Source organism: Rhinopithecus bieti, unplaced genomic scaffold (assembly GCF_001698545.2).
Source record: "Rhinopithecus bieti isolate Rb0 unplaced genomic scaffold, ASM169854v2 scaffold_20310, whole genome shotgun sequence".
Taxonomy (NCBI): Eukaryota; Metazoa; Chordata; class Mammalia; order Primates; family Cercopithecidae; genus Rhinopithecus; species Rhinopithecus bieti.
Window position 1 is genome coordinate 597,526 of NW_016810331.1, and position 70,691 is coordinate 668,216.

The 70,691-nt window shown below is 49.5% G+C and overlaps 1 protein-coding gene and 1 long non-coding RNA gene across 5 annotated transcripts; both read right to left on the minus strand.

The window, feature by feature from the left end:
• Positions 1 to 31,792: 31,792 nt before the first annotated feature.
• CXCL12 (C-X-C motif chemokine ligand 12) lies at positions 31,793 to 48,654 on the minus strand. 4 transcript variants are annotated; one of them, XM_017891728.1, is made up of 4 exons: positions 48,495 to 48,654; positions 44,306 to 44,423; positions 42,222 to 42,308; positions 31,793 to 31,811 (listed from the first exon to the last, which is right to left on the minus strand). In XM_017891728.1, the coding sequence occupies exons 1-4, from the start codon at positions 48,553 to 48,555 to the stop codon at positions 31,808 to 31,810; spliced, it is 270 nt and encodes an 89-aa protein (XP_017747217.1). In that variant the 5' UTR covers positions 48,556 to 48,654; the 3' UTR covers positions 31,793 to 31,807. The 4 variants fall into 4 exon arrangements, with proteins under 4 accessions (XP_017747217.1, XP_017747216.1, XP_017747215.1 ...); XM_017891727.1 differs by lacking the exon at positions 31,793 to 31,811 and adding an exon at positions 33,760 to 36,939; XM_017891726.1 differs by lacking the exon at positions 31,793 to 31,811 and adding an exon at positions 36,946 to 39,632.
• On the minus strand, positions 33,760 to 36,663 carry LOC108541958 (uncharacterized; the record flags this gene model as incomplete). Its single annotated transcript, XR_001889128.1, has 1 exon — positions 33,760 to 36,663. It is a non-coding gene; the product is annotated as an uncharacterized LOC108541958 (long non-coding RNA).
• Positions 48,655 to 70,691: the final 22,037 nt, after the last annotated feature.

Below are 70,691 nucleotides of genomic sequence, written 5' to 3' on the forward strand. Positions count from 1 at the left end.
CAAAGCAGAGCAATTAGTCCCCCTACCTTGGATTTCCTATTACAGACTGAGTTATGTCCCCTGAAAAGAATTCCTATGTTAAAGCCCTAACCCCCAATACCTCAGCATGGGACTGTGTTTGAAGACAGGGTCTTTAGAGAGGTAATTATGTTAAAATAAGATCATTAAGGTGAGCCCTAATTTAATATCACTGGTGTTCTTATAAGATTAGGACATAGGCATCCACAGAGGGAAGAAGACATGAAGACACAGGCAGAAGATGGCATCTGCTCAGGGGAAACCCTGCTGACACCCTGATCTTGGACCTCCAGCCTCCAGAACTATGAGAAAATAAATCCTGTGGTGTAAGCCCCCAGTCTGTGGTACTTAGCTATGGTAACCCCAGCAGACTAAAATGCGTGGTAAGAGCTACCCTTGCAACAAGAGGGCATGGGCAGACATTCACTCAGGGGGCCCAGCATGTGCAAAAGCACAGAGATAGGGTATGGCTTAGTGAAATACCAACATAGGCGGTTAGGCTGGAGACATACATAGGACCTTGATACTAAAGGCTGTATGTGACAGATTGGGGAGCTTGGAAATTGTCGTGGAGGATGAGGGGCTGCTGGAACGTTTGGTGAGGTGTGAGATATGACCAGGTTTGAATTTAGCCAGTGACTCTGCTGGGTGGATTGGGGGCCTGATGCACTCAGGACCCTGCCTTAGAGAGGACCAGCTGCACAGCGTGGCCCCTTTCACCTTTGTCCTTCCTGGAGTGTGTCTTAGGCAAGTTCCTCTGGCCTATGGCCCTTTTCCCCAGAGGCAAATCAAAACCCTAAGGTGTGACCTTCACTGTCCTCCCACCTGGGTAGGGGTTGTCCTCTCTCGGAGCTCATGGTGCAGGATGTGCTCACTGGACGCCAGCAGTCAACCTTTCTGTTAGATGTGCCTTTTTTCTGCTCCTCCTCATACAGGAGCAAGAGGGGAGGGTGTGACAGTTTCAGCCTCACCAAGGTGTGCCCACCTGGACCTCCCGGCTGCCTCCACTCTGGGAACCCCCATCTTACTCCTGGTGGAGAGAAGCTACAGTAGTGAGCACATGCGTGCTCAGTGGAACTGCAGCTGACACATCTCACAAGCACAGGTCCGGGACAACTAGCACAATCACAGATGCAAAGCAGAAAAGGAGAGGAGAATGAAGGTGCTCTGAGCCATGGTGCTTAGAGCCCAGCCTGGAAGCTGAGAAATGCAGAGGACATTTGTGAATGCAGAAAGTCCTCTGACCCTCAATCTTGGCTGAGAAAAGAAAAAATTGTTGAAACAGGTGGGGAAAGTGGTAGCTTTGGGGAAGGTTCAGACAGAGAAAATACAGTGAGATGTTACCTAAAACGTTCAGGGGCCAGACCCTTCCAGGTGGCCCCAAATCCCACATCTGGGATTCTAGAGAATCCCTCTCCCTTCACCTCTGTGGCCTCTGCTGGGACCTTGGTAAGTGCACTGAGGTATAGATTCAAGTTGAAGGGCAGGCAACCGTCAGAGACAATGCTGATCCCTGTGCTGTTAAGATCAGGGCTCAGCCATGTGTGCTCATAAATAGCTGAAAATCCACTTGGGAGGGCCTGTCTGGGCCTCAGCAAGTCCCTCAAGGCCAGCGGACTACACGCTGATCAATGAATAGATCTTTAAAAATGTATTTATTAAAGTCTCCAGTGATTTATATTGGATGAACTGGCAGAGCCTGAGAGGCCTATAGGAGTTGGGGGCTTGAGGTTCTGTGGCCTGCATGTCTTCCTGCTCCCTCTGGCCCTCCTGCTCTGAGTCAGCCTCCAGGCAGGCCTCTGTTGCTGACTTTTCCTCCATCAGAAAGTCCTCTATGCTCTGGTACCTCCATGATCCCCACAGCAGCACAAATGAAATACTCCTTGAATATCCATGACCATCATCACTTTCAGTAAGAACTGCCACATACTCTAGAGAGTCGAAAGAAGCAAGTTGTTGACAAATCTGTATATTCAGTGTGTTCACTGAATTAGTCATTCGGCAAATTGATTGTTTACTTAATTGGCTTTCACTGAATTGGAAGAGCATCTGGGAGCAGCCCAGAAGCAAAGACAGGGAAACGTGAAACACTACAGTGTGGAATTGGGCCTAGAGACCAGAGAGAGTGGGAAGCTCCGAGACTGAACGGGCCAAGGAGAGGACAGGGGACGGAGGGAGGGGAAGGGGAGAAGCAGGAATCCGGGCACTTCCTGAGGGTGCACAGCCTCTACCATCCTCCAAATGCCTCCTCATCTCTTTTCTCATTTCATCCTCACACAATCATGTGACACAAAACAAGTCTTTCAATCCCATTTGCAGGTAAATTAAGAGCCCTACAGATATAATTTTCTAAGATTATAAAGTTAATGCTTTATACAATTTAGAGCTCAAATCCAATTTATGAGGTTCTAAGACCCATGTTCTTGTCCATCTCATAGGTAAACTGGCAGTGAAGGAGAGAGAGACCCAGAGGAGTGGTCATGATAATTCACCACTATGTTCCCAGAGCATTGCACATAGCGGGTGCACAGCAAATATAACTTGGATGAATGAATGGGTAAGTAATAATGATAATGATAATGAGGATGATAATAAAAGTGGCTGCTAAGTATTCAGTGTGAAGAATTATCTCATTTAATTTTCAACCATATGTGGTAGATCATATTTTTAAACCCATTTTGCAAAGGTGGCTTACGAAAATCAGTAGTCCTTGAGTCTAGCCAAAAGGACTTGTAATGAAGCATGAAGGGCTGAAAGGAAATGCTTGACCAAGCAATGCTTTCCCGGAGGCAAAATGCAGAGACTTGCTTGATTGTGTAATAGGAAACTGAGCCTGGAACTCAACCCCTGTATCCTGAGTTTATACCCAGATTCCTGGGCCACGTGGTTCAAATATTTAGAGAAATTCTAAGTAGCTGGCTGTGCCTGTGAGCTCCACAGGGGACGCTGTGAGGAAAAACTTTCTCTCCTCACCATCGCCAAGTACCAAGGCTGCAGGGCCCCAGTGCTGGGCCCTTCCTGCCTGCGCTCCTCCTCTCTTCCTGTGCTAGTTCAGCCCTGCATTACCCTTCCTTGGCGACAAAGGTTTGCTCTCTTATTTCAGTCTGCCCAGCACACCCCAGCCAGGGTGATCTGCTGAAGAGCAACTCAGATTATTGCACTCTCTCGCTCAAAACTGCTGGGTCCCCACGTCCCCTGCCCCCATACCTAGGAGCAGAGGGTCTCAAACTCAAGGCTGTATCAGAATCCCCTAGAGCACTTGTTAAAGCATAAGTCGAGGGTGGGGCTAAGAATGTGCATTTCTTGCAAGTTCCCAGGTGATGCTACAGCTGCTGGTCCAGGGACCACACTTGGAGAAGCATAGCTTTAAATGAAAGCAAAAGGCCTCAACCTGGCATTTAAGCACTTTTATATCAGGTGCCAGTCCACATCTCCTTCATTTTCTTCTTCTGTGAATTACCATATGCATGCTGGTTTGTTATTAGGGCTACCAGGTATGTTCCTGCCTCCACATGTCCAGTGTCTCTACCTAAAAAACCTGCCTCCCGGCCCACCCCTGCCGAATGTTCCTGTCCCCCTCCAGCTTCTCTGCGCATCCATATCTTACCCACTCTGCCAAGTCCACCTGCCATGGGAAGCCTTTTCTGACTTCTCTTAGTGGTACAAGACCATTCCTTGCCTGCTCTTGGAATAATTTATTAGTTCTTTCTCATGCCTTTCAATCTCAAATTCTGTTCCTATGTATCTATGTAGTACGTGCCCTGCTAAAATATTGGCTTACAGAGACACAGAGTGGCATGGTAGTTGTATGCACAGGCTTCGGACCCTGGCTAAGCTGGTTTCACACCTCACTTCTGCTGCTTGCTGGCTGTGTGTGCCATCACGGTCAACTCAACCTCTCAGGTTTTGGTTTCCTCATCTGTATAGTGAGAGAAATTCATGCTGCCTGTGATGGTTTTAAGACACATCTGCAAATTCTTTGATACTCCTTTCCCCAAATGAGGGCTGGCTTTTGTGACTCACTGGTAACAAACGGAACGCCGTGGAAGTGACACTTTGTGGTTCTGAGGTGAGGTCATAAGAGGCCACACAGCTTCTGCTAGACCCTCTTGGGATGTTCTTGCTTGGAGCCGAGCAGCCACCTGGAGACTCCATGCAGGCTTTCCAGATGACAGCCCCAGCTGAGGTCCCAGCAGATGGCACATCCACAGTGAGTGCGCGAGCCTGGAGAGAACTCCTGCCCTCATTGCCCTCTGACCACAGCTGAGCAAAAGCCTGGCTGAGCCTACTCTACCCCAGGACCATGAGGGTGGATGATGAAATGACTGTTGGAGTGATTTGTTCTACAATAGATTCCTGAGACACTACTTTACATGCTTATTTCAAAGGTTAAATGAGACTATGAAAGAATTTATTGTACTACCTGGTGCACAGGGAGAAGAGGGAGGACCTTGTCGCCCATGTGTTCGGCCACCCAACAACCTAATCCACAAAATGTTAGGTTTTGCCTCTATGCCCTCTTCCAAGTTACCTACTGTGTCATCCAGATATTGAGATCCCATGGCCTGTGCCACAGGTTTCTCCCAAAGCTCAGCGACAGTAGTTCACCTTGATGACTTGGTCCTACAGAGACGTAGGTGCAAATGGGTTTCTTCTAAGAGGATACGTTCAGAGGCTGTGCAGTGGTGCTGGGGCTCTTAGCACAGGTGTGCTCTTCATCTCTGCTCTTCATCCAGATCCTAGGCAATTACTGGGAACCCTTGCCCTCTGTATGGTCCTGGCTGTCAAAGGGCCACTGCAGTTTCATGGTGTGGAGGCTACAAACTATGGTTCCACAGTCCTTGACATTCCTCCCCTGGAGAGTTAGGCTACCTCCCCTCGCCTCGAATCTGGGCTCCACCAACAGAGCCTGGGGAAGTGACCTAGACACTTCGGTCTTCATCTGCTCTAATAATCTCTCTTGAGACTCTCTCCTGGGCCCTTATCAATTACTGTTTCTTAAGCAGAACTAATAGAGGTTGTGTGTGGGTGTGTGTGTATGTGTGTACAGAGAGATCTACCTTAAGGAATACATTCCCACAATTGTGGATACCAGCAAGTCCAACATCTGCAAAGCAGGCTGTCAGGCTGCAGCTCTAGGAAACAGCTGGTGCTGTAACTTGAATCCAAACACAGTTAGGAGGCAGAATTCCCTCCTCCTCAGGGCACCTCAGTCTTTTTGCTATATGACCTTCAACTGATTGGGCAAGGCCCCCCAACATGATAAAACCTGATTGCTTTACTCCAAGTCTACTGATTTAAATGCTCATCTCATCTAAAAATGCCATCACAGTGACAGCTAGGCTGGTGTTTGACCAAGTATCTGCTATGGCCTACCCAAGATGACACACAAAATATTCCATCATAGGCCCACTCTTTTAGAATGTAGCCACCATGCTGTGAGCTACCTAACCAGGCAAAAAGGCAAGGAGGAGGAATTGTGGTCAGCGCTCCAACAGGATCCAGCCTCCCAGCCAGCAAGCCCAGGCATCAAGTAACAGCACCTGCAGAAGGCCCCACTCAGCCCCAGCCCTCGGCATCATGCCTGACCACTCAAGTCTTTCCAGCTGAGGCCTTAGAGACTGAGGAGGGGAGGCCACCCTGTTCTGTCCTGTTCAGACTCATGACCCACTGAATTCACAAGCACAATGTAATGGGGGCGGGTTTATGGCACTACATGTGGGGATGGTTTGATACACAGTAATACATAACCGAAATACTAAATCTTTAGCAGAAAAATTCTCATGTAGTCCTCAGATGTAGTCAAAAGAGGACTTTACAGGCATGGCTGAAAGCCACAGCTCCCCAAACAGTCCTCATTAAACCAAATTATATGATCTCTCGCTTCTTCCCATCTCATCTTTCTTTGTTTTTCTTTCCCAGAAATGAAGCCTTCTCTGAACCAGTCCCAAGAAGTCTCAACTTTAAAGCATTAACTCCCCAAATGAACTCGCTTTCATTTCATCTTCTCATATGTCATTGCATTCTCAACAACCCAGATCTATAGGATGGATCAGTCAAAGCTTACAAAGAAATCTAATTAGGTATGGAATATGAACTTTTTATTTGATAAATAACTTAGCTGGAGATACATTGAGAGTTACTCTATTAGAATAAAAGAAAGAAACGTCATAATTGCTGGGGTTCATGAATGATTCTCTCTGTCCATGGGGCTGTCTTGTGAATGTTATGGGTTAGCCCCAGGCTGTCCTGCAGCCAGCTGCCACGGAGGGCACTGACAACCACACACAAATAGTGAAGTTGCTTTGCAGGGAAACACATTTGTTGAGGAAGGAGAGGGAGAAACAGAGCTGTTTGTTTCCTACTCTGCACTGCTCAGACTGGTACAAAAGAGGAAGGCTCACTTTTGTTGAGGGGAGGGAGGATAGGGCAGGAAAACCTGGCTTTCTCGCCACGTCCTGAATGCAGAAGGACTCGTGGTTCACCTGCGTCCTTCTCTGGGAAAGAATGTTTGGGAAATGAGAATCCTGGCATATCTCTAACATGTAGAAACATCCATGGACTGAAAGGCAGGACACAGCAGGCAAAGGGGGGCGTGGTTTCCATATGGGGCATAAGCCAGTCTTGGTCCAGCTAAGAGAGGAAGGGATGATGGTCAGGTGGGTAAATGAAGGGGGATCCTGATTCCACCTCTCTCCTGGGGAGATCTCAGAGCCCTGTGTTCTCAATTCTATGAGAAAGCTGAAACATCTGAACAGCACAGAAGAAAGCCATGGCAATGGTGAAATTAAGACAGGTCTGAGGGGAATGAAGGGACAGAAAGCAGCGAGTCCGAGGCACGACCTGTCTGCTAGGTCTCTCATCTCCGGCCGATGCGGGGAAGAATCCTGACTGCTGAAAGGGCATTTGGGACGTTCCCCAACTTGAGCCTCTTTTTTTTTTTGAGACAGAGTCTTGCTCTGTTGCTCAGGCTGGAGTGCAGTGGCACAATCTTGGCTCACTGCAACCTCCGCCTCCCAGGTTCAGGCGATTATCCTGCCTCAGCCACCTGAGTAGCTGGAGGCTTTTGAGCACACAAAGCTGGGAGGAGATACTGGGTGACAGAACTAAGATCCAAAATTTACTTCACCAACCTAGAGAATTGGACAACATTTTAGAAAATGAAAATGAAAGTCCAAAGAGGAAATCTTTGGGCTTGAATGTGCCTCCCAAGTCCTACTGCAGAGAAAGACAGGTAAGCATTTGAAAGCCTTAGGCATCTCAGCAACTAGGTCACCAGGAAGTTTGCCTGAAAATCAGCTGCAGTTCTTCAAATGCGTGGGCAGTTTTCTCTACTACTCAGGGCATAAGCCCTTCCAACCCCTGGTTCCAAGGACTATGGCCTATGGGAGAGGGCAGACCCACAGGGCAGTTAAGTGCTCTTTCACTTCCTGGAGGGCAGGCAGGGCTGAGGAGGGCACCACGCACCTGTGGATCAGGATCTGGGAGCCACACAGACCGAGCTGCCCAAAAGAACCTACTCTTTTTTCCCAGTTACTAGCACAGCTTCCCAGCATAACTTTCCCTGCATTTAACTTGTTTACTTTCTTCCAGGGTAGGACTTGGAAGCATCAGGCTAGCACAGATTCCTCTGAATTTTCTGCACTTGTTAAGTTGCCCCTGGAAACTCTTTTGGGGAAGAATCCTGAGACTATTTTGGCTGGGAGAACAGAAAGAAGGGATTCTCAATGGTTAAAAAACAGACAAACAAACAAAGAAAACGCCACATACCCTGCACTTTTAAAAATTAATCAATGTGTTTTTACAGTCAGGTCCATAGCAAACACCTGCTCTGCCTTAAGGGTGTCTTTTTAACATAGGGTCACTCGGAACCTGGCAGAACACAGGCGTGGTTCAAATTTCAATAAACTGGGGAAAGAGAGAACTTGGGATTTCAGGGGCTTAAAAAGAAATAGAAGAAACTTGCCTGCAAACTGTTAATTTGTATACTGAATATTTATTTTAACTCATGATTATTTTAATGACCTGGAGTAATGAATTTAAAGTTTTAAAACACCAAATTGCTCGGCTGGGAAGAGGGTTACTGTGTGTCATGAAAGAGTGATCCATTATTTCTGCCCTGGGGTTCTCATGAAGAGGTTTGGACATGCTGACCTCCTTGGTCACAGGCTGGAGAGATGGAGATCTCCTTCCTGGAGATGTGGAGGCAGATGGCCTCTCTTTACGGAAGATTCATGTGGGCTGTGAGGAAGAACTTCCTTTCTGGTCACTCATCGAATGCTGCTGAGAATGCAGAGGCGGCTGGGCGGCTCCCTGCAAGTGAAGGCATGAGAGAGGCCATTTCTCCCTGCTCCAGAGCCTGGGAGAGGCGATGGTGCCACCAGGACACACCTCAGGAGGCCACAGTCAGCACAGGAGCGCTACTACAGGGCCCACGGTAAGGTTACGCAGATGTATTTTCACAAGGAGGTTCCAGGTATTTCGGGACCTTAGCCCTCCACAAGAGGTGGGAGTTGAACATGTGGAGAAATGACTGTCTAAGCAAGGGGAGGAGCAAAGCCAGCATGAGGGAAGAGTCCCAAGTTGCCAAGTCGGACGCTAAGGGAGAAACACCTGGAAAGGGGCTGGGAAGAGACAGAAAGTTCCGGAATGTCAGATTGAAGGACCTATTATTATTTCTTTGTACACTTTGGGGAGCAATTACAAATGTTTGAATGAGAAGCTCTTATTTTTTTACAACATGGTTGTCGGGTGCAGCCACAGGAGGAGACACAGGAGAGGCTTGGGAAGAGTCCGTTATACTCACAGGTCCTAGAGCTAGGAGGGTGCTGTGCTGGGCCATGTGGGAAGGACAGCAGGGCAGTCAGGAGCAGAAGGCAGGGCCAGGGGAAGGCTGGGCGAAGACCTTTACTGGGGTTTCTGTGGGAAAGGCAAGGCAAGGCAGGGCGAGGAGCTTTGGAGTCACTGTGGTGGGTTTTGGACATAGATGGTGCCTAGTTGTCTGGTGCCTGGCTGTCTCAGTTCGTGCAGACTACTGTAACAAATACCACGGGCTAGAGGGCTGATAAATAACAGTCACTTATTTCTCACAGTTCTAGAGGTTGGGAAGTCCAAGATCAATGTGCTGGCAGATGTGGTGTCTGGTGAGGGGCCTCTTCCTGGGTCACAGAGGGTGCCTTCTTGCTGTGTCCTCACATGGTGTGAGGGCCGAATGAGCTCCCTCAGACTTCTTTTATAAGGGCACTAATCCCAGAACCCCCATGATCTGATCACCTTCCAGAGGCCCCACCTCCTAATACCATCACCTTGGGGGGTTAGGGTTTTGACCCTACATTTTGGGGGGATAGGAACATCCAGACCACAGAACTGTCCCTGGGATGGTTAGGGCAGCCGGTATTGCCTCCTGCAGTGCAAGGCCCAGGTAAAAGAGGGAGAGCTCTGATGGGTCAGTTTGCACCTCAAAGGCATGCTCACCACTGGGCCCTTTCCTCTTTCTAAGAACTGGCCCAGGAGCTGCAGTCTCTCCTCAGATAGAAAGGCTTTTTAGATGTCAAAACAAGGCATTTTTTTTAGATGTCAAAACATGGCAATATGCAGAAAATTAAAAATATATACAATGTACAGCCCAACAGAACAGTGCGGTTATCAGGCACCCAGGTGTGGGGCCAGTGTATGCTCCGCCTGCATGGCTGGAGAGCTGTGCTGCCTCTCCACTTGGCTTTCAACCCTGTAGCGAGGGGACAATGAGTCCTGACCTCACACGGCAACTTTGAAGAGCAGGCACGCTGCTGTGTGTGAGGCCCTCAGCCCAGGGCCAGGCACACAGTCGGTCACGTGTGTACATGACAAATACTATGACACCTTGGCTTGAGAAAGATTTAATCATCAAAGTGGATTGGAGTGCGGAAGCTGAAGAGGGGAGACCACTTAAGATCCTGTAGCTCAGAGACAAGGCAGTGAGGGCCTGAGCTAGGGCGGCCTGCGTGGAGTAGGAAGGAAGGCGTGGTGGGGCACCCCAGGTTTCACTGCTGAGGGGATGCTGGAGCCCTTCATGAAGGCATTCACCCAGGGAGCAGCTATAAGGTGCCCACTGCATGCCCAGTGCCAAGTGATGCACGGAGAGGCGGGGACGCTGCAGACCTAAGATGCTGCTGCTCCAAAACCATTGTCCTCCCATTTCTTGTTTTTTACTCTATTCCCCTCTATCCCTGTACATCGCTTGATGTTCAAAGGTTAGATTTAATAAGTTTGAGGCGTCCTTGGGATTTCATGCTGGTGGTGGCAATAGAAAATGTGAGACTGGATTTTGGAAGTGAAAATGGGGACAAGGTGGAGAATCGGGAGTGATTGACTTAAAACAGTTGGAATATTTGAGATTGGCCAGAGGGGCAGTGTAGGGAGGAGAAGAGAGCAGGGGAGTATCATCGGTGTGGGGCTAGACCCTTTCATTCCCACTCCCAAGTCAGCGTGAAGCTCCCTGAGGCGACAGCTCACCATCCTGTGTCCCCCAGCACCCTAGACTTGATGGCAGCAGAGGACAGAGCAGGTCCTCAGCCTCAGGAGCCTAAACGACCCATCCCGCCATGGTTTGCATATGTTTGCCTGCTTGACAGCCACCAAAGTTTTTCATCTTATTTTAAAAACAAAATACCCCTGTACATTTAAATGTACGTAGGCATCAGAGCCTATAAATCAGTTGATTTAGAGTATCCTGTTGGCATCCATAGTCCAAGTCACATGGGGCTCAGATACCAGCTAGAAATGCCAGTCTCCTATCCCCACTACCTACTGCCCTCTCAGGCAACAGGACTTTTACTGAGGGGTGTGTGTTAGATTTTTAGATGGGAAGAACAGTGGAGAACCAGACTGAGAAGCAGAAAAAAGGCAGGATGAGGACCAGGGTTGCCTGGGGGACTAGGAGCCCCCCGCCTTCCCTCTCAGACATCAGCACCAGAAGGAACGCCATCCAGGTACTGTGTCTCACCTTGACTCTCTGGATTGAGGGTCATATCTCCTGGCAGCTCATCCCTTGGCCCAGCTTGGAAGTCAGAGACCTGCTGGATGGGAGCAGGACACAGGGAAAGAAGATTCTGCAAAACAGAGTCATGCTGTTAGGGAGGGGGAATGGGTGCTGGAAAATCAGAGAAGCAACCAAAGCAACCATGCTCAGGGACCTCTTTATGACACCAGGACCCTGGGCATAATCAAGTACCAGAGGCCTTCAGTGTCCCAGGTACCCAGAGGCCTGCGGGGTGGGGTGGGGTGAAGCGCTCAGAGCTTTTGGGAAGCAGCGTCAGCACTGAGCACCACAGAGAGCCCAGAAAAGCCTGAGCCCCTGGGAGGCATCACTTTGGAGCAGTTTCTGCATTTACTCTTTGCATTGTGTGCCAGGGAGTATGTGACAAACACCACGGCCTCATTCACGGCCTCCTTGTTACTCCCCTGTTCTGAATACCTTGGAAGGATTCTGTCAAACTTATAGTCAGCCACAGAAATGCAGCTTAGGATACCACTGCCCCAGGTGTGCTGCTGGGGTCTGGGCCCTCACCTGCACTCCCTGAGAGCTCCGTGCCCTGGAGAAAGGCCTCTGTGAGGGAGGGAAGAGCACCGACCCTGGACACAGGCTGTGTGGCCTCAGAGTGGAGCAGGTGTTCTGTGGTCCTCCCAGGGAGCCTGACCAATGAGATGGCCATCACCCTGCCCTGGATACCTTGCCTGAGGGTGTCTGTGTTGCTGCTGGGTGAGTGTCAGCCCTCAGCTCACTCAAAAGCTTCTGGGCTATTTGCCTCACAGCAGTCGTGACCAGCTTTCCTGACTGGGGCCTGAGGAAAGGGAGGGAGAGCATGTATCATGCTCCTTACCTCTGTTTGGCAATACTTGCTGCTGCCTTCATAGAGAAGCAGGTATATGTATCAGGTGTGAATCTGTCCAGATTGCAGTGGGAAAGCATCATTTTCCTTTACCTGTTTCAAATAAATTTAATTCTGGTCCCAAGCCACCACTTATCAGAGAAGACAAGGCACCCAGAATCAATCAGCCTTGGACTCAGCCTGCCATGGTCAGGTGCTGGCCTCTGTCCCCTCACTGTACTGTCCTCTAAGAAGGGTGGGTGAGGCTGGCCCAGGGGCTGTGGTGAACGCTCTCCCTTCCTCACACTCCACTGGGCCATCCTTTCTGCTCACCTTGTCCAGTCTTAGCACTTTCCCCAACAAGAAGACAGGTCTAGGGGACAAGAGGCTGTGCTGTTCTCAAACCCAGAGAGGCCTTCCAGCACAGCATGGAGGACCAAGCTGACATTCACTACCTGCCCTTCATTCGATACATGTATCACGTCCTGACATGATCCTACGTAGTCACTGTTTCCTTTCTGTCTGTGCAGCTTGGATGTAGACTTCATGATGCCTGGCCCTTTCATTCATTTGCATCCTCAGTACTTACATCAGGCCCCAGGATTTATTTGGAAATCTGAGTGCAGGAATCACAGTGTGGGCAGGGAGAAGTGGCCACCTGAATGAGGAAGCCCAGCACATATAGATGAACCATCAAACAACAAAAAGAGAAGATAAAGGGTGAAATAGATGGCAGAAGAAGTAGAGACAAAAGATAAAAAGAGGTTGCCTGCAGAAGTGAGCCTATGTGCAGACAGTGGGGCTGAGTCGACTGCTTTTTATTGTAAGCTCTGTTGCGACACTGGGTTGTTACCATGTCCATACAGTCTCATGCTTAGCAAAGACATTCCTCCTTAATAATCAATAGTTAATTAATTAATTAATTAATCTTAATTAATGTTCCTATGTTGGCTGGGCCAATAGTATCTTCCAATAGGAAGATACTGATATTTACATATCTCCACCCTACCATTGTCATGGTTCCTCATGTTTTATGATGGTGGCTCCTATAGTCTCCATATTTGTCTTCCTGTCTCAATTTGCTTCCCCCACTAATTTAGTCCCCATATTGGGATCAGGTAAATCTTTCCAGAGCACAAATCAGATACTGCTATTGCCCTGCTCTGAGCATTGTCATTTTTCATAAGATAAAGTTCATCTTGCCATATTAAATATTTATTGAACTATGGTCCTGGAGATTCAAAGATTCTTGTCCTCATGGGACTCACAGTTTAGCGACAACAGACAATATGCACAAGGCATTAACTAAGTGTTATGGAACCGGCAGGCACTAAGAGAGCCAGGTATACAAGAAAGGCACCAGGGGAGGAGGCCTGAATTAGTCAGCTGAAAACGGGGAGAATACGTTGGTTGGTTCAGCCTGGCCATCATTCACCCACTTCTTCTGCTAGTGGTACTCTCACTTTTCCTTTGGGTAATTGCTCCTTCTCCATTCCCCCTGTGGCCTTCAGGACATTGGCACTCAAGGTTCAACTGCCCTAACCATCCAGGGATGAGCATATGATCTCAGCATGGCTTGTCATATTCCTCACACCTCTCTCTCTCAAGTATAATATGTCCTTCACCTTGTGGGACTACTATATAGCATGGACAGTTGAGCAGGTTGGACACTGCACTCCTATCCCACTCCTATAGCATCATGTACACAACATCTTGCTCATTTTTATATCTATTTTCTTCCTGCTCCTCAATGTCCTCAAAGTCAAGAGCATGTCCTCTTCTTATTCTGAGGCATCTTTGTGCAGTAGTTATGGGTGAATACGTGGGAGCTAGCAGCCACTAGTAGGCTCTGTCGCCTAATGATTTAATGACATTTGGTTTTCACTCAACCTAATGGAGCCTTAGGTCCTCTCTCTGGAAAATGGGAATAATACTGTTTTAGTCTGTTTTCTGCTCCTATAACAGAATACCATAGACCGGGTAATTTATAAACAACAGAAGTTTATTTGGCTCATGATTCTGGAGGCTGGGATATCCAAGAGCATGGTGCCAGCATCTGGGAAGGGCCTTTGTGCTACACCATCCCAAGGCAGAGGGCGAAAGAGCAAGCAAGTTACACAGAGCAAGAGAGCAAGAGGGGCCTGAACATGCTTTAATAACAAGCCCACTCTCTTGATAACTAACTCACCCCCATGATAATGACATTGAGAGCAGAGTTCTCATAAACTAATCACCTCTTGCTAGGCCTCACTCCCAACACCGTTGTTGCATTGGAGTTCAAGTTTCCAGACACATTCAAAGCATAGCAAATACCCATCATACAGGACTATGGGAGGAGTAAAGAAGGCAGATCTGTAAAGCAAGCAGCCTCTTCACACAACACCAAGCCTGGTATGTGTCCAGTTAGTATGTGTAGTACTAACTGTAGTATGTGTAGTATGTGTCCAGTTAGGCAAATTAGTCTTGAAAACCTAGGCGATATACCTTTGCTTTGTGCTGGGCACTTGGAACAAATGAAAAGTCTGCCAGATCTCCCTTCTTTGTAGGGAGCACACACTTTTTCTAAGGCCTTTTCAGCATGTGACCTAACCACCTGCCTGCTTGCATGCACCACATGAGATAGACGTGTGTGGCCTACAGGCAACTTTGTGATCTGATTTCCCTGTGGACATGGCACACTTTGGTTGTAGGTAACTTACCCTTGCTTATTCCTTCTGAACTTTAACAGTAACCTTGAAAGGTAGACACTCTTATTCTCCCTACTTTACAAATTAAGAAACTAAGGCTCAAGATGGTGAAGGATTCTCTGTGGGTCACTAGGAGCAGGTAGCTAGTAGCAGTGTGGTCTCACCTCCAAAAGTGTTTCTTTCCCTTCTTTCTTTCTTTTCTTTTGAGATGAAATCTCCCTCTGTTGCCCAGGCTAGAGTGCAGTGGTGTGATCTTGGCTCACTGCAACCTCCACCTCCCAGGTTCAAGTGATTCTCCTGCCTTAGCCTCCTGAGTACCTGGGATTACAGGCATGCCCCCCCATGCCCCGCTAATTTTNCTGATTTCCCTGTGGACATGGCACACTTTGGTTGTAGGTAACTTACCCTTGCTTATTCCTTCTGAACTTTAACAGTAACCTTGAAAGGTAGACACTCTTATTCTCCCTACTTTACAAATTAAGAAACTAAGGCTCAAGATGGTGAAGGATTCTCTGTGGGTCACTAGGAGCAGGTAGCTAGTAGCAGTGTGGTCTCACCTCCAAAAAGTGTTTCTTTCCCTTCTTTCTTTCTTTTCTTTTTGAGATGAAATCTCCCTCTGTTGCCCAGGCTAGAGTGCAGTGGTGTGATCTTGGCTCACTGCAACCTCCACCTCCCAGGTTCAAGTGATTCTCCTGCCTTAGCCTCCTGAGTACCTGGGATTACAGGCATGCACCACCATGCCCCGCTATTTTTTTTTTTTTTTTTTTTTTTTGTATTTTGGTAGAAACAGGGTTTCTCCATGTTGGTCAAGCTGGTCTCGAACTCCCGACTTCAGGTGATCTGCCCACCTAGGCCTCCCAAAGTGCTGGGATTACAGGAGTGAGCCACTGCGCCCAGCCCTTTCCCCTCTTTCACACTATCTTTTTCATTTGAAGAGCACGGTCACCAGGATTCACTTGAATTCCAGCATGACCAGTCCCAATGTGCAGCAACTCTCTACCCAAATCCCTCTGTTTTTAGGGGTCACCATGCTGGAGAGCAACAGGGAGGCCTCTGTGGGTGCCAGGACCACCGGGTATTGATCGCCAAGGGAACAAGGGCCACATCCCAGGCCCTGAGAGCCCAGGTGAGAGTGTGGGGTTCCTGGCGAGACCCACTTCTAAAGGATGATGTCTCTGCCTTCCGTGCTTTAAAAGCAGGGAGTGAGCAGTAGAGGTCAGTCATGGGTTGATCCCCCCAGAGTAGCTCTGGCATTCATCAACACCTTTTGGGCTAGCTGCTTTGCATTAGAGAAACTACAAGGTCACTCAGCTCACTCTTCATCTCTCTCCTGGGGCCACACTCTCTTTGCTTCTCTTGTTATTTTCTTACCCTGCTCACTCTTTGTCTCCTTTGTGTTTCTGTTTTTTCCTTCCTTCCTCCCTCATCCCTCTCTGGTTCTCTCTGTCACCTCTTGCTTCCATCCTCTCCCTCTTTCTGGTGCCTGGTGATTGAGTCAGGAAGGTGTGGAATCTGTTTTCCTGCCCCCAGAACTGTGACTTCAAACCAAGGGAGAAACTGTTTGGGAGAAAGACTGAGGAGGGTTTAGCAGTTATCAAAGGCCCATCAGCGTCCAGGCGGTAGACTTCCTGTTTATACAGTCCTTCTCCTCCTGGGAGGCTCGGCTGAGCCTGGCCAGCTGTGGCCTGGGCAAGCTGTCGACTCCAAGGCTCAGGATCCCACTGAACTGGTGCTGGTGTCAGGTCCGGCCTCTTACCCTTGGCCCCAGGCTCATTGAGAAGCTCTGGGGTTCCTCACACCTGATGCTGGTTTCCTCTGCACCCTCCCTTGCATCTCCCAGTCTTCCTCTATCAGAGGGTCCTGGGAGTGCGCACTTTTTAGGAGGAAGATGCTGGTGCGTCCACCCTTACCCCTGCAGTGCACAGAGGGGCTTGGTTGGTGGAATGCCTCTGAATCTCTGTCTTAAAGGCAGGAGCCCCGTGTCTCTAAACTGGAAAGGCATCTGGGAATTCATGCATCTGTCCAGCCCTCACATACTGATTAAATACCATTCAGGTGTGAAATATGCAACTGTTCTCCTGCTCCTTTTAGGGCCCTAGTGACACAGATGGAGAAAGGCAAGGATCTCCGTCCGCCCTTATGCTCTCCTGAAGTTCACGTGCTGAAGAGGACATAGGCAGTGGGCAAGGAAACAAGGGACTGTCAATGGTGATGCTGCTGTGGGGCAGCTCGACAGGGACAGAGGCAGGGCTGGGGTGCAGAGGCAGTCTGCCTGACCTGACAAGGGGATTTGTGGAGCAGGGATTTGTGGAATTAAGACCTGAAGAGTGAAGAGTGAAGAGGAGACAGTCATAAGCAGATGGGGGTGCTCCAGGCAAAGGTCTTGAGAGGGCCCAGGGTTGATGGCACGGAGGCCTAGGTAGTTTGGAGAGGGGTTCGAGGAATCCTGGAAGGTAACCAGAGGCACACCTCACTGGACCTGCGGGCCCTGGAAAAGAGTCTGAATTTGATTCCAGTGGCACGGAAAAGCCATTGGAAAATTTCCCTCCAGAGGAAAGGCAGCACCAGATTTATGATTTAAAGCCCAAACTGGCTGGCAGGAGCTGCTGGAGGGTCTGTCTCTACAGAGGACCCTGTTGTATGACCTGCACCATCCAGCAGGGGTCTGGGTGCTGTATCAGTGATGACTGAACTAAGCCCTGAGGCGCTTGGATATCATACGCATGAGCTCCTCAATCCTCCCGGAAATGGCCACCCATGAACAGAGAGAGACAGCTAGCGGTAGAAAGCATAGTGGCATAGTCAATGAAACACCAATTGTCCCTCAAGTGCTATCCCCAAAACCTCTTGTGAGTGTTTGCTCCAGGCCCATCTGGTTTGGAGGAGAAAGCAAGTTCCCCTTGCAGGCTGGGGGCACGCACAGCTTCAGGCCAACCCTTTCTACCTCCACACCCGATGACTCCGTATTGCTGGCGTGGAATGTGTTGTATTGACTCACACGGGCGGTGGGGCCCTCTCACCGTGGGCACAGAGTGGCTTGATGGAGATGGGTAGGCAGCAAGGACAGGGGTGCCATCTTAGAGGATTATCCCTGTGTCCCCACAGCTGCCCATGGGGGGCTCCCCTTGAATCCTCACTTGGAAAAAGCCTCTTCCTGAACAATAAATGTTTAAAGCGGCCTTGTGACCCCACCGAGTCAGTCATGGAGGCCTCAGGTGACCTGCCACAAGACACTTGTCCCAAACCAACCACCCCAGTGGGCAGTCAGCGTTCTGGGGACCTTATCAGAGGACATGTCCTTCCTTGGCATCAGGTGATCCAGCCTCCAGGCATATGGGAACTGTGGGGGTTGCATGTGCCAAGACTGCAGATTTCCCTCATCAGTGATAAAGACATTGATAAAAGCCTTTGCCACCCTAGGCCTCAGGGTCATATCACAGAGGGCAGGCAGAATCGGCTCTGAAAATGATGAGAGGAGCCCAGGCTAGACTGGGAAGAGAGTATCTTCTTGCCACACTTGCCTTGTTAGCAAGAAGCTGGAAGCTGACGTATCTTCACCTCCCATGCTGTGCTCTATACATGGAGTAGTATTTAGAATAATGATAGTGAGAATCATCTTCACGCTTTGAGTATGTATTAAGTGCTTATTATGCTAAACATTTTTTCATACAGTTTCTCAATTAGTTCTCCCCTAAATTTAGAAGTATTTTGAGATGACAAGGTTGGAGCTCAGAGAAATTAAGTGACTTGTCTGAGGTCACACTCACATAGGCTAAGTCTGGACTATAGCTCAGGTCTTCCTAACTCCAAAGTCTAGGCTTGTAACACCTAAACTTAATTCAGACTAAAGTTGTAAAGTTCCTATTCCAGAGTGTGAGTCAATTCATTCTCAGCCAATCCTTTGGGCACTGTCGTAACTCATTAAGCTAAAATCCCCTTGGGGAATTTTTACACACAGTGCTGGAATTGGGTCAGCTTGTGTCCCCTTTGGAGTTGAAACCTGGGCCCAGAGTGAGCCGAGTTAGGAAGCAGCTCCACTTGCAGAGTGCTGAATGCTGCCTCTTCTTGTTTTATTTTTACTGTTTCCATGTACTATAAAAGTAGTACAGGCTTGTTTCAAGAAATGCAAACATCATGGAAAAATATCATCTGAAAGTGTAACAGTCTGTACATTAATCAGGGTCCCAGCAGAAAACAGATGGCACACTCAAACTAGGGTCATTTCAGAGGAGTTTAGTAAAGTCACTACTTGCAAAGGTGTAAGCAGGTCCCAGGGTGGGGAAGCAGTCATCCAATGCAAAGGCAGGGTGCTTTGGGTAGATGGTTCCCCTGGACAGAGCTCCCAGCCTCCATCAGCAGAAACCGGGAGTAACCTGGCCGGAGGGCTCCAGGGAAGAAACATTCTGACCTCAGCTCTTCCTGCTGTCTCCATAACTTGCTGGTGGTGCAGATAGCAGTGCTCGTGCGTGGTTCCAGGACAGAGGTCTGGGCTGAGACAGTAGGGATTAGATTCAGAGGGCCCAGAAGGTATTCCTCACATCCCTCAGAATTTTATCCCATAAAGTAACCTCTGTGGGCAGTGATGTCTCTAAACACACTCCTGCGGACTGAGTCCAAAGGTCACTTGCCCACCTGGATTGTTCTCCCCACGGAAGCCCCTGCAGTTGGCTGCCCTGGAGTACTGCAAGGAATTGAGAGAGTAGAACGCAGTATTTGCTGCATACACAGAGAATGTCATGAATTGAATGAGAGCAGTGGAAACATGAAAGGTGGGCAGGGAGGTGGTGGCACAGAGATGGGCTGAGAAGCAGAGAGGAGGATGGGCCAGCATCCCCATCCAGGCTGCAGGGCTGGGTCCCCACAAGCTGCTTCTGGAAACCCTCCCCTCCACTAACTGGCTCCCTGCTGGCTCCATACACACGTGTGTACACACACACACACACACATGTGCATAGAAAGCTCCCTGTGCAGCCAGGGGAGGTGGCAGGAGAGGGCAGGTGTGATTACACATGGAGGCCCAGAGAGCTCTAGGAAGTTATCGGAGTTTGAGTTTGATTGAAAGCCACAGTGGCTTTGATGATGGGAAGGTGTGTGTGTGTGTGTGTGCGCGCACGCTAGGGGTGGGGTGGGACCCTCAAGGAATCATGGCAGCTCCAGGTTTTTGGCTGGTGATACCACAAGACTAGGAAGCTGGAAGTTGAATGTGCTTAGGTGGTAAGGGGGATGTGAGAATCAAGTTTTCTCTTGGTCTCTGCAAAGGTTGAAATGCCTTCGACATCCAAGTAGGTAACTGAATAAATGAGTTGGAAGCTCGGCTGAGAAGTGAGGACCCAAGATACACATGTAAGATTCTCAGCATCTGGACATAGCACATGGACTCCAAAAGGTGCCCCACTCTGAGCGCTTCTGTGGATAGGAGGTGGGTAAGCTTACCTGCTTCAGCACTGGGCGGGGACCTGTGTGTGTGTGTACGTGAGTGTGTGCGCGCGCATGTGCATGTTTCTGTCTCTCTCTGCCTCTTTCTCTCTCTCTCACCATCCCAGGACAGGTGGGAAGCTGAGGAGGGGAGGACGCAATCCCTGGAATGGGCTCTGCATGCCTTGCCTCTGGGCATCGAGGCAGAGCAAAGGGAGTGGGAAGAAATCAGAGAGAAAGGCGACCAGGAGCAGCCTCAGAGCCGGAGCTCAGGGTGAGCACTCCCCGCCAAGCCCTGGGCGAGGGCAGGCAAAATAGGGCTCTCCCGGGACTCTCAGGCCTAGCATCCAGAAAGGGCTGGCTCAGCACTCCCTAGAGAGAGAGAAAATGCTTCAAGGCTTCAAGGAGACCATGGGCCGGATCCCAGGCACAGCAGCATGGGTTTCCTCTGCGATACAGGTGGCTGCTGCAGATTCCAGGCAGCCTAAAAGGCCCTGGGAAGTCACTGGGCTCAGGAACAAGGAGGGGCTTTTTTAGGATCTCTAGTGACAGAAACGAGACCAAGTTTTACATGACCTCTGGTGCCAGCCCTCACCCCTGCCGTCCTGTTTGTATTGTGGGGGCTGGTTAGAAAGGGAGCAGCAGCAGGGGCTTCTCTCTAGGGAGGGAAGCATGCCTGAATGTGAGCCAGCAGAGGCCAGAAACCAGGGAACAGCACCCATGCCTCTTTGCAAGACATCCTGGGGAGATGTTTGAATAAGAAACCCAGGCAGTAACTCCCCGGTCCTCTTGTCAGCTGGACGATGGAACCTCTCCTCCCAGGGGCACTGAAGTCAGTGAGGAAGATCTTCCAGGCAAGCTCAGCCATATCTAATGGATGATATCACAGTAATCAAACCTGGAAGAAATGCCCCAGACTCCCCTGGGTGGGAGCGGTGCTCATCGAGTGGGTGAGCAAGAGGCAGGATTAACACCCTGGAGTTGAGCATCTCTTTCAATCTTGAAGTCTCATGTTTCTCTGTCCCTGTGGCCCTGGACAGCACACAGTCACCACCGGCACACTGACCAGCCCCACATAACAAGGCCGCATGCCTGTGGTCTGGAGCACAGGCTCCCTCTCACCCTGTGGTCCTGGACCTGTCAGAAGTGCATATGCCTAGGTTCCACCCCGACCTGCCAAGGCAGAACCTCTGGGGGCAATCAAGAACCCTGTGTCTCAGCTAACTCTGAGGCTCCCTCAAGTTTAAGAGCCACTGGTCTAGAGCAGTGACTTCTCACCATGGCTGGGCACTGAGATCGCCCACAGAACTTTAAAAAGCACTGCCCCTGGTCCCACCCGGGGCTCTGATTTCACAGTCCCCCAGAGTGGATTTCATGAGCCAAATGGGCAGCCCGGGCTGAGAGCCCAGGCCCAGACCTTCCCCTAGGAGGCCCCTTTTTCCTAGACTCACTTTTCTCATCTCTTTCCTTTGCTGTATTTCATTTACTAGATTTTTTTTTCCAGAATTTTCTACTTCTCTTTTCTTTCATCCACTTCCCTGAAAGCAGATTAGGGTGATGGTCTCCTTTCCAAATATTCTTGGAGGAAAAGTACTAAACAAGAGACTTATGAGCAAGTCCTCTGTCTGGGGTTTTGTACGTGGATAGAAAAAATAGTAGATTCCGTTTTTCTGAATGTTTCTGTCTGTCATCCTGGGGAGTTTCAGTGTTCTATATTAAACTGGCTAAGGCATATTATTTGTTTGTTAAATAAAATGAATATATTTTATGTTAACATATTTCCCTTGGAAATGTAAGTTATTAGCTTGACATATTATTCAAATTATGATAATTTGGCCAATGCAAAATCCTCAGGGCATATCAGCAACACCGAGAAAAATGGCACTGCTTTGTAAATACGTAATGTGTGACAATTTTGCTGCCTTCCTTCTTGGGACAGTAAATCAGGTTTTAACCGAGGAGAAGGTAAACAAACTTGAACTTGGCTGCATGATGGGAAAAGACTTTCAGAGAGGCGAGATGTGGAATGGCCAGCTGCCCTGACAGGGCCTGGCAGCAGGCATGGCAGGGAGGAAAGTGTGGGCCTGGTGGAGCTCACATCCCGTGGGGAGGACGAACCATGGGCACATGAGCAAGGAAATCAGATGATGCAGAGAGCTCAGGCTGGGAAGTCAGTGGTGTGGTGCCGAAAAGATGACCCAGGAGGTGTTGCACTCATTATAGGGGAGGACCCAGCTGCAACCTCAGTGGTGTCATGGGGTTGCCAGGCTGAAAAGAGGTCCTGGGCAGGGGAGGATGCATTTGGAGACAGTGGGGAGGCAGAAGTGAGCCTGTGTGACCGAGGGGAAGGGAAGCTGGAGAGGGCTGATGCAGGGCATTCTTAAAGGGTTTCAAACTATGTTCGCACTCCTTTAGAGTGGAAAAATCCATGCAGAGCATTTTTAGTTAGTTCTTGCAGTAAGCTTCTACTGTATCAGTCACGGGTGGGGAACCTAAAAACTGGATTTTTGCTCCAGAATCTAACACATTGCTGCCTTTGAAGCACTTTTCAGTTTCCTTAGAGGAAAGTAGTTGGTTGAATCCACAATCCTAAATAGTTCAAAACAGTGATAAAAACTCTCCTCACCTCGTTTAAAATTAAATATTTAATATGATTTTATAAATTCTATTTTTCACTCATTTCAACTTCACTTACCTCCCCAACGCCCACCCTCAGACTTTCCCCAGTCTCTGCAAATTTTTTAATACCACGGATGACCCCCGCTGCCATGCACAGTGAGTCGGGCAGCCTCCACGTTTCTGTTTCAGGACCCTGGGAAGTGCAAAAGTGCCTGGACTTTGGGGCGTGCCCAGAGCATCACCATCCGAGGCTTGAGCTGTCTCCAGAGAGGGCAGCTCCCTCTGGTTCACATGAGTTTCAGACTAGATTGTGGGCTTGGCATGGGGTCTCTCCTAGCTTCTTTAGTTCCTGCCTAGATTCCAAGCCCAAACTTGCCAAAGATACTTTTTTCCTGTCTTATTTTGTTTCACGTTAATGTTGAATGGTGTGAATATGTAAATGAAAATGATGAGGAAGGACATATCAGTGCTGGGAACCTAAAACATGTGCTCTGCTTTGATTCGATTTCTGTAAAACAGCTCATGGTGTGTGTTGAAAGGAGACGGAGATGAAAATCTTACCTCCAAGCTGCACTGGACATTTCGATTTATCCTTGTAAATAACCTCTAGGTGGGAGCCAGGTTGAGAGGTGAGCATAGGGGATCCTGGTGGACAGCTCTCGGCCCTGGCTGTTTGTCTTATTTTACTTGGAAACCTATTTTTTGGCAGGGGTGGGGGGTGGGGCGGGTGGGAGACCATCTGGCTATGCTGAGAAGGGATCCGTCTTTGTTATACTGGCATGAGCTCGTGCTGGACCCCCTGGCAGGACAGCTGGTGGGGTGAATTTGCTGTGGAACCACTGGGAGTGAAAGACAAAGCTGGGAATCTGAACCCCCAAGAACATGGACATCCAAACATGTATGTGGAAATCTGTGGTTTGTGAACTATCAGCACAAGTAAGACAGGGTAAAATCCAGAAGAAAGATTTTCTCTTCAAAGGTGAAGAAGCAAAAATAATTTCAAACTCTGTCCTTGGCAGCTGAATTACTACTGCATATGCTCTTGTCTCTTACAGAGACAGGTGTCTTTAAGTAGCCACTGAGGCTACCCCATCCCATTTGAAGTTGTAGGTCAGAGAGCTGCAGTGGGTGGCAATTCACATATCCTTAGGCTATTTGTTTAAATAGTCTGTTCAAAGTAATTAAAATGTCTTGCAATGAGGTCATGATGGTTTAGGGTAGAATTTTAGGAACTGGAAATTTTCATGAAATTGGGAAGAGGTGATGACTCCGGCTGATAAATTGAGGAATGGAGCTTAAAGCCGTGGATGTGGGGGACATTCAGGAGGAGGCTGAGCTAGGAATTAGGTAGCCCCTGGTGTACCCAAGACCAAGGCCTGGCCCTAGAGCACATGCATTTAGGATGATTCCTGAACCCTGACTTCCTAGTAATGTCCTGCCCTTGGGCATTTCAAAGAGCCCTGACTATCACAGCAAGAGTGCACTGGGGAAAAGTCTAAGTAAGGCGACTGCAATCTTACATCCTTGCCTGACCTGCAGCTAAGGAATGTCTTTAACACAGACAGATGAAGAGATGTCACCAAGAGCACTTGTCACTAAGAGATGAGTGATGACAATGGACATAGAAGTACCCCAAGAATTGAGGGAAGAACATGCATGTTTGAAGGATTCCAGGGACAAAGCCAGAGAGGGGAATCTTACCTTAACACTGCATACCCTGGCCAGGCAGCACATGCAGCCTCAAGGCCCCAATGCTAGCTCAAGCCAACACAGATAGAGACACTGGGGAGGGACACAGGTCTGATAGGCAACCCCAGGTGGCAAGTCATTCTCTTTCTCTTGCCTCCAGAGCAGCCAGCCCTGAGTGTGGCACAAAATTGGCACTTGGGAAGACTTCACTGGAGTAATTTTTATTGTTATTATCCCCCTTATTTTCTACCAGTCTCCTGGCTCCTGTGTTCATGCTAACTGTTCAAGGCAGAGTCTAACCATTCCTTTTTCCAATTCCAGAGTGCATTTCTAGCTCCTCCCTTCTGAGCTCAGGGCTGCTCAGGGCCCAGGCCAAGTGTTAGCCAACATTGTCACATTGCATGACCCTGCATGTGCCGGACCCCTTGAGAGTTCAAGTAATGTTGCCCTCCACTTGGGGGCAGCTCATAGCCCAGCAGAAGTCAAAGAAGTGTCTGATGCCCTTTTGGTTCAAGGTGACCCCCTCTCATCATCACAATCCATCCCTACCCACTGATACCTTCATTTATCCCTCCATGGCTGCGGCTCAGACACACAGGAAGGAGGAACTCAATGCAGGCAGCTCAATAAAAAATGTGGAGATTCAAGCTTCAACTACTTTTCTGCACATGGCTTAGGAAAGTGCTAACCTTGCCTGTTTTCTCATCTGCAAAACAGAAATATCATCTCCCTTGCAGGGAGCAGGGAGTATTAGTCAGAATGTGCTAAGCGCCTGGCATGTAGAAGGGTGCAATGAACGCTAGGTTGGTATTCTTACCTGCACTCAGGCTCCAGTTCTGCCCACCTCCAGGCAGTCCAAGGCTGTTCCTTCTCCCTGTTCAGGGTGAAATGGATGAGGAACCATAGACAAGGAGACCAGGGCTTGAAGAGCCTCAGAGACTTCCCTTCCCAGATCTCCACTGTGGTTTGTAATGGGTGAACACTGACCACATTGACTGCATGACTGGCATTCCACCTCAAGCCCTGTGGAACTCGAACTTTTCTCTTCCTGGGCTGGTCTCCCTGCTTGTACCTGGTTTACAGGGAGTATGAGGAACCCCAGGCCAGGCCAGGGGTTCAGATGCTCCAGAAAGCAACTCCAAGTTTGGGTGAAGAGAAGAAACATCCAGGGAGGAAGTGCAGCAAGAACCTGGGGCTTCTCCAGGCTTTCCTGGAGGAGGAGGGGAGGGTGATGGAAGAGGGCTGGAGGAATAGGAGGCTTTGCATTTCCATCCATGAACGCAGCAGATCCCACAAACTCCCTCACTCTTTGACAGGCTGGCCATACAGTTTATCATTGAAACCAGGACATTCTGACAGAGAAGAGGACTCTGTCTTTCATTTTGCTAGAACAATAGGCAAATACTGGGACAGTCCAAGGCACATCAGGATGCATGGTCACTTTGTTCCTCCAGGACTTTGAAAGGGGTCTGAATAGCGTCTTGGAGGTCACTGATTGTCCAGGGCAATGACCCCCTCAAGTCCCCTCTTGGGAATCTTAGAATTTGAGTTTCCACCTTCCAGGAAGCCAGGCTTTGGTCCCTGTCCCTGTGGCTTCCTGAGAAGTCAGCAGGGGGCTCCATGAGCCTTGCCCTGCTGGACCAGGCTCCCTAAGAAGGTTCTGTGGTGGGGTTCAAGATGCGCCGCACTCATCATTGGGTTTGTGTACACAAGAGCAGTACACTTTTTTGACCACAGCCTACGATAAACATGGTATTTTACATCATCATCATGTGTTCACCCCCCCACCATACACACACATTCAAGACTTATTCTTCCCCATAGTAGATGTGACATATGCCAAAATTTCTCATTTTATTCTCTTCTTTCTTTTCTATTTGAAAATACATTCTTCTTTCTTTTCTATTTTGTTTGCTGCTTCTACTAGTTTATGTTAATTTCACAGCTTGACTTTGTCCAACATTTCCATAAATGGATTCTCATTTAAAGCCCAGAAATATCCTTGGGTCATCCAAGGCATACCATGGACCTCAGCCTGGCAGCTCCTGTGCTGCCACCTCTGCCAGGGTGCCTTGCAAACCACAAGAGAAGGTTGTTAAGTGTACTGGCTCCAAACGGCTCAAGGATGGGCTCCTGCCTCCCATATCCCAGCTCTGAGACGTGGGGCTCATGGCTGCTCTGAAGCTCCGTGTCTGTGTCCATTACATGGAGAGGGCTGGTAGCTCATGGGATTTTTGGGACAACTGGAGGACATCGTACCTGAAAGTCCTGTGTGGGCCTGGCAGGCACAGGCTGCCCTGGAAGGTGCATGACCTAGGTGTTGGTCTGTCCCTAGCAGGAGTTCTGTCCTGAACTAAGGAAACGTGCAGTGAATGCATTAGGCTCCATTTCCCCTTGGCCTCCTGAGCAGGGAGAGGCCCACACAACCTGAAGGGCAGGTGCTCTCTCAGAGAAGGAACTGGAACAAGCTGGTCCCTGGCAGGCCTCCTTCCTCAGCGAAGGCACCAACAGGGCCCTGGAGGGTTCCCACAGTGGCCAGAAAGAGAGCCGCCTCCCCCAAGGCTCAGGAATGCCCAGAATGGTTGTTTCCTCACGGCCTACAAGTCCATGTGACCCAGGCTGAGGGTCTCACGTTCGGGGAAATGCCTGGGAAGGGGAAAGGACAAGGGTAGCCTGTGGCTGCATCTGGGGCCTTCCAGACTGACCAAGGCCGGTCGCTCCTCCTCCCCATCAGCTTGCCTGGCTGCAGCATAGACTTTGGCCACTGCCTGGGAAAGCTGAGCACAGCCACCGGTGCCAGCTACCATCCTGAGCTCTTGGCCTTTCCCTCAGCTCCTCCCTGGAGGCTGGGCCATCTTGCTCAGGTCTGGCTGGGAGCATCAGCCTTTAGGCCAAGCCAGCAGCAGCCAGGGTGGACTGAGGCCTCCACCTGGCAGGGCAATGGGGAAGGCATGGAGAACCCTAGAAGGGAGGCAGGGGTTCCTATGGTTACAGGATCAGGTTTGGAGCCAAACAGACTCATATCCAAATTCTCACTCTGTCACTTCCCAACTGTGTCCATTTTTGGAAAGACTCAGCCTCGGCTTCCAGTACTGATTTTGTGAAGAACTCCACTTGGTGGTGTCTCTTTCCTCTAGGGCCCTGGCTATGTCCTGAGGTCTGGCCAGCCACCCGCTGCCCCATGTCAGGCCTGTGCTGAAGCACCAACAGCAGAGATCTGTTCCAAGGCTCAGGAATGGTACCTGCGGCCACTGTGGTCATCCCCTGGGGCCACCAGCTGCAAAGCCCAAACCAGCTGTGTCTGTCCCAATACTGGCTTGCGGTTTGCACAGGCAGCATGTGCAGGCCCCATTGGGAGCAGGGAAGCCTCGGAAGGGGATGCCTCTAGGTAAGGGATAGTTCTTTAATTTAGGCTCACAGGGAATAAACACTGTAGTGTTTCTCATGTGCTGGGACTCCAGGGGGAAGACCCAGACACAGGGGAGTCTGCAGAAGGAGTAGTGCGGGTAACTACTGATGTACAAACATTGGAGTGAGATGGACTTGGGTACCAGTGTGACCTTGGGTGTGCAAATGAATGCACAACCCTGGAGGTAGTTTCTGTCTTCATTGCAGAGATGAGTGGAGAAAGCGTCCAACATGTTAACTTCCTATTTAGCTATTGTGCCATCATTCCAAATTTATTGTAGTACCTTCTATGTGCCAGTCACAGCAACTGATAGGCAAACACAGCAGACCAAGTCCTCCCTTGCTGCACAGCACAGGGAAGCAGCAGGCAAGAAATGAACAGATGTGGTCGGGCAGTGTGATGGAGAGGAGCAGCAGCAGGAGGAGGCTGGGGGTGCAGCAGCAGGGGAGGAGGGGGCTTCTGCAAAGGCTTTTCTGACAAGGCCATGGTGAGCAGAGGCTGCAGGAAGGGAAGGGTGAACCACGTGATGATATGCAGGCCAAGAGACCACCTGCTGCAAAAGTCCTCTGCCAGGGCTGGGCCTGACCTGTTGAAGTAAGAGAAGGAGGCCAGTGTGGCTGCAGCAGAGAGGACTGAGGTCAGAGACATGCCAGGCTGGTGGGGCAAACCTTTGTAGGCTGTTACACCACATGGGCTGGGAAGCCACTGGAAGGCTTGAGGAGGTGGGTTGCAGCCAGCCATCATCACAAGCCACTTCAGCTGCTTCTGAAAAAGCCTGAGGGTGGACAGTCAGGGGTTAGCACAGTGATTTAAGCAGGAGACCCCCGTGACTTGGACCAAGACAGTAACAGTGAGAAGTGATTGGATTCTGGAAATCTTTTTATGATAACTAATTGGTTTTGTTAATGGTTTAGCTTGGGGTTGTGAGAATAAAATCAATCAAAGATAAATATAAGGGCTTTGGCGTGAGCCACTGAAAGGATGAGTTGCCATTTGCAGAAATGGGGATAAACAGGTGGAAATTCAGAGTGTCATTCTGCATATGGTGCATTTCAGAGGAGGAGCTGGGTGTACAAGTTTGGGATGGAGACAGCACTCTGGAATTCCTTCACATTTCCATGGTGTTCAAGACCAAAAGAACAAGTGAGTACAACTGGTGCTCAAGAAGAGCTAGGGGCCGGGTGCAGTGGCTCCCGCCTGTAATCCCAGCACTTTGGGAGGCTGAGGTGGGCGGATTACCTGAGGTCAGGAGTTCGAGACCAGCCTGCCCAACATGGTGAAACCTCGTCTCTACTAAAAATACAAAAATTAGCCAGGCATGGTGGTACACACCTGTAATCTCAGCTACTCAGGAGGCTGAGGCAGGAGAATCGCTTGAACCCAGGTGGCAGAAGTTGCAGTGAGCCAAGATCATGCCACTGTACTCCAGCTCAAGTGACAGAATGAGACTCTGTCTCAAAAAAAAAAAAAAAAAAAAAAAGAAAAGAAAAGAAAAGAAAACAAAACAAAACAACAAAAAAACAAGATGAGCTAGGAGCACTGAGCCCTGGACGCTGTCACAGTGAGCTGTCTGGAGGAGAAAGAGGAAGCAGCGAAGGGGAATGAGAGGGTGCAAAGCAAAGCAAAGAAACGGGCAAGAGTGGCCTCCTAAAGGCCAACCAGAAAATGTGCTTCAAGGAGGGTGATCAATAATGTCAGGCGATGCCAAGGGACTGAGGAAGCTTAGCATTGATAACTGTCCTTTGGATTTCCCAGCATGGGGCTGACTGGCCTCCTAGTGCCCGAGCAGCTGCAGCGCATGAGCCATAGGGTCAAAATGCTATTGGACGCAGGCTCAACGAAGGGAGAAGTGGAGAGACAGTGGGCATGGGGAACACAGACAACCCTTTTGAGGGCTTGTGTGTGATGAGAAGCAGAGATACCACAAGATGCAGTGGGATATAGTTCAGAGATCGTTTTCAATGTTGCCTTGCTTTGTTTTTGATAGGAGATATTATAACATGTTGGCAGGTTAATGTAAGCAGTGAAAAAATTATGGTGTAGTGGAAAAGGGAAGTCAGGAGAGGCATCCTTGTGCAGGTGAGGACTGCTTGTCTCCACGTCCCAGATGCTGTGGGCCCGGGAGGGGGGGTGATAGCAGCTACAGTGCATACATATTGGATGAGTGGGTGGACAAGAGGTGAAGCTTGTGAAAACCCCCTTCTTCTTCTTCTTTTTTTTTTTTTAACTTTTAAGTTCAGGGATACATGTGCAGGCTTGTTGTATAGGTGAACTCGTGTCATGGGGGTTTGCTGTGCAGATTATTTCATCCACACGTATTAAGTCCAGTATCCATTCGTTATTTTTCCTGATCCTCTCCCTCCTCCTACTCTCCACCTTCTGACAGGCCCCAGTGTGTGTTGTTCCCCTCTGTGTCCATGTCTTCTCATCTTCTAGCTCCCACTTATAAGTGAGAACATGTGGTGTTTGGGAAAACCCCCTCCATAAAGCTCCCTTTCATTCTGTGACAGAGGAAGCCAGATCATGAGCTGCAAGTTGACAAAGGAGAGGAGTAAGAAAGCTTAAGGAAAGGGAAGAAAGTATGGAACAAGCCCCATACTGGGCTGAGTAGAATCAGGCAGCTGAGTATGAATTTTAAGAATGGACAGCAGGGAAGAATTTTTTCTAAGCTCCGATCAGCTTTGGAGGTGCAGGTGCAGGGTGGACTGAGTGAGACTTAGCTGGGGAAGGTTAAACAGCAATTGACAGCTGAGTCCTTCATTCTAGGCCCGGGGCTCTTTCCACTCAGCCGCCAAGTCCACAAGCTTCACTTGCTACCCCAGGCCCCTCCATTCATAGCAAGAATAGGAGGGTTGGGGAGTTCAGAGGCTTCATCTATGGCTTCACTCAGCTTTGTTTCTGTTTGGTTTCATGGGCCAAGAGGTGGACACAATTCCTTATGCTCTTACATGTAGCAAGGCAATGGCCTTGAAATCCAAGAGCAGCTAAGATGGGAACCCCAGGGTTGGGCTCTGACTTGACCAGAGGCTGCCGCCCGAGGCCTGGTGCTGCCTTGCAGCCTGAAGAGTCAGCTTACTCATTAAGTCTGTGAAACAACCATGACTAGGCACTGGCAGGAAACCCTGAAAAGGCATTATGGAGCTTCCTCCTAGTGGGGGATGCCTAGGAGCGGACTCCACCTGAGGACAGCTGAGGACTTAGCTGTCTCCAGTTTGCTATACTCAGCAGATACATAGACTGTGTGGTGGGCCCCAGCCTTCCCTGTACACACCGGTGGCTGTGCCCGAGCTCTCCTAGGCTGACAGGTGTTCACCTGTCTCTCCACAGCGGATGCTGGGCAGGCAGGGTGGGTGCTGCCTGGGTCCTGTGCGCCTTATGTGGAGGCTTCAGGAATGCCTCTGGGTCTTTGATCAATCCTAATGGGTAGCAGGCACGGCTAGGGAATCTGTGTGGTCTAAATCAGGGGTCCCCAGCTCCCAGGCTGCAGACCAGTAGGGGTCCATGGCCTGTTGGGAACTGGACTGCACAGCAGGACATGAGCTGTAGGTGGGGGAGCACTACTGCCTGAGCCCCGCCTGCTGTCAGATCAGCAACAGCATTTGATTCTCCTAGGACTGAGAACCCTATTGTTAACTGCGCATGCCAGGGATCTAGACTGTGCGCTGCTTATGAGAATCTAACTCATGCCTGATCCTCTGAGGTGGAACAGTTTCATCCAGAAACCACATTCACCCCACCCTGCAGTGTCCGTGGAAAAATTGTCTTCCAAGAAACCAATCCCTGGTACCAAAAAGGTTGAGGACTGCTCGTCTAAATGGTCTTTCTTTGGAGCTTGCAAGTTGACCCTGGTGATGATTATTTGAGTGTAAATAGCAGAAATCCTCATTTTAGCTCCAAGACGATTTACTTGGAACACACAGAACCCAAGGCAGGGAGTGCGGCCAGACCTCACCAGGGACCAATGCCCTCCGAGGTTCTCCAGGCCCTCCATGGGAACCCACAGGTTGCTTCCCTCTAGGGCTTCCTGGTCTTGCATCCCCACTTCTCTGAATCTGTTTCAAGCAGTGGAGGCTCCTTCCGCTTCTGTCTCCCGGCGGCCCACACTCCAGAGTGCCCGGTCCTCAGCTGCAGGCACAGAGAAAGGGAGCAAAGCCTGATGCTGTTGAATCACAGCCGTGTACTCCTGTGACAGAAAATCAGATTGGCCTGCAATATGCATCTGGTGTCCACTTCATGCAATCAGCCATGCTGAGGGGACCCCATCACTGTGGGGGTCCAGCTTTCTCAGCTGTGTTTGTGCCTCCCACAAGTAATGGGAATGAGGAGGCTGAAACCCAGTGCCCTGTGCCCCCCGTGCCAGACTCCCTGTGTGAGCTACACCTCCGGCTTCTAGAATAAGTTCCCTTTCCAATTCACAGGAGGATACCACCTGGGCTCTCCATGCCAGCCCTCATGGGCTCAGTAGACCACCCCTCCAAAGAATCCACTTTTCTCAGGTCTCACCTTCACAAGCACTTTTTAAGCAAATCCTCACTGATGCCTAAATTAGGGGTCTTTTCTGTTTTATGCTTCCCTGATGCCTGAATATACCACAATCTATGAAAATACCCACTTCTCACGTGGCAGTCGTCAGACTGCAGGCTTCGTGGAATTAGAGCGAGTGTGTCTTGCTCCCCACACTCCTGCAGTGCAGGAGTGGCATCGCAGCTGTTGTTGGCCGAGTAAATGAGGGGACAGTGCAAGCATGCCAGGACTCAGGCTTTCTTTCTGATGCCAGGTCATTTTGAAGGGTTGGCCCGTTGTTGATTCTCAGTGCTAGGATAGCAGTGTGGTGTGCTGGAGACACAGGGGATATGACCCAGTGACTTCTCCCCATCCTTTATCTGAGGGGCAGGCTCAGCTTCCAGGTCACTTCCTGCTCCCTTGGTCTCTGAGCTTTGTTAAGGGGCTCAGCAGAGGCAGATGTGAGTCTTATTCTAGCTTTGTGGACTCCAGGAAACAGGAGGTGAAGAGAGGGAACAAAATGGGGAACTTTTGGGGTGAGGGGTGGGCTTTGTCCTGTCCCTCAAAAGCTAGCTGCTTCCACACACTCTCCCAGTCTAATCCTCCTGACCCTTGGCAATAATAAGCTTCGGTGTTGCAGCTGGGAGACTGGAACTCACAGAGATCAAGGGATGCATCTCAAATCACAGAGGGAGCAGAGAGTGAATGGGACGCAAGCCCCAGTCTACTGATCTTCCGTGAAGCCTGCACAAGTCCCCTGACACCATGCTGCCCTTCCCAGCCTGCTCTAACCCTTCTCCCTTTCCCAGTCCATCTGCAACTTAGCGCCCACATGATGACCATCCCATTAAGTCACGGGAAGGTTTGGCATGGGATGATGAGATCACATCTGGACCAATGGGGAAGAGGGCTTGGAGGACCAGACAATCTGACTCAGACATTCGGAACTTTCGTGGTGACCTCTCCTTTCCAACAAGGTTGACTGTGGATGACAGAGAATGTGCTAGAGAGTGTTACGGGCTGAACTCTGTGAGGACCAGAGTCCGTCTGTCGGGCTCATCTCCTATGCCCCATGTCCAGGACAGTGCTGGCTAGTCATTGCTAGATGACAGAATAGTGTCTGGCTTCCAGCAGGGTCCCTGTGCAGAGCAGGAAACACACAGAGCATTGGTCCTCAGCAATTATCATCAGGGCCAGACCTCTGTTGCATTCTCCCAGGACTGAGAAGGGCAGTGTGGGTTTCCCTCCTCATAGCTGTCAGTAAATACCTGAGACGCTTGCACAAAACCATCCCTTGCGGAGTAGAGGAGATGCTGACCTTTCAGAAGCAATTCTAGCAAAACCAAAGACACTCAGAGAAAAGGGAGCACCTTTCCCTGCTAAGGATCAGCTGTCCAGAAGAGGCAAGTATGCCTCCAGAGTTCTCAGCTGTGATTAGCATGATTACAATGCCCTGTTTTCCATGAACCACTGTAGCCAGGATTACACAACCCTCAGTTTTGGGTTTGAGGGAAAAAAACCATGTCCAGAAAATTCCAAGTAGTAACACTAATTTCAAACTGTTGGTGGCTACATTTGAGTACAGATCTTTATTAGGAAAATTATAAGTGCATATACATTTTTTCATTGGTATGACTTCAAAGTAGAAATTGTTGTTTCTCAAAGAGTTGTTTCTTATTTATTTATTTTTTAAAGCACACTGCATATAGGAATTGGCCTTCTCCTGGACCATTTTCACATTATCTGGGAGATGCAATTGAAACAATACAATATACAGTATTCGTCACATTTAACACTGAATCCTTCACTGCTCAGAGACTGAGAGTTCAGCGAGGTTGCAAAATAACAAATTTTCTACATGGTTTTGTCAGTGGTCTGCTTAGGGGATTTGGAAGTTTTTAGGGAGTATTTCCCAGGAATGAGGCTCCTTCAGAATGGGTCAGGGAAGCTCTGTAGAGGGATCAGAGCACTCAAATTCTCATCCAGCTGGAAAAGGGTGTAGCACCTGGGAAAGGTGATCAACTCCCAGTCAGGGAACCCATGGTGATAACACCAGTCAGAAGATCACACCATGGAAGGGTCCAATGAGATCCAATGGAAAGACTTAGAACATCTAAGGTTGTGGGTGGTGGGGGAGTAGGGGAACTTTCTGCTATTCAGCCCCTCTGCTCCAAGCTGAACCTTTTGTCTCAGGAAGTAATCTCTAATAACAAGCAGAGTGCCCTCTGGAGCCTCCTCGCTGGTGTCTCAGTGCCTGGACAGAGGGGGACACACAGCAGCACAAACACGTTGCAAAGACTCAATCCCAACACACAGCCAGTCCACAAGCCTCTGGCCCCTTCCTCTGGGTCCTGATGCAGAGCTGGCAGTGAGGGCCTCCAAAGAGGTTACTGGGAGCCCAAGGGAATGTCAGGTAGAGGCAACACCAGGTCCCAGGACAGATGAGGGATCCCTAGTCAACAGCTCCCTGACACACTTGACTAGCAGTTTGAAAGCAAAAAGAGATTTGGATTACAAGAGCCTTTTCCCTTGCAAAGGAAGACTGCATTTAAATGCATATTGCTTTAGCTGGGCAGTCTCCACCAAGGAGCTGATTGTTAGCAGAGGAATTGTTATGCAAATAATCTTCCCTGCAGTTTCTACTCTTATCTATTTTCGCCCATGGAGGAGAAATAGAAATGATTCCTTTCCTGACTTTAGTCAAGATTTAGGGTCATGTTTGTTTCCTCAACCAAGAATTCAATGGTCTAGGTTCATGGATTGGGGGCAGGTAAGTCCAAGTTCTACGTGACAGATTTTAAAATATCTTGGATTACCTGGATAATGGCTGCCCCACTGAAAACTCAATTATACTGCTATAGTGAGAGGTTAATTTCAAAAGGTTTTGAAAGAGTTCTGTGTCTTTATAACTAATAAAGATTCCTCAGGCTCTAGCTTTTCAATGTAACATAGCAGGATTGAGGATTTTAATTTTTGTTTAAGGGACAATTTTGGTTGATGGATTTGCCTTCTGTCATGAAGATCCAATTTGAAATACTTATGAAAATACTTAACACGTTACTAATAACTCTACAGATTATTAAATTCAAAAACATTTACAAATCAAGATTACGCCACTATAATTTACTTCCTACTTCCTACATGTTACACACAGTGTCCTTGCTTTGACTTTCGTGTTTTCCACTTTCTTCATTAATTTTTTTTTAAACTGGGGTCTTTAATCAAAGGGGAAAAGTATTAGTAAGACTGAATGAAAAACAAAACAAAAACCCTCAAGTGCTTGCCTTTGTCAAAAGGGAACATTTTAAGTGGCTTAGTACAGCTCTATTGACTGTCCTCAGTGGAAGGGGAACACTCCAAATGTCAGGCAGGTTGACTTACTCTTTGCACAGCACATCGCTCTCTTAGAGAAATGTCCTGTGGGAAGGGCCCGAAGCACAGGTGACACGCAGAGCAGAGAGGGCCCAGGGAGGAAGGCAGGAGATGATGGCAATGCCAAATGGTGAAGAAGATGAGGTTAGATGTGAATTGGGAAGAAATCTTCATGTCCAGGATTGATTATTTTATGGGCTGGGTTTTAAAAACCAAAAACAAGTTGTGAATGCTTGTTTTCTGCAAGCACTGCTGGGCTTGGCCCTAGTTTGAAGGTACTGACAGGTGAGGGAGCACTGATGGGGCAGCAAGCCTCTGGGGTCAACCCTGGTGCACACCAAATTCCCTTGGGCTTTGCCCATGGACCCACCATGGTTTTGTGATCAGTGGGGGAACCAAGGTAGTTCACCCCAAAGGAACACGGCTCTGATCAGGACTGCACTCTAAGGGGAATCTCATTGCTCAGTGGCTCCACAGGGGGAACAGTGCATGCATCAAGACATTGGTCACAGAGGAGGATGCTGGCTTTGAACAAAAACACAAGATTGGACAATGGACAATATTTCAAACAAGACACAGATGTGCACAGTTTTCAGGTAACACAAGACATTTTCATTTCCTGCTTGGTGCACAGTTTATATGAAAGCTTTGGTCCTGAGAGTCCTTTTGCGGGGCCATGGAGACAGTCGTGGACACACATGATGATGGATGAGACACAGAATGATGAGCAGAACGTGGAGGATGTGGAGGTACTCGGGATGAGGGCTGGGTCTCACTCTGTCCTGACCTCACACTGCTGCCTCAGCTCAGGGTAGCCCCGCTGCCCTCCCAGAACAGGCAGACTTGGCTCCCATGTGGATGGAGAAGTGGGTGAGCCTCCCGTGTGGCCCTCCACCATCCCATCCCAGAGAGAAGCCTTCACTAGGCTTTACCCAGGTTGACTGGTCCTGGCACCCACAGGCATCCCTCCTGGTGGTTCTCCACCCTAGGGCTGACCATGGGGGTGAGGTTCCTTCAGCCCAGTCTCCCCATCTGCACAGCTCAGAGAATACAAAACCCAGGAGCCCTGAGTCAGAGGAGCGGCTCCATGGAAAGACACTCTAATAAGGCAAGTATAATAATGGCCTTAGTCTAAGCTCCTATGTGTCACCAGTGACACTGAATAATCAAACTAAATGAAAAATAAATGTCATGTATTTTGCTACATAATCAAATGGTGAAAATACGGCAAAGTGTGCAAAACAAAGCCCTTGGCGATGCCTGGGACCCTGCCCTGGCAGGGGAGGCTGTGGCAGGCCCTTCCCTAACACTGGTTTCAGAGCTGGGCTCCTACTGTAAGGGTTCCTCAGGCGTCTGACCCTCTCACATCTTGAACCTCCTGTTGACAAGAACAGAGGGAAACACCATTAAGGCAGGTCCCCCACACCCAGCTGGCTCCTGCAGGGCGACTGCCTGCGTGGAGGCCCTGGGGCCACTCCTACTTCCAAGTTGCCACCTTGGCCATGCATCTCCCTTCAGAGGCCCTGGGACAGCAGAGGGGAGGGGAGTGCGAGACGCAGCCAGGCTGAAGCGGAAGGACCCATGGACAGCAGAAAGCAGAGAACAGACACGTGGCAGATGCATGAAGGCACAGAGAGGCCCATCAGAGTGGTCACACAACGGGGACAGGGCACACTGCTTACCCGGCACTGGCGTGGGACTGAGGCTCAGGATGCTGCTGCCCTGCATCCTGGCCTCGGCTCTCCCAAGAGACACTTTCATGGCTTCCAGTAACCCCTCGCCCTCGGAGCCTCTCAGCCAGGGGCCATGCCACTTCAGGTGGCCCCAGGTGGGGCTGCTGGAGGTGGCACAGGGGTGGGTGCACAGGCGGCCAGGACCTCCCAGGAGGAATGCATGCTGGACAGAGTAGTGACCATGGTGTACCCCTCATTTGGCTCTGACTGGTGTGAGCACTTCCTAGTTTCAACCCACCAGGAATCCTGGTCAGGCTCTTTGCTCTTCCACGGCGACCCTGTCTTCAGCAGTGGGTGTACCACCTGCTCCCAGGAGCTTCATAAGCCACTTGTAAGCCACAGTGAGCCCCCAGCATGCGCAGTCACATCAAGACAGGACGGACCTTGCATGCGTTCTCAAGGTGGGACCCACTCTCAGTCCCTGCAGACCCTGCTCCCCAGGAGGGGGACGGGAGGGAGGCAGCATTGCTTGTCACTGCAGCAAGCAGTTTGTATCCTCAGGCAGCCTTAGCTGGGCCCTCTGTCCCTAGGGAGCCAACAGCTTTTCATGCTGACCAGGACAGACTGGCCACCCCTCCCCAGGCACAGAGCCCTACCGCATGTGGAGTCCAAAGAACACAGCCAAGTAGGGGGGCACAGGTTGGCCCTCTTGGGGCGCTTTTGTCAGAGTCCCATGGACCAGAGCAGCTACTGGCTTCCACGGGAAAGTTGGCAGCCCCAGGCAGCCCACCCAACAGCCCTGTGCCTTAAGACGTGGGGAAGGCAGAAGACTAGGGCACCCCTGAATCCAGGGCTCAGGCCTGTTACCCCCAGTGCTGGCAAGCGGAACGTAGGCCTGGAGAGTTGTCCAGATAAAAGGGATAGTGGCTGGAAACAAAGGCCTTTGGCTGAAGCATCCTAGGACGCCTCCACAAGGAGGAGAAGGCATGGCTGTGATCACAGGGAGCTCATTAAAGCTCAAGGGGACACGGCGCTCCGACTCGGGGTGTGTCTGACATGCAGGGGTCTTGGTGGGTTTTCTCCTGAATTCCATGTGCTCCATCCTCCAACCACTTCCTCTTTTTGCATTTATTAAAATTATGACCCGGGTTCGGGGTGCAGGGTGGGCAGGTGTTTATGTGAGGTGGAGAAGGGCTGAGAAATTCAGTGCATCCTTTTTCAGAGCACTACTGAAATGGGGGCCTTGCTCTTCCATCCTCCCAGGCCAGATTAGAGAAACTTGGCAAAAAATCTCACATATACATCTACATGGGCAGGGACGGAGGGTGCAGGAAAGTTCTAGAGCTTAAGTAGTATTTGCTTTAGGCAGATAAGGTATTTCCCATGAATGAGGACTGAGGCAGCTGCGCCGTGCAGCCGAAGCACACGCCATCACACAGGAGTCGGGAGGGGACAGGCTGGGATCCCCAGGGATTCAGGACCCTTGCAAAGTTCCATAGCGCATCTGTCCTCCACGTGGGGGACCTGTTTAAAGACTCTAAAGAGAATTGCCCAAAAAGGAGCTCCCTGAGAAGTGTTTCCACATCTGCTCTCTGAAAATGCAGCATTCCCTCCGGCTCACCCCACACAGTTTGCAGAAACCCACCCGGGCTTGGGGATAAAGCCACTCCCACAACCCAGGAAGGAGGGGCTGAAGAAGCCCCTTTCCAGGTGGCAGAGTGGTGGAGGGAAAGGCAATGGGTATTTGGAAAAATCTAGGGCCTAGGCCTGAGAGTCAGTCAGTTTTCACCTTTCCTGAGGGCCACAGAGGGGTGGCACACCCCCTTCCTGGCAAGGCCACCTCTACTGGGCTAGCAGGCTGCCCTGCACACTGGCCAGGTGGCCACAACCTGGTCTCCACAGGAATGCAGACTGCAAGTGTGTGGAGCTGGTGAGCTCCCCAGTGACCGTCGGCCTTCTAAGAGAGGAAGTGGAGGCTGGGCTGAGGGGCTCAGCAAACCTGGGCATTCCTGGAGCTCCCAGGCTATTCTGGACAGAGTCCTGAGCACACAGGCTCCGCATCACAGACCCCTGCCCCAGTCTCTGCACAACTACTTTCTTCATAACTTAGCAGACCAATAAGGGCCTTTGAAAGCACATAAATACAGAAGCCAGTGTGGCCGGCAGGGCAGCAAAGCACTGCTCCCCCACGGAAGTCTGAGACCCTGCCCGGTCTGCATGGGGGTCTGTCCTGGAGGAGGATCGAGCACATTTACAAAGCGCCGAGAGCAAGTGCACTGTGGTCCATCTCGAGGTGGCAGATAACTAGTTTTTCCTTTTCTGGGCAGCCTTTCTCTTCTTCTGTCGCTTCTTTTTTCCTATCTTTTCTTTTTTCCCCACTTTTTCTTCTCTGCGCCCCCTTAGATAAAATTAGTAGAACCATTAATAATGTGCAAATAAACAAAAGTTCGTCTCAGTCTGCATACGATTTAACACTGGCCCATGTACCAGTTAAACTGTGCTTTCAGTCTCAGACCTGGAGGCCCCTGGTCAAAGCACTGTTTATCAGTGATTTACTAAAATAAATTGGACATTTCCTTCCATTCAAACAAATGTTCCATGGGCTCCTAGAACACCTTTGTGAATGGGTTACAGTGACTGCCCATCTACCAACCTGAATCTGGTTCCCACTGGGGACAAGGAATCCACATCTCAGGGTACACCCAGGGCCAGGCTGGCCATTGTGGTCCTTGTCACCTTGCCCTGCCCTGCTCTCATGGGACTTTTTCTCCTCAATGCAGGGCTGAACTCTTAGCTTTCTCTAAGAAATGCCTGCATTTGGACATTTGGAGGCTACGGGCCCCAGGTTCAGACTGCCATTTGGAAGAGGAGAAAAAAGGCAGTGGTCCCACCTTCCCCTTTCTAGACGCCTGTGAACACTCCTGGGAATGAATGCAATTGTTCTGGAGAGCAAGGGAGAGAGCTGGTTAGCAGATTTTTATTAGAGCAACTGGCTCGTGACTGTCACATTAAAATGATTCAAGCTGAATGGTATTTAATGATTTATGGGGTGAGGCCACCTGTCCCTGTGAAAGCTTGATATTAACCATGGCCTGGAGTCATGGGATTTTTACATGGGAAAATGTGAAAGGTTGGTATTACTAGGGTTGAGTCTCTGGGGATTACATGGGGATGTTAGGAGAACCGAGGAGGAGGAGGGAGGGAAGAGGAATTAGTGAGTCAAATATTATTCTTCAGAAAACCAGCACTACTATTTCAATTGGGTTAAAAAAAAAAAAAAAAAAGATCCAAAAACTTGAGCTGCAGATCTAATCTGCTCGTGAGAAAAAGCCCATACACTGTCACACATGGGCTGTGAGAAGGGGTCTCAGGCACCTGACCGCAGGCAGGCTTAACTGTATAAACCAGAAACTTCTATGAGCTCCATCACTAACAACTAATGAATTTTATTTCAGGTAAATAAATTCCCACATACAGTAGGAGGTTTATACCATGAAACAATTAGCATTTTATTGCTAGTGCATATAATGTCACATTTGATACAATTTTAGTACAAGTGAAAAAATACACTGTGGCTAACATTGAAAAGCTGCAATCACATTTATATATCATATATATTTCTTTACAAATTGCCAGTAGTTTGAGATAATAGAGAAGTATAAACTACTGACATTCATATGGCTCCACTTCAAATATATGAATTGTTCGACTATAAATATATTCTGAAATACATTTGTTTTCTAAAGAAACGTAAAAAAAATGTGCACAAAAATATATATAAAAAATGCCTTGCAAAAAGTTACAAATAACACCAGGACCATCTGTGGATCGCATTTATGCATGGAAATGTCATCTTGCCAACAGTTCTGATTGGAACCTGAAACCCTGCTGTGGCTTCAGGAGGGGGCAGTGGCAAGATGCTGGTTTATTCATTGATTTTTTTCACTTCTGATTTCAGAAGCCTCAGAGTTTGTAGTGCCTCCATGGCATACATAGGCTTCAGAGGCAATCACAAAACCAAATCGCTCAAAGCGAGCTCTCAGATTTAAAATTGCGTTTGATTCTGTAAAGACTTGTCTTTTGTGGGTAAGCAGGGGGACCATCACACATCCCCAGGACAGGGCCAGCTCCATTCGGGAGGAGGCCAAAGACAGATCTCACAGAGGGCCCGAGCTGGGGGGCAGGCCCTGGGAGGAGAGGGATGCAGGGCACGAGGCCCAGCGATCACCCTCTTCCCGGCTGGTGCGGCGCTGATCAGGCTACAGAAATGAGAAGCAGAAGCGGGATTAAGCATGCTCTCGGAGTCGGGGAGAGGGTGGGAATAGCTGGGAGAGGGGTCTCTGAGCACAGTCCCAGTGACAGTGGCTTCTACATGGAGCCCACAGAGCCAATCACTGAGGTTGAAAGAGGAGGTGAAGGCAGTGGCAGTACCCAGCCCCGGTTGGTATCTGAGCGCCATAGAGGCCTTCCTCCTGGGAGGGGCGCTGCTGCAGGAGCCTCAGCGTCTGGAGGAAGGATACTTTTTGTAACTCCCTGTTGAGCCACCACCTGACTGTGCCCAGACTCCCCAGGGGAGCAGAGGAGATGCTCCAAACAAGCCAAATTCAGATCTTGAAGTAATCGTTGGTTTAAAAAATGAGAATGAGAATGATGATTGTGATGATCATGAAGGAACTAACTGCTTGGAAATGCTATTGATAATACAATTTCTTTCTTAGAAAAACCCCAGTAGTAAAAGCTCCAACGTGCACGGGTACAGGGCATGGATGAATACAAGCTGCAATATCATACCGTATGCTATAAATGCGGTGTCTAAATGCTGGCAAACCTCAGGCCCGATCCCAGATCAATGTGCCCACCCCACACACACACCCGGTCCTCATGATTAAGGCCCCCTCCCCCACATCTTTGCCCTTTCATCTCTCACAAAGTTTTAGTTTTCCTCAAGTGGGTCTAGCGGAAAGTCCTTTTTGGCTGTTGTGCTTACTTGTTTAAAGCTTTCTCCAGGTACTCCTGAATCCACTTTAGCTTCGGGTCAATGCACACTTGTCTGTTGTTGTTCTTCAGCCGAGCTCTGTGAAAACAGAATGGCAACAGTGTGCAGCTGCACAGGAGGAAGGCGCTGCTGCAACGTGTGCATCCGCTCCCCCAACACCCATCTAGGGCCCTTGCTGGCACCCCGTGCTCCACTTGGCATGCTCAGGCTCCAGAGGTGCTCCCGGTGTGCTGGGGAAAGCTCGGCGCTGGCAGTGCAGGAAGTTCCATTGCAGAGACACGGAAATGGGAACAGAAGTCTTTCCGTGGCGGTGCAGGGGGAATTCATGTAAGGGAGCATTTGAGCTGCCTTTGAAGGGTAAGTAGGAGCTTGGAGAGTAAATAAAGGAGAAGGGAAAACCAGAAGCAAATACACCAGGGGGGTTATCAAAGCACGCAGAGGACACTGAGGAAGGGGAGGACAGGATGCTCTAGGCGCCTGTGGAGGGGAGAATGGAGAGCAACAGATGAGAGGTTTATTTGGATGGGTCATCTTGATAGACATAGGGCCAACTTAAGGATGGGCGTGAGGAAGCCTGGAGGCAGGAGGCCTCCAGAAGTCACCGCAGTCTGACCGGGAGGGTGACCAGCCAGGGAGGAGAGGGGCAGTGCAGGTGGCTTACCAGAAAATAGTTTCTAGAAAGATTTTACAAGTTCACTGAATGTTTCTTGGTCTCATTTGTTTTTAAGTTCACACTCTCAAGAGCTTCCCTACAGGCAAATTCCTGGGGAAGGCCTGATTCATCTCTCTGGATCTCTTGCCAGAAAGCCCTAGGGGCCAGGGAATGTCACACAGCCCAAGTACTTAAGGGTCTTGAGGACAGCTAAGCCCCAGCACAGTGGCTCAGGGGCACCCAGGGAGTCTTCAAGCAGCCTGTCCATTAGGTGAAGAGGGTTACAGAGGTGGGTGTGGCTCGGAGCAACCCACTTTGGGGTGCAAATCTAGGCCCTGCCATTGTTAATTTAGTGTCTGTTCAGAACTGAGAATTGTATTTGGCATTTTCAACTTCAAGCAGGTCCATGCTAGCTAAATTCAGTATCTTTAAAATACTCTTCACAAGAGATAAAGTATCATGTTGTAGACAAAGTACTGAAAAAACATTCATATTCTAGGGCCCTAAAATATACTGTAAATAACAAACACATTCAAGGCAGTAAAGGGTTAACTCAAAACTAAAAACAGTTTTCTAAAATCAAAACTAAAAACCATTGGTGTTGGGTGGAAAAGTCTTTGGGAATTTGTAGCTTTGGTTCCAACTGCTGTCTCCCCACTCCATTTTTTGCACTAGGACTTCTGAGCAATCAAATCCTCTCCAAGAGACTCCCTGAGCCCTTGCTTCCCCGTGTTCAGACACAGGACTTCGTGAGCATGAGAGGGCCAAGCTATAGGCTTTCAAGCACATGGCTTTCTTCGTGCACTTCTTGCGGTTTTCTGTACCCAGCTGAGATTCTCTTGTCTTGTGGATGTGTGATTTTGGTCTTTGTTTCCCAAATGAATAAAATCAAATGTTAGCGGCTGCCATCCACACCAAATAACACCAAAACCTCATATGTTGTACTTGAGAAAATACAGGTAAGTGAGCTGAAAATGTTGAAGCTTCACCCAATGGTTAAAGAGGACTTAAACTGAATTTAGGTCTTGTGAGTTAACGTAGGGCACCGGATCCCTGAAACTGGCAGGCAATTTATCACTGTTATTAACTAAGGGCTGCCTAATTTAGTAGGCTTCAGTCAAAACCCTGGCGAAGCCCATAGTTTCTCCAGCATCTAGCTGTGCTGTGCTGAAGAAAGGAGGTTTGGAAAGAAGAGAGAACTACTACCAGCACAGCAGGGTGTGCAAGCCAAGAGCAGCTTTTAAAATTCATGCCTGGTGGCATACTAAAGGTCCTCATGGTAAAAATAGCTGCCACTAATTATGCCAAGTTCAAGGTTGGACACTTGGCTTATGTCACTTCTACACCTTTAACAAGACTTGGGTTAGATGTTACTATGTTCGTTAGATGCAACTTTGTTCGTTACATGATGTTCAAGACTTACACAATCTGAAGGGCACAGTTCGGAGTGTTGAGAATTTTGAGATGCTTGACGTTGGCTCTGGCAACATGGCTTTCGAAGAATCGGCATGGGCATCTGTAGCTCAGACTGACAGGCTTCCCTAGAAGAGGTAAGGAGAACAAGGCACTTGAGTACCCTGCCAGATTTTGGTAATGTGTGTCTGGGTCTGCAGCAGTTGGTGCAGCCATTAAGGATCAAGAGACGGCATCACCGGGGTGAGTTCCAGGTTACTGGTGCATTTTGGGAAAGACCATCTCCTCAGGCAGCACAGTGAGTTCTGGCTGAGCTCAGACTCAGCTTCTACAGGGCAAGGAGACTAACAGGCCTGGGGAGAGCTGGACCCTAGATGAGGGGGGAGATTAAATTAGAAGCCACCTGCTCAGTGTCTCAAGGTAAAGGTAGTAATTATAGGAGATAACGGTTTCAGTCCAAGGTACTGAGATTCCCAGTTACTCTTTGTAAAATAAATTCCTCAAGGGACAACTAAGAAAGATCTCTTTACTCAGGGAAAAGGAAGGGGGACAAGAGGCTCCAGGCTCTCTGGCCTCTCTCCTCTGGCCCAGGCCTCTAGCCAGCAAGCACAGTAGCGCTCAGGAATGCTGCCCTCCCCAACCCCACAGCCCCCTCCTCACATTCACCTAAAGCTCTGGAAGGCACAAAAGAATCCTGGCTGGCTTCCTACCTGTGAGTCCCCTGAGAGCAGGCTAAGGGCCCACCTTCTGCCCAGCACTTCCCCCAAGGCTTGGAGATTAGTGGAGCTGGAGTCAAATGTGGTTTTCATTGCCTAGGCAGGGATTCTGTGGCCTCAGGAATTGTATTAAGATCTTTACAAAATCACCAATTTACAAAATGCCATAATTGACACTCATTAGTGTAAATTAGCAAGGGGCTCCTGCAGAACCCACTGCTCAACCTTTAAATATAGAATTGCAAGCCCTGGAGGGCTGGGATTTGTGTGTGCTTTTTGTTTTTTTTTGTTTTTTTTCCTCGCAGATTGTATCCAAGCCCCGCTTAATACCCCAAATTATTTGAACTTGTGGATCCTTTAATCAGAGATTAAATGTATGTCCAAGAATATTTAGTCCAGAGATTTTTTTTTCTTTTTCTTTTTTTTTTAACCTTGCCTGTTTATAAAGTTCTGAGAAGCCTCTGTCTGAAGTTCTGCACCTTTGGGAGAGAATGCTGGGGAAGCAGGAAGAAATCTTGAGTAAGGGGCTCATTTTATTTTATTTTTTTCTACAGGCTGCAATCAATTGAGGGATGATGTGGACTAGGAACAGCAGTGTGTATTTAGCCACCAAGTTGCAGGAAAAGGGGACCACTTGTCCCCCCACTTCCTTGTCCCCTGGACCAAATGCAACTCCCTGAAACCCAGGAGAAAGTCAAACATCAGGTTGCTGGTGACTCATGGCACTGGAGAGACCCAAAGCAGCCTTCACATTTGTACCTGATCTAACTCCAGAAAGGCACCTCTGGGGCTCGTTTCCAGCAGCTGCACTGGGACCCTGCAGGGGAAATCTGCACTGCACTGTAACCAGATCACCTGGGAAAGCCACCACCAGGGCCCCGGCCTGCAGCCTGGGTAACTGAGGAGCTAAACGCTCCTCTCTGAGTGTTGTGCCTCCAGGTTTCCCTGGATTTCTTTTGGGCCCTTCCAAGCTGAGGCAGGGGGTGGGTTGGGGGTGGACAGGAGAATAGGAGCCCAGCAGTGAGGCACAAGCCCCCCCACCCCGCCCCCAAGCAACAGTGAGCTTGAAGGTATGCAGCCAAGGGCAAATGCCGCAGCCGCCCCCGCTGGGGTGGGTGGGGCTGTGACTCTCCAGCGCCCAGAGAAGAGAAGCTCCTCTGGCTCCCCTAACCAAGCAGCGGTGATCAGGCCAGAAATGAGAACCTATTCAGAGCTCAACACACAGGCGCACTCTCCTCTCCCCCTACACCCCCCGGGATTATCCGTTTCCTTCAAAAGCAATTCTTGTTTCTACTCCCAGGACCTAAGGCCCGCCTGTCAAGCAGCGAATTTCAACAGGTCTTTTTAAAGTGACAGAGCCCCCAGGTGTGCTTACCAAAAGAACAGGGTTTCGTGTGCACCTCATGTGCTCTTTCCTCCAGCTTTTTGTCAGTAAGACTAACTTTCCCAACCGTTCTGGATGTAAATCCGTGTACTAGCAAGAATCCTGACTGGCTCTGATGGTACCCGGGATTTGGGACCCGGTGAGCCTGGCTCCAGGAGTTTTCAGAAAGCCTTCCAGTCTAATGCAGAGACAGGAGCCCAGCTGGCCCCTCCAAGCAGGATTGGGAAGGGGGCCCACCCTGAGTTTAACCCCGGGAAGCCCAGGAGCCCAGCTGCCTGACGGAAGTCAGCCAGTGGGGGAGGGGCAGGACCCCTGGCCGAGCTCTCTCTGTATTGCAGCTTAAGGACTAACTGTGGGGCCAGAGGGAACACAGGCACTGCGAGGTGAGGGGAAAAAAAAAAAACAAGCATTCTGGCGATGTGTACAAGGAGAAGCAGACCTGCCTGGAGCCTGGCCCCTGCCCTGGTTACTTGGCTGCCAGTGGGGCAACTCTGAAGGCCATGTCACCCTTCCCAGGCCAAGAGGAGTCTGGGACGGACCCCACGTCTCTGTGCTTCCCCCAGGTCAGCTGCACCCATAACTCAAGGACCGGGGTGCCTCATTCCAAGCCCCTCTCCAGCCCTCTAGGGGAGGGGGCAGCACCGTTTCCCAGAGCGGTGCACTGTGACACCTCCACCCTCATCCCACCACTCAGTCAATAACCGCCCAAACCAGAGCCCTTATAGGAACAGAAGAATATCCAGCAATAAAATCTAGAAACATGCCCCATGACTTGTGGGGTCAGTGTGGAGACACTGCCTCAGGGACTTTTCAACAACGACAAACATTCCCAATTGCCTTCAGTCTGTGTCCTGAACACTTCTCAGGCAGTCCGCCACGACCCCGGGCGGCCCAACCTCTCCTGCCCGGCTCAGCTGCGCTGGCCCTGCTCACTTCAGCGCGCAGTCCACGGCCAGCGAGGACGCCGGGGCTGCGTCTGCACGAACCCAATCGAGGGCTTGAGGCGCGCTGGGCCCGTACAGCCCGCGGCTGCAAGATCACTCAGGGTGTCCTTCAACTCTTTGCAGGAAATTTCGCAGCCAAGGAAGCGCAGCGGCCTGAGCTACAGGGTTTCGTCTCGTGTGTTCAGAGGCAATAGTTTATTTTGGTTTGCAGCGGTGTCCTATGACAGGGCAGCGAGTTTCTCTTCAGCGAAAGAAAAGAAAAAAGCCCTCTCCCAGTGAAACGGGACACCACGGTTCCCAGTGGCTTAGGGCCTTGGAGATTGAACTTTGCTGCAGCTCTCATTTGGGGCAAAGCGCTTGGCCGGCTGGTGACAAAAGCGCCTATCTGCAGGTGTGTTTGGGGAGCTGGGCAGGGGGCGTGGGAGGCCCAGAGGGTCCCTAGGCCTCTCTCAGGTGAACCCGAGAAGAGGCAGGGAGGTAGAGGCTGGACGCGCGCCCAGATCCGCGTCGCTGCGGACCGCGGAGCTGTGCAGAAGCGCGGCCTGGCGGGTGGCACAAGCCCGACAGCTGCGCCGCGCAGCCCGCCCGCGCCTGGCCCAGAGCCCCGCGAGGGTGTGGGGAGAGGATAGGCTTCGCAGGGAGCCGAGGCTGCGCGGCTGCATCGGACCTCACAGCCTCGAGTAGCGGCATGAGGCGAACTTTGCAAAGCGCACTCTCACCATGCACCGCCCTACCTCCAGCACTGTGCTCAGCGGGACCTCGGAGCCCATTCGCCGCTGGAAACCAAGCTCCGCGCCGGAATGCAATGGCTGGGGGTGTGGGCGGGCAGGGGTCTGGGATCCGCGACTCCCCACCTCCGCGCCTTCCCGCGCCAGCCCCGAACCCTCCCTCGGGGCATTCCTGCCCAGTTGTCCCGCCTGACCTCGCTCTGCAGCCAGCCTGAGGTCGGGCGGTCGCTCTCTGCAGGTCACAAAGCCTCGGCGCAAAAGTAGCTTTGGACCCGACACCGCCGGAGCTCCCAGCGAAGCGAGCTGCCTCCACCCCCACTGTGCCGGGAGGCTCAAACTGCGGACGCAAGCAGAGGAGTTGTGGCTCTGCGCCGGGGGGAGCCGGAGCTCAGACCCTCGCCAGGGCCTCCCCGCCGAGGGCACTCACCGTCGCTGAGGCAGAGCGTGGTCAGCACGAGGGCCAGCACGACCACGACCTTGGCGTTCATGGCGCTGGCTGGCGGGGGTATTAGCGCGGGTCGCGGGCCGGACGCAGAGCTGGCACTTCGGCTAACAGAGAGTGAAAGTGCGGCGGTGGGAGGCGCGCGTCGGGCGCTTTACATGCGAGAGCCAGGCGGGGCGGGGCGGGGCGCACGGCGAGGGGCGGGCCCGGAGCCGAGTGCTGGCCGTGGCCGGGGTCTCTGAGGCGCAACTCCCTCGGCGGCGCCCCCCACCCCTCCCCCTCGCCCCTCCTCCGCGCCCGCTGCGCTCCGTGGCCGCAGTGCGCTCCGGCCTTTGACCTCAGGCTCCGCTGGGCCACGCACCGCAGGCCCGGTCTGCAGTGAGGTCCGCAGCCTGGGTGACGCCGGCTGGAGGGCCGCTTGTTGTCCCTGTGACAGGGCCCCGCTGGAGAGACTGAGGACCTTAGGAGGAAAGTGGGGCGCGCGTGGAAAGCTGCAGGATGGGGCCTTTCGATGGCAGGAACTGAATGAGAACCTATGAAAAGCAAACGAGTTGCTCCCGGGGCTGAGGGACTGCTGGCGGCGGCGGTCCAAGGCAGCCGAGGGGGTCCTGCTTTCTGTGCGTGGGGGACTCAAGCTTGCCACCTGCCAGGCTAGCGGTGCAGCCGCCATGAGAGCTCGGTCCGCGGGAATGAGACCGGTCTTTGCAGTCAGCGTGGCTCGGACTCCAAGCCCATGGCGCCACCAGCCGAGCCTCAGTTTCCTCACTTGTACAAAGCAGAAGGAGCTGGCGGCCGTCAGTAAACGCGAATATAGCCTTTGTAGCTCCGACCTCTCAACTGTGAAATGAGCTAATCACAGGCCCACCCCGCGGAGTGGGACTGGGGAGATTCAATGAGACCCACCCCACGCCGCGAAGTCCTCTGCATCGTATCTGACAGGCAGACGGTACTCAATAAATGGAAGCTTTAAGTCCTTTAAACCTAAGTATTTCCTGCCTTACCCAAGAAAAGCTCCACGCGACCCAAAGAACTGAGACAAGAACTCCCCCACCTGGACCTCCACCTCCTAGGACAATACTACTGGCGTCTGCCATTTGGGTCCAGAAAACTCTTCCCACGGAGCCGTCCCTCGGCGTTGCTTAGCTCTCCGGATACCACCGGGACACCTCAGATGGCCCCAGCCCGGCGGCGAAGGGAGGGTGCGGGCCGGCACCCGGGAGGCGCGGGGGTGAGGAGAGCTCCCCTTTGGGCCTCGCTTTGTGACCGCGGGCTGCCCCGGCCACGTCTCTGTGTCCTTCCCCGCACAGCGTCCAGCGGAGTGGAGTCAGTCGCCGCGTGCATCCAGGGGCCTGCCCTGGGGACACATCCCTGTCCCTGGGGAGTCCTGGCCGTCGGGGAGTGGGCTGGCCCGCCAGGCCTGCGGTCAGCGGCTCCATTAGGCGGGGGCGGTCAAACAGGAGGCCGCGAGGGCTCCGGAACTCCGCTGGTGGGAATGGGTGTTTTCTGCGTGTTTTTTTTTTTTTTTTTTTCCGAAACCACTTTGGCCGTTAGATGGCTATGTGCCGGCACTCCATCCATCCATCCATCCATGTGCCGGCACTCCATCCATCCATCCATCCATCCATCCATCCATCCATTCACCCACTCTGGGCACTGGGCTTGAAGCCGGGAACCCCACTGACTTGGCCCTTGCCCTTAAAGAACTGAAGGCAGTGAGGTCCAGTGAAGAAGGCAGCTGTCCAGTGAAGAAAGCAGGTCTTTGCTGGGCTGGACGGGTGAGCTTGGCCGAGTACTAGCCGCAGCGCTGGGGCTCTGGCGCCCCCTGGTGGCAGCGCCTCCCTCCCGGCTCCGAGAGCTCTGGCGCGCTCCATTCCTGCGCAGCTGGTGAAACCCGGGAGGGCAAAGGGGTCCACGGGAAATCTACACCCGGGCAGAGGGGCGCCCTGCAGCTGGGAGACCCGACCCCGCGGGAGCCGGGCGGCCTCGCTTGCCCTTAAATCTAGCCAAAGCAAAAGCCACCGCCTCTCGCTGCGTCGTCTTCTTTTTTTCTTTGCCACAAAATCAGGTGGGCAGCTGGACCTAGGATCTGTTCCAGAAGCCTGAAAGGCCCGCGTGGGCTGAGTCGAGAGCGTACCAGTGCTTCAGGCCTGGCCGTCGCCCCTCCTGCAGGCGCCCTGCGGCCCCAGAGCAGAAGCTAGTGTGGCACCCATCGGGGCCATCCCTTCCGCTAGTCGTTCGTTGAATACTTACTGAGCTGCACCCATTGAGGCCATCCTTTCCTCTAGTCGTTCGTTAAATACTTACTGAGCACCCACTATGTGCTAGACCTAGGCTACATGTTTAAAGTACTTTAGAAAAGGCACTAAACGTTTAGAAGCACATGGCACTAAGCATAAGTACGCACAAAATACTTAGAAGGTCATTACATGCTAGGGGGAGATGCAGCACAGGAAAGTGGGGTGGGAGTTAGGATTTTAAATAGGATGGCCAAGGATCCATATTTTAGGTACAAGCCTAACAATTTTACAATTTGGCGATTGAAATTTAAAACCCTGTACACTCTGGAGGCCTCTGCACCGCCTGCACAGGCAGGCGGCCATCAGACCAGGCCATTTTAACATGGCTCCAGCTCACTCGGCCACAGGGGCACCTCTCAAATTGGGGTCAGCGAAGCCTCCCACCCTTTTCTCTGTGTCCTGTGCTTATGCTTATGCTCAAAATGTTCCACCTTTCTTTCTCTGCCTGGGGACTCTTATTTCCCATAGAGCCCTACAGCAACCCACCTTCTCCCTGAGGTCTTCAGACTGTGCCGCTCTGCCAGGTAATGCAGGGCACTGTGGCTCCTCAGGGATGCCTTGTTAAGCACAGTTCAAGGTGGGAGGCGGGAGTCTGGCTGCTGAGTTAAAGGCAGGACATCTCCTGGGCTGGCATGTGTGCTATGTCTCTAGACCCTTGGGCAGCATCTGCCCACGCCCCTCTGCCTGGCCTGGGCCGTTCACTCCTCCAGGGCCCAATCACTGGGCCTGCAAGAGGGTCCCCAGTAGGGATTGAAGGTTTACACTAAATCTGTGTTGTACAGTGTGTAATTGACAAGGTGACTTCAGATAGTACTCTGAAATTTGTAAAATATAGATTTATGTATTTATTTTTTAAAGTAATAAAAATATAACAGTAAAGGCAGATATTTCAGACATTGCTCAGTTTTTTTAAAATATATGGTTCAAGTTTTAAAAAGTAAGTCATTTGAAACTAACATAGCAAGTACTAGTCTAGGTGGCTGGAGACATAGCAAAAATTTTGACAGCAATACAGATAGATCTGAAATTTGAAAACCTTTTCTAAATGAATAATATTTTTTGTATTTGATACCCTCCCACCCCAATCCCCCTTTTGAAACAAATATTTGGCCCCAAAGTGCTGAAACATAAAACCATACAAGGGAAGCACAATGTCTTCCTCACTCACCTGCCAGGTGAGGCTGGAGAACGCTGGTCCAGGAGCGCTCAGGTTGTAGGAAGACTGTGAGGCCCTATGGGATCCCTGGACACCCTCGGCCCTGCCACCCCTCCAGGAGTGCTGCTCTCCCAGCTCCCATGCAGTCCTGGAGAGACCCACCGGAGAAGGTTGCAGGTGCTCACCCCTCCCAGCCACCCACATCTGCCCTCACCCCTTTGACACCTGGCCCTGGAGTTCAAGAGCAGGTGGCCTATTCCAGGAACCAGGAAGCCTGGTGCAGAAGACAAATCCTCACTGCCTTGCTGATGTCATCTGTGCAGCAGGTACACTAGCTGGCATGGTGGATTTAGTCAGTGTGAAACCACGTGGCCCAGAGAAGGCCGTTAGGAAGATACTGAACAGTGTACTTACATAGGACTTTAGTTTGCTTTCTTTGAATTTGTCACATTTGGTACTTTCAAAGACCAAGCTTACAGAATAAGTCCCACTGTCTTAGCTTTGAAGACATGGAGTCCAAGTCTCCATGGGCTCTGAGCCCAAGGCTCAGAGTTGAGGGCCTTGGCCAACATGACAGAGCCAGGCAGGAGCAAGGGTGCATCTCTCTGGGGACAACATCTCTGGATCCTGGAAAATCAGCCAGGCCCTGGAAGCACGCTTGGGGACGTAAGTCACTCCCATGGCAGTTGTCCAGGGAGCCTTTTGGAATCCCATACCCAGGGCCAGGACTTGGCATTTGACCAGCTGGCCATATTTTTCCCATCTAGATCCTCACTGGTCTCAAGAGCCAGTTGCAAACAGCCCCAGGTTGCCGTAGAGGGAAGGACCCCTGGGAGACAGAGCTGGTCCCCACTGGCTCTGGGCACATGTGTAGGCAAGCAAGGCACACGGTCAGGGTATGTGCATGTACAGCAGGCCAGGACTTCTGTCTGAGCAGGTCCTGCCCAAAGACTCCCTTGCTTGACAGTGCTGAGGTAGGGGGATCTGAGAATGTAAGAATGAGAAACTCAGTTTCTCCTTACTCTCATAACACAAAATACTTCTGTTACTTCAGATGTGTGTGTGTGGTGGGGTGGGGTTTCCCCACATACAAAGCCAGTAGTCCTTCAGCTGCAGACACCAGCTGGCTGTCCTCTAATTCAGTTCAACTCTGAAACTCTACCTGGAGGTAGGCTCAGGCCCCGCAGGTTGAGGCCCCAGTGCCACAAGGCTGTCCCTACTTCAGATACCAGTTGCAAGCTCTGGGTTGTTTTCCCTGTGCTTCTGACCAAATGACCATAAATTAGGGTTTCTACGACCCCATCTTTGGGTTTCATTAATTTGCTACCACAGCTCACGGAGCTCAGGGAAGCACTTATGTTTACTGGTTTATTAAAAAGAGTATTATGGGCTGGGCGCTGTGGCTCACAGCTGCAGTCCCAGCACTTTGGGAGGCTGATGTGGGTGGATCACCTGAGGTCAGGAGTTCGAGACCAGCCTGGCCAACATAGTGAAACCTTGTCTCTACTAAAAATACAAAAATCAACTGGGCTTGGTGGCGGGCACCTGTAATCCCAGCTACTCGGGAGGCTGAGGCAGGAGAATCGCTTGAACCCAGGAGGCGAAGGTTGCAGTGAGCGAAGATCACACCACTGCACTCCAGCCTGGGCGAAAAAAGCGAAACTCTGTCTCAAAAGAAAAAAATAAGGGGGGTATTACGAAGGCTACAGAGGAAGAGATGCACAGGGTGAGGTTTGGGGGAAGGGGACATGTAGCCTCCATGCCCTCTCCGGGCACCATTCTCCAGGAACCTCCACTGTCCTGAAGCCCTCTGAACCAAGCTTTGCTGTGTTTGTATAGAAGCTTCATTACATAGACATGATTGATTACATCACTGGCCATCAGTAACAGCCTTCAGCACTATTTCCTTCCTGATGGGGTGGGGCCATAAGTTCCCACCCTCCAATGCTGCTTGGTCTTTTTGGTGACTAGCCCCCACCCCAAAGTTACCCAGGGTTGCCAGCCATCAGTCAAGTAAACCAAAGATTTTAGGAGTTGCATGTCAGGAAGCTGGGACAAAGACCAAATATATATTTCACAATAGTGCAATTGATATTTCCTGGGACATTCCCAGGGACCATTGGACTATCAGGCTCATGTTCTAAGGCAAATCAGACTCAAGGCCCCAAGAGTTCAGATCTGTGCCCCCAGTCTCCACACCAGTTCCCAGGAACCAAGTAGTGAACTCCTCCTGTGCTCAATCACCACAATCAGGCCTGGATGCCTTCTGCCTCCCTTTCCTAACCCCACCTCTCTCTCCTATTCCCATTGCCTCTGGGCAGACTGGACTCAGCAGCCAGGGCTCCACTGAAGGTTCTAATACTGGAGTATACATCAGCCCCTACCTATCAGAAACCCCAGAGTGTGCACACTGAGAGTGTGAACAGCATTGACACTAGAGTCACCCTGTGCTGGGCGCCTTCTGTTGCCTCCTTGCATCTAGCTGATGAGGTGGGTTCAATGGCAAGGCCATTTCCTGAACTAAGGGACAGAGATCACAAAACTATTATTTGTCAGGGCTGGACTTTAAATCCACTCTGAAGTACGGCTATTCCTGGTGAAGAAGAAAGAACTGGTTTGCCACATAAAACATAGCACACCCAGTTATGTTTGAATTTCACAGAAAAACAAGGGTTTTTTTGTTTGTTTTTGTTTGTTTGTTTGTTTTGTTTTAAGTATCAATGTGTCCCAAACATTGCATGGGGCATGGGGTATACTTATTAAAAAGAATTATCAGTGTTTGCCTGAAATTCAGGTTTAAGGGAGCATCCTGTATTTTCATTTGCTGAGTTTATGCTCGTCACATTGCCATGGCCCCCCGCCTTGTGGTCTTCTGCCTGGCCCTTCAGAACATGTGGTTGAGGTTGGGAAGGGAGGTTATGGAGTCACTCATTTTTTTCATTGAGAGGATTTCTTGAGTTTTATTAACACAGAGATGCTAGAAAGCGGTGCATGAAAGCAATATAAGAATGATCTTTTCTTGTTCTCTTTTCTGGGATGAGCAGTGTAACACAGCACCTGCCCCAATCCTACCCTTCCAGAAATAGTCCTGGCCATGCCTGAAGCAAGGGTAGGCAGGTCTCTTATCCCCAGTATCACCAGCCCTGCTCCTCCTCTGGTCCCGGCAGATGTGTATGATGCCCAGCTACTGATACTCTTTCCATCCCTTTCAGATGGGTGAGCTGTGTGTGGAGAAGGAGGGGAGCAATATCCCAGTAAAGAGGGCCACGTGAACAATATGCTGGGCTGGTGGGATTCTGCACGCGAGGAAAGAGCTCAAGAGCTGCTGTGGGTTGTGAAGGAGGAGCTGGGTCTGCTGCCTGCACAGATGGTCCCTTCCAATTAGAGAAGCCAGGATTCCAGCTCCACTGGCCCTCCTTGTTTGGAAGAGGAATTTGTACTTCTTTCTTCACTCTACATCCATGTGGCTGGGTGTCTGCAGTCTTACTGCATGGATTATCTGGACTGGGCTATACACAGAGGCTGCTGAGAGAGGCTTTCAAGGCTGAGTGCAAATGTAGGCTTCACCAGCAGCCTGGCCTAGGGCATGTAAGTGAGAGATGGACTCAGGTGGGGATACCTCTGAGGTATCCATCCATTCATCTACTCACCTACCCATATATTAATCCATTCATCTATTTACCCACCGAAACATTGAGTCACCCATCCATACATCCATCCAACACCATGTACCCATCCATCCATCCATCCATCCATCCATCCATCCATCCATCCATTCATCCATTCATCCACTCACCTACCCCTACCCATACATTAATCCATTCATCATTCACCCACGGAAACACCCAATCATCCATCTATATATCCATCCAACACCATCTACCCATCCATCCATCCATCCATTCATTCATCCATGCATCTATTCATCCATGCACCCCTCCATCTATCCAGCCAATTATCCATCTGCTCATCCATCCACTCATCCATCACTCCATCCATCCTACACCATCCATCCATCCATCCAGCCAGCCATCTCTCCATCCATCTGTCCAGCCAATTATCCATCCACCCATCCATCTGGCTCTCCCCTCCACCCCCTCCACACCAGTCCTCTCCAACTGCTTTAGTCCTGAGCGATATTTTCCATAAGGAACAGAAAGACATACCTCCTCCTTCCTGGACCACAGGAAAAAAGAAGCAAGCACCAAAAGCTCAAAACCTGGAGATCATTTAGCCTTGAAATACATCAAAACCTTCACCTTTCTCTGCTGAAGGAATGGCCCTCTCTTATAGGCAGGGAGAGTTTCTTAGGGAAAGCCCACCCAGGGAGGAGATGAGGAGAGCAGCATCTGAGCACATTTCACCCCACAGTGCCTATCCCATGAGTATCCTCCATAAATTACAAAGAAAGAAAAAATTGGGAAAAAACAAACCTTTATTTCTCTGTTTACTCCTCTGCATTTAATGAGCAGTTGTTAACATGACTGAAACCATCTGATGATTTTTACCAAATGGAAAAATCTCCCTATAGGGGCAATAAAACAAATATTCAGGATAGAGAGAGGCAGTCATAAAAGACATTACCCGGTTGTAAACGGAGGCGGGTGGTGGTGATCTATTACCCCTGCCTCGGCAGCTTTCAACAGAGTTCTGGGATTCCAGGAGGGGCCCTGACCCAAGGCAATATTTACTTCTGCGGCTTCTTCAGCAGGTCAGCATGGGTATAATTCTGTCTACCAGTTGACTAGAGCTGAGGTTTTGAGCAGGAAGTGCAAACCCTGAGCACTTATAACTCAGGAGGAGTGAGGCACCCCTTCCCAGAGTATGCCAAGAAAAGCACATTGTCCTGGCTGCAGGGGTGAGCCTCCTGCACACCCAGGCCATTATCAGCTTTGTGCCCTGGCCAACAGCACCTCTGGTTGGTGCATTTGGCAGCTGTATTTTACCCCAGAGCTCTGGGAGGCTCATCATTTTTTGGTATCCACCACGTGGAGAGAGCAGTTTTAGTAGTGTGGCTGCTTCATGCACCTTGGTAGAGCTAATTAGACCCAGAAAAGATCTTGAAGTCTGAACGGAAATTTAAAATCAAAGCTTAAACTTGCAAAGACAGGCATTCCTTCCCCAGGGACCAAACACAAAGCTGCCTCTGGAGGTGGCCACAGTTGTGCCAGCCCCTATAACAACCTCAGCATGCCCAGATGTTAGATAGACCCAAAGGATCACATAGGCAGGCCACACCAGCAGCTCACATGAACTTAGCAGCGGCATTGCGGAGCAAGCATGTTTTTCCCATTTTCAGATCAGAGAGGGAGGTAACTTCCCAACACCACAGGAACCAGCAGTGCAGCTGAGGCTCTGACCAGGGCTCATGCTATGGCCCTGCATGTTCCCCTCATGCTTCCTGGTCTGGCTGTAGAAGTGTTTAGTTTTTGGTTGCTTTGGGTGCAGAAGTGCAGACTCCCCGCTGACCCTCTTGCCTACTTCAGGGTGCATTCACTGGTATGGAGTAGGGATCTGTTGCATCACGGCTAGGCCCTGCCTGAGAGCTTGGAGGAGTTTAATAAACTTGCAGAACAGCTGACCACAAAGACCAGAATAAGGCTTGGATCCCTTTGGTGTGTACCCAGAGCCAGTCATGGGGTCTGCACAGCCTCAGAGGCCCAGGCTGGCTGAAGGCTGCAGCATGGGATGGGCTGGTCACCCAGGTGTGCCACAGCACTTGCTCCCACTTTTACGTGCCAGCCAGCACCTTCCTGGGGGACACCAGGCATGACTCTCAGTGCTCCTGAAGAGGGGTTCCTTCAGCCTTACCCTTGATGACCTGAAATGCTTATGGGTTCTTAGAATACCAGTTCTTAGAATGGAATGATTCAAACAGTCTTTGGGTGGTTAGAGGACCTGGAGGAGGGGATGAGGGTCTGCTCTTTTTTTTTTTTTTTTTTTTTTTTTTTTTTTTTTTTTTTGTGGAAGCACCAGAATCTCTGAGGATATTTTTCTGTCCTGCAGCAGTGCAGGGAATTACAGCATTTTAAAATTATTCATCTTTACTTCTTCTTCATGGAGAGCTCTAGTTGGTTTATGAAGGAACTGTTCTGTGCATTTTTCTTTCCCATGGAGCTACCAGGTTCCCATCCTCATTTCGCCAGTGAGGACTCTGGAACTACAGACCTGAAGGAGGTTACTCAGATGGTGGTGGGGTGCCAGGGCACCTGGAGGGGTCACACTCTGGGTTCTGTGGTCTCTAAAGGTGGGTGCAGAACTGAGAGGGCTGGGAGCTCTGTCAGGTTTTACAAAGAGTAGCTTGTTGGATGCTTCTGCAGGATCCCTGTAAGATGTGACCTTAGCAAGACACAAGACAAACAATCTCCTCCCAACAGTCACTGCCTCACTCCTACAGGTTCCCTGGGTTTCTGAAGCCACCTTAGTCTTAACACAAGGGGGGTTTCAGGCAGGTGTCTGCACACAGCCAGGCTTGGGGCACTCCTGAGTGTCAAGGAAAACAGGTTTGAAGCCCCCATGCCGTTGTCGCTTTCAGCTTGGCCCCCTGAACAGGTCCTTAAATGGGAGTTTGTTTTCTGTAATCACCATCTCCTGGAATCTGGGCAATCACGGTTTCTGTGGGAACCAGTCTGTCTGCAGGCCCAGGAACCATGGAAGATGAGAAGCAAAGATAAATTGGTCTCTTTACCCAGGGGCCAGCCCTCCGTGAGTGTTGAAGAAGGGAAGGGAGTGGGGCTTAGGGAAGGAAGAGGAGAGGACTACGCAGAGGTCCAGAGAGAGAATACGTTTTCCAGGAGCAGCCCTGTGGTAGGAGGCAGAGGGTGCATGTGTGTGTCTGTGTCCATCCTCATTGTTGGACAAGCCTCTGCCTCCAAGAGTGCAGCAGGAGCAGCTGAGGGCGGGGCCAGGCCGGAGTGTGCTTGCCACCTTTTTCTCCCTCCCTCCCAGGTCATAGAAATGAGGCCCTCCTCTTCCCTTCCCCCTGTCCCCATAGCCCAGGTGTGTGCTCGTGCCTGCCCCAGAGGACATCTGGGGCCAGGAGGTACCTAGGTGGTGAACAGCTGGACTGATTCCGGGAATGACAGAGGACAAAGAAACAAAAAAAAGGAACTTGTTTATTCAGGTGGAAATGCTTCACGTGTGCAAAATTTGACCTCCATCTCCCTAGGTTGCCAGATGGTGGATATGTTTAGTTTATATGTAAGAAAGACGAAGAAACTGGATGGAGAGCCAGTAGTCAGGCCTTATAGTGGCCCACTCCCCACTTTGGGCTCAGAGGGACACTGTCCATGCCAAGAGAAGTGGGGTGCCACTGGGTGCCCCTGGGAAGAGCGTTTGCCTCCCAGCCTGGCCTGGCCTCCCAGTGTCCTCTGCAGGATTGAGGGAGCTGCTTGGCAGATGCCAAGTTTAGCTCAGATCCTAACCACAGAGGAGAGAAGTGCACTGGGCGTCTCCACCCCACACCCAGGCCTCTAGGGCAGAACTCATTTGACCTTTATGGTTGTGGATTTGGGGGCCTTCAGAGGCCACATTTCCACCTCCAGCAGCTCAGCCTGGGGAGAGAGGGTCAGTGGTGAGCCAGGCCAGTAGGCAGCCACAGCTCAGCGCTGCACTCCTGTCCAGTAAGCCCCTGCTTCCTGGGATCAGTTTGCAGAAAGAACCTAAAAAGTCAGGACACTCCTGTCCTGGAACACTCAACAGCTTTCTCTGCCCCTGCCCATACTCACTTTTCCTGAGTTTGCTTTTCCCGAGTGACCTGATTGGCACCCCAGTGCCTACATGTTGTTGGAGACAAGGAAAGCGAGTCTCAGGGAGTTTGGCACCAGTGAGTGGAAAAGACGGGATCTGAACTCACGGTCAGCAACAAATCCCAGCTTTCCCGGTCATGCTGCACAAGCCGTCTCAGAGCAGGAGGGAGGAGGCCTCTCACCATGACTGGCTGCTTCTCAGCTGGGCCTGGAGTCTTAGGCTAGAACTAGAATTTGCAAGAGTCCCAGAACAAGAGCTGGGGAGAGGGTGGCAGAGCCGAGAGGATGACCCCTGGGGCAATTTGAAAGGTTTCATGAAGGAGGGTACCTGAGCTAAATGTTGAAGGAGGCAAAGATTAGAAAGTAGAGATGTGGTGGATAGAGCAAGAGGATTTGGGGAACAAAGAAAGGGTGAGGCCACAGGGCTCGTGCTGGGAGCAGCAAGGAGAATAGTTTGGTGAGTAGCAGGTGCCTGAGGGGTCATCATCAGACTCCACGGGGAAGGCATGTGGTGACAGGTCACTGAGGCCCTACATGTCAGTCAGACCAAGGAGCAGAGAGTTGCCCTTTAGGCCTCCATGTCCACTTGTCCTCATCTGCGGGATATTGTAACTACCTTCCTTTTCGCTGGAGCCCGCACTTCCCAGTGCCCTGCTCTGGAGGGTGTCTGTGGAGTGCCTGGGGTGTCTGGCTCATGACTGCTCTTGCGCTTATTTTTTTTTTTTTTTTTTTTTTTTTTTTTTTTTCCTTTTTTTGTGGAGAACGGGGTCTCGCTGTATTACCCAGGCAGGTCTCGAACTCCTGGGCTCAAGCTATCCTCCTGCCTCTGCCTCCCTGAGAGCTGGGATTACAGGCGTGAGCCACCGCGCCCGGCGTGACTGCTCTTTCATGTCTGGCACGCACTGCCATTTGAAGACATGATAATGGTCACACTGCTGGAGCCAAAGCCACTATCAGACCCTGACTGAGCCCAGGCCTCTCAAGCTGCCTGCTCTCCAGCTGCCGGATCAGGAGCCATGCCCCTTTCTGTGCAGTGTGAAGAGGGCCCCTCCTTCTCACCCATGCCTTGCTCATGCCCTGAAGAGCTTCCATCTGCCTGCAGCTTCCCTTTGGCCATCTCAGGTTCATGAAAAGGGGGCTGGCCAGGAACTAGCATGCCTCCCACAGTCATCCCATCCTCCTAACTGCAGCTTAATGCCACCATACCCTTCTCTCCAGACATCCTTTCTGCCACTCCATATCACCAGTTAAGCCCGGCAGGACATGTCTAGGATGACCTGAAAATCCCCAGGCAGCCAAGGTAGCCCACAGCTAGGATACTGCTGAGTTTGGGGAGCAAGCGGCAGGCCCTGGCAAGCCTTGAGCATAAGACAGCCATGGTCACAGACTATTTATCTCTGTATTTACTTTTTTAATAAGCAGCAAATTTATTTGGGGAGGGAGGGAAGTGAGCAGGATGGTCAGGGGTGTCATCAGGCTGAGATGTCATCTGAGAAAGGCCCCAGTCCACCCCAGGGGAGCTCCAGCCCTGCAGAAGTAGCTCTCATGCACTTCCCTAATGGGATGTTGGAAGTCACTGTCCCGGGAAGAGGCAGGACTGTAGGCAAGGCTGCTTCCTTCAGGGGAGGGCAGCTTCTGAGGGGTGGCCAGCAGAAGGGCTGGCTGGTGGCCGTCAGCCAGGAGCTCTCCCAGCACTGGGGGGAAGCTCGTCCTTCAGGCCTGGTGGTCCCTGGTGGGGAATCACAGCATCCGCAGTCTACCCCTTGCTCTGCCAAACCCCAGCTTGAGAGGGTTTTGTGTTAGAAGGGGAGCCCAGCCAGGGAAGGCACAAGATGTGGACTTGGAGGAGTCCCTGCACGCAGGAGGCCCCTGCCTGTGGGCAGCCAGCTTGGACAGGCAGGTTGATGAGATCTCTGTGTAGTCTCTGGGAATTCGGTGGAGTTTCATGGGCCAGGTTTAAGATGAAATGTATTTTAAAGAACTTTTTATGATGGAAATAGCAGGAATATAAAAATTCCACTGGCTTGTTGGAACAGAGTGTCTACAAACCTTTTGCGAGGGCTTTTGTATTAGTCAAACAGTTTTACAGTCACAAGTGACTAAAATCCAACAGAATTAACTTAGGCCAAGGTGGAGGAATGGGCCAGGATGGGATGGTACAGGAAGGGAAGGGAAAGAGGGGAGGGGAGGAGAGGGGAGACAAAAGTAAATCTGCCTCTCTCCCCTGTCTCTGCCTACTCTCACATACTTGAAATGGAGGAGGAGAGCCCTGCAGCCTGGCCCCAGACTCTGAGGAGGGATTGTGCACTGAGCTCAGCCAGGGGTTCAGTAGAGCTGGGTCATGTGGCTGCTGCTGCCTGGTCCTGGTGGAGGGTCCCCGCACTTAGCTTCCCCCACTCCCCTTCTCCCATCCAGCTGCTAGGATGAATGCACATGAGGCCTGGGGCAGGGAATGGGGAAGGGCAGTAGCTGGGGGCTAGCAAAGTTTGAAGTCTGACCTAGGCTCTCACAGCTGGCCAGCGGCTGCCACAGGGCTCCAGAACAAGCACTGGTCCCCAGTCCTTACTACCGGCTTTTTTCAAAACCTAGTAGGATACTTGGGAGATCTGGGCATAGGCAATCATGCCTTTCTTCTGAGTCATCAGCCTGGCAAGGCCCAGCATGGGTAAAGAGTGGTGTCGGGGGTTCACATGGCTACCTTGTAAGTTCCAGAACTCCAGGTCCACAGGAGCCCCTCAGTCCTGAGCCCACAGCAGGCAACTCCAGACACAGGCGGCACAGGTGACATCAGTCACCTAGTCCGAGCACCACAGGCTTCCAGGCAGATGTGCTACGAAGCCCATGGTTGACCATTCTGTTTCTCAGCACTGTCTTTTATTTATTTATTTATTTATTTATTTATTTATTTATTTATTTATTTTTCTTTTTTGAGACGGAGTCTCACTCTGTCTCCCGGGCTGGAGTGCAGTGGCCCAGATCTCAGCTCACTGCAAGCTCCACCTCCCGGGTTCACACAGTTCTCCTGCCTCAGCCTCCCAAGTAGCTGGGACTACAGGCGCCCGCCACTACGCCCGGCTAATTTTTTATCTTTTTAGTAGAGATGGGGTTTCACCATGTTAGCCAGGATGATCTCGATCTCCTGACCTCGTGATCCGCCACCTTGGCCTCCCAAACTGTCTGAGCACTGTCTTTAAAGGTTGGTGCAATACTTTCAGCATGCGAACACTATGCGGGAAAGAAGCTGGCATTGAACTTAGGCTTCCGGAGCATCTCTTATGGTCTGCACCCTCCTGGGAAACAGGCATATGTTATCTATGGTAATTGACACAAGGATACTACAAAACAGGCGATGTTATAACCATTTGTTAAATTAAGAAAGAAATCGGCTTAAGCAACATCAGTAACTCACCCAGTTCACCCAGTGAGTGGTCGGGATGAATCTGGGCTGTCTGGTTGGAGCCTGTGAGAGCCACACCACCTGCCTCTGTCAGGTGGCAGCTCCTCCTGCTGTGTTCTGGGGAAAGTGCTGGGGAAAGTCAATTAACAGCACTAGAATTGGCCTGCGAGCCAGCATCCTCACTTGCAAATAGGGCTGAGTGGAGTGTTTTGATGCGAAGATTAAGTATATGTGAAGGTGCCTTGTAAACTGTGAAGTGGCATGCACGTGGCACACAGAGGTGTCAGGATGCTTACCCTCTCAGCTGGTCACTACACAGGACTATGAAGATAGAAGGGCAAGCCCTGCTTGCTTTACATTTATTTTAAAAGCCCCTCTAGCATGAGAGAATAAGGTGAACCGATGGCTCCTCATCCCACTCCCTGAATGAAGCTCATTTTTCATCTGCACGCAGGCAGTTTTGCAAACAAGGTTCTGAACCTGAAGCTCAGAGGATGAGCGAGACCTCATGCCCCCTGGGGCCTGTGCTTGCTCCATGTTGGTGCCCCAACGCCCAGGGATGCAAAGCACAGAGGACCCTTAGAGGCCACACTTTGAAGTGCTCATTCAGTGGACCAAGGGATGAAAGTGAGGAGAGAGTTAGGGGAGTTGCGCGAAGTAAGTAGGGGCTGAAAATGGGATGTGAGCCAGGACATCCAGGATGGTCAGATTTGGCCAGGAGAACTGTGAAAATAGGGGAAGCTGATCCCCAAACCCCACGCCCTTTTGAAAAATCAACCCTGGTGGGCGCAGTGGCAGAAGGACCTGAGTTTGTTACAAAGACCTCAGCAATCCTCTCACTCTCCTGACCTGTAAACACCAAGAGCCGGAGACAATGCAAGTGTCAGACACTTCTCCACCCCCAGTGAGGCCTGGGAAGCCCAAGTTGATTGGCTTTCTTTCCAGGAAAGCAGAGCCCAGAGGCACTTCAAGGTGGATATTTCTGTTTGTTTCCTCCTCAAGGAAAGCACAGCTAAAGGGTTCACATATTCCACACCCTCTTTTCAAGGCTCATTAATAAGGAGCCCAGGGCAAAATCATAAACATGGCAAACTCCACAACCCACCAAGGCCGGCAGAGCAGTGAGAGCTGCATCAATGGGGAATTTCAGTGAAATGCCGCCCAGCTCCTAAATTCATACCAGATGAGTTCCAGAAGATTAAAGTTATTACAATAAAGCCCTGGGGAATCAATCACGCTCTGCTTTGTAACCTTCTTGGTTTTCCGCATCATTCACACAGACCACTTTCTACAGGGCACTGGGGTTTTTCCTTAGCTGGGCTGGACCCACAGGCCCCAAGAAAGCACTTCAGGTTAGAAAACCCAGCAAGAGGACAGTCTTGGTTCAGGCCAGTGGCTGGGGTCTGGCAAGTGGCTTGTTTAGTGACCAGTAACAATGGGGTGTGAGAGTCTGGGGTGAGGGGTGGGCTCCCTAACCCCAGGGCTGCCTGAGGCATGCCTCTGGGGGTGGTCACTGTTGGACTCTTGAAAAAAAGCAGCCTGAAAGCTGGAAAGTGGCTTGGTAAAGAGCGCAACGCGGCACAGTTCTCTTTGATACTGTTTTGATGTTTTCAGTTTTTATTCTTTTTTTTTTCTCAAAGCGCCTCCCAGCCATTGAGGATCAATCTCAACTCCTGTGTGCTCAACCAAACTCCTGGTGAGCCAGTGATCCTGCGCCGTTCTCCCCCGAGACCCTAGTGGCCACCCGCACTGTCCCTGAACTCCTGTCCCCAAGTGTGAACATGGTCCTCATTCTGCATTGCACTCCTGGGAGCAGACATCAACTCTCTCCGCCTCCACTTTCTATGAGAGTTCCAGATGACAGAGGTGCAGAATAATCCACTAAAGAGTCTGCAACCTCTAAGGCCCAGGCCTGCCCTGGGGTCTCTGCCCTGGCCTTCTGCTATGTCCCTCCAAACTCCAAGCTCTACAAAAGTCCCAAGGTTGTCCACATTTTGGTGTTCAAGCCCCAAAACCCTCTGCCCCATCCTGAATGCTCCTTCTTGCTTCGCAATATTGAGTGGGACGACCATCCATTCCCTTCAGAGAAGCCCCATGCTCAGCTTCAGAAATGTAGCTTGGTCCAGGGACCAAGCAAGGTATTCACAAAGCTGACCGACACAGGTGCATTTCACACTTCTTATTTGTTTATTCTTATTTATGATAATATTTAACTTAGGATCAATTCTCAGCGTTTGTGAGAGCTATCTGGAGTTTCTTTTTCTGTGCAACTTATTTTTTGGTTTTGATGGCAGAATTCTATTAGCTTTCCAAAGAATTATCTACAGACTCTCCCCTCCCCCAACATTCTTGCTCTTGGTCAGTTTAAACAGAATTCAGCATTTGAAAAACCCCATCCAGAAAATAGCAGAGCCAGTGCCTTTGAGGGCTGTAGTTCTTTTACAACTGTTTGATTTGCCATTTAGGCATTGCTATCTCTTCTTCAGTCCATTTCGATCATTTGCATGTTCCTAGAAAATGGTATTTTATTCAGGTTTTCAGTTATTAATGTGTTTAAGTAATTCTGTTTTCTTCTTTTCTGGACTCTGGTTATTTGTGCTTTCTCATACTCTGTTTCTTTGCCCCCTGCCTCCTTTCTTCCCTCCCTTTCTCTCTCCTTGCTTTCTTTTTCTTTTACTAGCTTTTGTTTTCCTTGACTGGGCTAATTAATATTTTGTTGTACGCCATTCTGTTCCATTCTGTTCCATTCTCTTCCCCCACCAAAAACATACCTTTCACATCATGGTCAATTGTACGAGGCTTTTCTGTTGTTGCTGTGATTCTATTTTTAACATTCTTTTAGTGACCTTAATCAAAAGAATTATGTAAAATTAGTTCATTTGTTTTATCGGTTAATATTTTCCTGAAAATATTAATGGCTATATATTTTCTATGAGCACAGCTTTAATAGTATTCCAAATATTCTGAAAAGGAATATTGATATTAAGGAAATTCCATGAGGGACTTTTAGTTTTTCTTTCACTAAAGTATTGTTTAGGGAAGAGCTTTTAAAATTTCAGAATTGTTCTGTGTTGTTATTGCAGTGAGTAAACTTTTATTATGTATTCTTACTTTTCCTTTATTGATGAGAAGAAGGTGGTTTTTGTTATTTTTCTTTCTTCTTTTGAGTTTGAGGCTTTCTTTGTGAACAATAGAAAAGGATACACATTTTCTGTTCACAAGGCATGGGGACATATGTAAAATTTCATACATGTTTATATGAATATATATGTGTGTGTTACATGTATGATCAATCTATTAATGGACTCCTTTGAATTCTCCGTGTTTCACTCTTCCTTAATTTCTTGACATACAGGATTGAGTGAGAGAGCTACACTAAAGTCTTCCAATGATTTTGTGCTTTGTCAAATTTATCCTTTTATTTATTCCAGTTTTTGCTACATTTATTAATGCTATGTTGCTATGTAGTAAATAAAGGTTCTTGACAGCTATATCTTTAAATCAGTTGAGCAATAAACATTACAAAATATTTTATATTTTATGTTGAACATTTATATAAAATACAATATTTTTTATATTGAACACAATTTCAATATTTTTTGGTCATGAATGTACCTGTGTATAATATTGACACCCACCTTCCTATTTGTTTACATTTAATTGGAATATTTTTGCTCTTCATTCTGCTTGCAGTCTTTCTAAGTCCCTTGATTTTAATTCCATATTTTGTAGAATACAAGTAACCTGGAATTAGGTTATTTTGTTTTGGTCCTGACTGATGACCCTTCTCCTTTGGGTTAGGCTTATGCACTCATATGTATTGCATAAAATATACACTGTAAGACCTAGCTTTGGCGTTTCCACTTGAAAGCTTCCTTGGTTTTTAATTTTTTCTATCTTTTGAGCTAGAATCTGTGTTCTGCCTCCTAAAAAACATCACCAGTAATTTAGAAGCAAGAATGTCAGCTTTTACACCAAAATATTGATTACATTTGCTTATACAATGTTGCGTAACATTTGGCACCTTGGTGAGAAGTCAGATTGGAAAATTGCCTATGGCTCTGAACTTCCTGTGATTTGACTTCAGTGTATTTTTTCCAATAGAGTCGCCTGTTGCCTATTACAAGGAAGTTAGATGTCTCCTGACCTCAGTCCATCTGTCAAGTTAAAAACCCTGTTGGATAAAAAGTTTCTGCTTCAGTCTTGCTGCCCATGCCCGTGGGAGAAGCTACAACAGGGGATTTACTCTCCTGGCCCAAATCAGGCCCAGCTTCTGGACCTCCCTGCTCCATGCTAGGGGATACTGGACATTCAGGGTGCCTTTCTGTCAGCCCCACAACACAGCCTCACTGGGGTGGCTGACTTTGTGCTGACCTTGTGTCTCTGAGCTCAGTTTCAACTGGGGTGTACCTGAGGGTTAGTCTTCAGAGACCTTGGAATGAGGTAAGGCTTTCCTAGTTTCATGTAGGTGATTATTTTTCCTTTTGTCTATATTGAGTTATTTTGGTTCATTTGAGAAGTAACTGGGCAGGAGGCTTGTTGACATTTACTTGAAATGCCATCCTTTGTCACCTCTAAATCAATCTGTTCTCTTCTCCAGGATGGGATCTCTTTGAAACAAGAGTAGTTTCATTTTCAAGGTGGGGGCTCTAGCACCTGGCCCAGTGTGTGGCAGGCAGGGAGTGCTCAGGGCATGTTTGTGGGGACTTTTCTCAACAGTGTGCAGGGCTAAATGAGGGAGTGGCAGCCTCTGCTCTGCAGCGAAGACAAGACAATTACGATCAGCCTCTGAATTTCCATCACCATTGCCACCAGCTGGGCCATAGGCGCTTGTGCAGCCACATGGAATACCTCCTTTGTTAGAAGTACCCAGTTTGGACACTGTGGCCTTTTGGCTAGCTTTCATTTTCATTGTATCTTTTCACAAATTTTTAGATTAAAAAAAGCTTTATTTAATAAAATAAAATTTATTTCTTTAAAGCAAGCATTTAAAACATTTAGTGTGTATTTCTTCTGATACTGATTTTATTATTAAAAAAGACCAAAAATTCCTTGGAAAACATAATTAATGGCCAATGTTGAGGATGGAAAGTTTAACTTCCACTGAAGAAGAACCATTTTCAAGTTCATATAGACAGTAAATTAGCCTCTGGAGCAATGACTCAAGAGCCCCAGCCATCTGGAGAAGTGGTTTCCATGCAAAAATTTACAGTTGCATGGTTGTATTTTAGTGCTTTCAGTTTGGTTTCTCTTGAGAAATTTCCTTCTTTTGGTGAAGTTATTTAAATTTGGACATGGCTTACATGGCCACCAGAATTCCAGTACTCATTATAAGGGAGTCAATGCCTTGGCCATATGTTCATGATTCCTCTTGTTGATAAAGTCTCCTGATGCATAAATATTCACTTTTTTTTCTAAAGGAAGTTGCTATTCCAAATTTGATAAGAGTACTTCGAGTTTCTATTTCAATAATTCTGACAACCCTGATGGAGGAATCACTTTATTTTCTCCCTCCCTCTTTTTCTTCATTGTCATGAGTGATCAATGAATGAATGAGTTTAAAGAAGTGAATGTTGCATCAGTAAGAAGATAATTATGTACATGTCTGTTTCTCTACTTGGTAATTTTTTATTGTTTAGAAGCAGAAGATGGATTAAAAAGATAAAAGCCATCAGTGTAATAGACAATATAAGGCATATTTTAGCTTGTCATTAATAAATATCCCACATCATATAGGTTTTGCTTTGGTCAACAAACTTTTACCAAATATGCCTAGTGTTTTTGATGAAACTGCTTGACCACTATTGACTTGGAAGATTAGTGATAAAACTGAAAGATCAAGGAAATTACTTGGAGAATTCATTCTATGAGTGGACTTTTCTAGTAACAAAAGGAAGAACTGATTTTTGCACAAGCTATGGACAAATTAGGTAGTTGTGGACACTGATTCCACATAATACACTGGAATTTAACCCAGTGGTTCTGCCCACTCCTTGCAGTGCTCATCCTTACCTTGCCTGCTTAGATTAAGTTGAAATAAATCTTTGCCTGGTCTGTTTCATCTGTTCTATTCACTTGTTACAGACACACACAAACACACAGACACATACATATGTGTGTGTATGTGTGTATATATATATATATTCAGTGATTGCCCTAGGGTTTGAAATATACATTTTCAAATAATCTGAGTTTACCTTCAAATACTATTAAATCACTTCACCTCTAGTGCAAACAGCTTTCTTCCCAATTGTTGCTCCTATCTTTTGTGCCACTGTTGTCAATTATTTTACTTCTACATAAGTTATGAATATACAATCTATTGTTACCACTACTGTTTTAAATTTTTGGCTATCTTTTAGAGCAATTTAAAATAAGAACAAAGAAAATTTTTCCTTCATTTTTTCAATTTCCAACACTCTTCATTTCTTTGTGTAAATACAGTTTTCTAACCAATACCATATTCCTTCTTCCTGAATAAGTCCCTTTAAAGATTTTTGTGGAGGGAGTCAGCTAGGATGAATTATTTCTGTTTTCATTTGCCTGTGAAATTTTTTTTTTTTTTTTTTTTTTTTTTTTTTTTTGAGGATATTTTCACTGGCTATAGAATTCTGGGCCAAGGATTTTTTTCTTTCAACATTTTAAATATATCACTCCATTGTTATTGTTTCTGACAAGAAAGTCTCTTGTAATTCTTACCCTTGTTTCTCCTTAGGTAATGTCTCATTTTTCTCTGCCTTCAAAATTTTTTTCTTGGCTTTTAGTTTTCAGAGATTCGAATATATGTCAAAATGTATTTTGTTTGTTTCTTTTATGTTTTTTCCATATTTATCCTACTTTTGTCTTGTGAGTTTCTTGGATTTGTGGTCTGGTGTCTGTCATTAATTTTGGAAAATTTTTAGATGCTATTTCTTCAACTATTTCTTCTACTCCACTGTCTTTCTCTTCTCCTAGGATTTTAACTACATGTGTCTTAGAATATTTGATATTATCCACAGCTCTTGGATGTACTTTTTAAATTATTATTATTACACTTTAAGTTCTGGGTTACAGGTGCAGAACGTGCAATTTTGTTATATAGGTATACATGTGCCACGGTGGTTTGCTGCACCCATCAATCCTTCATCTACATTAGGTATGTCTCCTAATGTTATCCCTCCCCTATCATCCCACCCCCTAACAGGCTCTAGTGTGTGATGTTCCCCTCCCTGTGTCCATGTGTTCTCATTGTTCAACTCCCACTTATGAGTGAGAACATGTGGTGATTGGTTTTCTGATCTTGTTTGCTGAGAATGATGGTTTCCAGCTTCATCCATGTTCCTGCAAATGACATAAACTCATCCTTTCTTATGGCTGCATACTATTCCATGGTGTATATGTGCCACATTTTCTTTTTTTTTTTTAATATTATACTTTAAGTTCTAGGGTACATGTGCATAATGTGCAGGTTTCTTACATATGTATACTTGTGCCATGCTGGTGTGCTGCACCCATCAACTCGTCAGGACCCATCAACTCGTCATTTACATCAGGTATAACTCCCAATGCAATCTCCCCTCCCCCCCATGATAAACCCCAGTGTGT

Excerpts from the sequence above, each read along its gene's own strand:
- CXCL12 (XM_017891729.1), bottom strand. The coding sequence starts at position 48,555 with ATGAACGCCAAGGTCGTGGTCGTGCTGGCCCTCGTGCTGACCACGCTC. Across the intron at positions 44,424-48,494 it reads CACGCTCTGCCTCAGCGACG|GGAAGCCTGTCAGTCTGAGC; the intron begins GTGAGTGCCCTC and ends TACCTCTTCTAG. Across the intron at positions 42,309-44,305 it reads AACTGTGCCCTTCAGATTGT|AGCTCGGCTGAAGAACAACA; the intron begins GTAAGTCTTGAA and ends CTGTTTTCACAG.